The sequence below is a fragment of the Pseudophryne corroboree genome, chromosome 6 (genome assembly GCF_028390025.1).
Source record: "Pseudophryne corroboree isolate aPseCor3 chromosome 6, aPseCor3.hap2, whole genome shotgun sequence".
In the NCBI taxonomy this organism is placed as follows: domain Eukaryota; kingdom Metazoa; phylum Chordata; class Amphibia; order Anura; family Myobatrachidae; genus Pseudophryne; species Pseudophryne corroboree.
This window is the reverse complement of record NC_086449.1, coordinates 12,507,039-12,567,986: the sequence shown is the minus strand read 5'-3', so window position 1 is coordinate 12,567,986 and position 60,948 is coordinate 12,507,039. Positions and strand designations below refer to the sequence as shown.

Here is a 60,948-nt window from a genome sequence, read left to right as displayed (position 1 = left end):
GATTGATTGATTGATGCACCTATATTGTTTTATATTTCTACAGTGGGATTTCGCATTGATAAACTTTTGTTCAACAATAGTTTCAGTAACACAGTTTGGTGTCTATATTTATACCTCAGGTCAAATATTATTTTTCACACTTTAACTTAAAAGGCCACAGATGTAGAATTCTAACAGTTATAATATCCATTGGAAATTCAGAAGTGAGAGTGTGGAAAATGTAAGGAAATAGAATTTATTATGCTTACAACCAAGCAGTAGTAGTCCTTTAAATTAAAATATATAATATACTCCCCTTCCTGTGTCTGAGAATGTTGCCATCTAACTTCACGTGTTAGTCTTTCTCTTCATGTGAGTGTGATAAACTGACCCAAGTGATGATACATAATTACAGTAGTCTTTAACATGGTCCCAGTTTCAGTTGTAGAGATCCTTTACTGTGCATCTGTACGTATCGGTAGAATTCATCTGGCATAGAGTGGACTCCTTTCTTAGGGAGAACGTTATCATAGTAGTGGTGAGGGATGAAGGTACCAGTAAGATCTTGAGAAAATGGCCAGAATCCATAGAGTGTCACTTTCTCGCAAATCTCAATGGCAGCGCTCGCTAACATAAGCCCGGATGACATCCGTCTGAACTTGAGCTTCATGTTCTTCCAGTGAAGCGTCAGGTTCGCAATGTAGTGTGGGTTGAAGAAGACAACTCTGCTGCTCATGTCAAAGTCTTCTAGAGTGTAGAGCGTCCTGAGGGAGACGTCAGTGTTCATGGAGTATGAGAAAGCTGGCAGGAGAACAAGGGCAGAGTCATATGCCCGCATCATGTTTATAAATGGCTTCCTCTTCTCTCGCAGACTGCCAAACCTATAGAAGACAATGAACAATATTTTACTGTGCCTAATATACTTAGATTCCAAAACAGGTCCAGCTGGTGGTCCAGGTATCATTAGATGACAATTAGGTTCTGAGGCAGCTCAGAACAAGAAGGTGATTTAATAAATTCAAGATCCCAAGGCATCAGTGTACATCAGTGTTTCTTGGAAATACTGAACTCTTTAAGTGCTGAGGATAAGTGAAACTCATCCTCAGTATATACTGTACCTGTCCACACATTGTACTACTGCAAAATGACACCACCAACGTTGAATAGCTTACTTCACGGTACCTAACAGTGGTCTATCACTCACATCCTGTAACCTATTAAATGATTTAAAGAGCACCCATTTAGTAGTTATTTTCTGGAGATCATTGTGGTCACTGGAGACTAAGTCTCCTACTCTAGACAAGTAATTATAAAGTTCAGGGATGGGCGGGGTTGGGGGGGTGGACTTCCCAAGCTTAGCATCATTAAACTCAGGGACACACTTATTTGATGTTGGAATGTGACCAGACAAAAAAAAAAAGTATCTTATTATGGGTGTGAAAAGCCTCAGGGGCAAAATGGATTCATGTTGAAAGCATTCAATTGGGTTCAACTATGTACTTGGGTTGGGTATTATATCCCGGTGGATAGGATGCCGGTGGTCAGAATACCGCTGCCGGCATCCCAATGTCGAAGACAGGTGTGAGTTAAGGCTTCTAACTCCCCTGCCATAACCCTCCCTTACCGCAGCCTAACCCTAACCTCTCCGGTTAGCGCCTAAACCTAACCCCCCACTAACCCCTGTTACTGTAGCTATTGCAGGTTCAGCTGTTTAATATTTTGCATCCTAGGTGAGTAAATATAAGTTCCCAGAGCCTTGTTATTTGAGAGCTTCTGAAGCAAAGGGACCAAATGTTAATTCGAGATACTGTAGGTAAATTAGGAAATATAACTCAGTCTATAATGAGAATATTACTTGCAGTAGGTAGGTCTTATGGAGTTAAATCTACAGTAGGCTACACCCAGGGTGAACTAAGGAAAGTGTTGTTGAGACTAAATTGCACTGAGTTATTTACGGTGGTGCATTAATTGCGGCATTTCCCATTCCTATAGTCATTGTATATATTTCTGCCACACCCAACTGAACTATTTGCTTTTCCTCAGTAGCGTGGTCTGAGATGAAGACACTGCATTATGTACTTTGGATCGCAGCTTCTCCACAAACATTAAAGTGATGTGCGTGTTTGCAAGAGACATCAGCTGACCTATGTTGGGTTTCAACATCCACAGGGGAACCAGGGCTAAATTTCAGTAAGTGCAGCCGTCAACAGGCAGGTGGAAAGCCGATAGAGTGCATCGTTAACCATATTAGTCACCATATTTATTGTTCTCATGGTACAGTACATTTAGAAGACATTATTTTAGGTCTAGGCTACAAATGGTTCTAATAATTCTAATGTGTTTGCAAGAACTAAGCGCAGTATAAAGGGTATATTCTAGAGAAAAATTACCAGCTGTACTGTACTGCAACAGAACTTGGGGAAAAAAAAGAAAACCATGGATCATTGGGTGGTTTCATTGGATCCTATTTGGGTGAACCCTCTTTATTCATATACTTTAGCAAAGTAGTTGAAACACAATGTCAATTAATTTTGTTTGCTTAATAAAAATTATTTTATTACAGTATTTTAAGGGATGGGCTTATTCTGCCACCATGATCATTTGCCACCTTTGTGGATGTCAGTGACCAATACTGCTGCCATTAGTAGGCTAAGCCCGCCACTCAACAACTGCAAGAGTCACTTGTTCATAAGCTTGAGGTCCTCAGTCGCAGAAGGGTATCACTGCAACCCACTTGGACCTGGAACTAATTACACTTCTGGGGAGTGTGACCCTGTAGCAGAAGTTCCTTGCTGGTTTTTCTGGCTAAAACTTCCTGGAACCCTACTTTGGATCAGGGCTGAGGAGCAGTTGTCAGAACACTGGGGCTGGATGCTACTGTAGGCTCAGCCTTTGACAGTAATAGAATGGATTAGAGTGTGCACCTTAACACATCATGTACAGATGTTTTACACCAGTGACACAAGTCCCTTAAAGTAAAGATATTTATTGCTCCAATACCTCTCACAAGTCCAGCTGTTTGTTGTGAGATATATCAGAGGTTGGGCTTCAGTGCTGCAGTCAAAGGAAAAACATCTGTAGCAGCTTCTCTGCCTAGGAAACATAGGAGAAGGCTCTGGGTCATGGCCCATCTTATATTTACTCTGTCTTCCGTACTATTGGCCTAACCAATTCTCCTACATGCTAAGCACCGTTCTCCTGAGATCCATGTCAGCCCTACTGTTTATGACTTTGTTGGTCATCAGAGGTATTAGTAAAGATGACTATGTTGTCTAATCAGTGGTGAGGAAGTGCATAGATGAGCTCTACATTCATCTTTGGGTAAAGGCTGAAAATACTGCTCTAGCATCCAGGGTCTTTTCATAGAGGAGCAGCAGCTTTTGGGTAGAGGATTTAGAACCCCTGGGACTGCCCCCTGAATGACTAATTAGGCACTTAGAATTTTTTATTATTTTTTAATTAGACAATAATTACATGTCATTTTTGAGGTCAAAAAATGCAATGTGATGGAAATTGGGGTACAAGGTATGGGACAGGTACATTGGGGGGCTTTATGAGTGGGAAAAATGGTTTTAGGCTTGCAGATTGGAGTATTTAGTCTGTTTCCTCTAAAATGACACAAATATATACTTGTACCCTTTTTTATGTACCCCAAATTTAGCAATTATTTTGCAGAAAAAAATAGCTTTCTAACATTTTTTCCACATTTAACAGTCATTTGACCTGATTTAATGACACCAAATAGCTTTATTATGGCCACTAATAGACTTCTAGAAGGTTTTCCTATATTATTTTGGCTTTTTGGGAGGGACAGGCAGATTTCCCCATTTTCTTCTATACTTATCTCTGCTTTTGCCGGCTAAAGTTATCGGCCGAATTCTATTATCACCATTTTGGAATAGGATAGATGCGATAAATGGGAGCCTGCAGGCTGCGATAAGTGGATATGTTAGGAAATAGATACGATTACATTATCCACGATTACAGAATGCGTTATCACGGCTGATTGAATACCCCCCTTAAATGTATAATACAGGACTTCAAAAAACATCCACATTTTAACTAATACAGAATACGTAATGTCAACTAATGATAAAATACAGTTTTGTACATTGTATGTAGAAGGAGAAACCTAGCACACTTACCTCTTTATAAGGATACTTGGGTTTGCAGAAACAAGATCTGTCTTTGTCCCGACGTCATCTGTAAAATTCATTGGGGGTAAATTCAACCTGGAAATAAATAAATGGGGGGGTACCGGGCGGTGAGTAAATTGTGCTCAAATCTAAATTGCAATGTAAAGATAAAGCTATCTGTGATCTGAAGGCTACAGTACATGCAAAATCAGATCCATCAGTTTTTGCCCTGTATGAAAAAAAATATTTGCAGCTCGACTATTGCACCATGGTTTGTCCAGATTGCTTTTTTTTGCTTTTGTTACCAGTGAGCGCCCGGCTCCTTCCCCACCGCAGCAGCAGGAGGCAGGAGCTCACTACTGAGCTCCGGCTTCTGGCTGTCACAGAGTGCACTATGGGAGAGACGTCATGACGTCTCTCCCATAGTTCAGAGCAGCGGGCGGACAGAGGGTTGTCAGCAGTCGGATGCAGGAGCTGGGCTTAAGATAAGTATTGTGGGGGGTGTGTGTAAGGGGCACTACTACAGGGGGCATTACCACTGGGGGCACTACTACAGGGGATAATACTACTGGGTGCACTACTACTGGGTGCACTACTACAGGGGGCATTACCACTGGGGGCACTACTACTGGTGGCACTATTGCAGCGGGCATTACTACTGGGGACACTACTAAGGGGGAATTGCATAGAGGGCACTGCATAAGGGGCTATCACTCCTGGGGGCAAAATGGGCACTGCATAAGGGGCACCACTATTTAAGGGTTCTGCATAAAGGACACAACCAATACAGTGGGCATTGTATAAGGGGCACTACTTCTGTCGGCATTGTATAAGAGGCACTACTGCTGTGGGCATTATGTGTATTAGTGGCACTACTACTGTCGTCATTGTGTATAAGGGGCACTACTGTGTGTCATAACATGAATAAGGGACACTACTATGTGGTGTAATGTGAATAAGATTGTGCTACTGTGCAGTGTAATTTAAATTGGGGATAATATTGCGTGATCACTCCCCTTTCTTTTTGAGACAATGCCCCCTTTTTGTGTCGTGCGCCTACAGTGCATGCAGTCTCTTTATGAAATAAGTGCAGAGGGGGGGGGGGTGAGTTCCACCACTTCTCTAGGACCAAATTAAGCATTGCTGGCAACAGATTTTTCTCTGGAGGGAACCCTTCAAGTTCCAAAAATAAGTAATGCATTCTATTCTTTACTCAGAATGGTGAAGACAGTGGATCAACATTGTGTTCCTTCCCTCATGAATCACATGGCATCTCTACTTATCACTATAATACAGTGCAATTAAAGGGCATGGGGGGGAGATCGGTAAATGCTCTAAGAATGGGAACGGTAAATGAGAACATATATGGATTATACAAGCCCCAATAGGGATATATCAAACTCAAAAAGGCCCGATATCCTCAATAAAAACACACGAACAGTGAATACCATATTAACTTCCTGCCAACCTGCTGTCAATCTTCACTTCCATTCTGCTGTCTTCGTGGTGGCCAAATTCAATCATTATAATCAGTGCAATGACAAATACACTTCAAATATATAATAGACCTGTAGGTACACTGTTGTTTTTCTTTGTGTGAAGACACTGCTATGGACAAACAATCTTACTATGGAGTTCTCTATCCTTACCTGAACACAAAATCAGCCAGGTCAATTTCAGCACCACAGGAGCTGTTCTTTAATATTCCCCCATTTCCCACCACAGAACAGCTTCTAATGGGCTTCTGGAATGGGGAACTCTGGAATGAGAGAGAGAGAAGGATATAGAGGTCAGGGAAGGAGTCAGTCAGAAATAAAGAGAGACTTGTCAAAGTCAGAAAAATGTTTCTATACACATTGCCATATTTGCACCTCACCCTGGTACGCGCTGCGCATGCGTGCGCTTTCCCATGAAGGCGCATACCCGCTACTGTGTGCACTCGCTCGCACTCGGTATGCGTATTTACGGTAAAGAGTATGTATTCGTAGCGTGCGACTCATTCGTTACACATTTTTATAAATAATGTATTTTATAGATCATGGTCCCTTTGATAGATTCTGAAAGTTTGGTTAATATAGAATGTCCCTGAACGGAGGGATCCCTCTTTGTATTGTGCGAAGGGTCTAACAGGAGTCATACAGTGGTGTTTGGTACCCATCGGAAGAGTATTTAAATAGCAATATTCCGGTGTTGGTTTGGAGCGGATTAATCGCTCGTGCGAATAGTTATGGACATAAGAAGTTATGTCCATTTATTATTATTTGTTCTTACTTAGTCATGCACCTGAACAGTGGAGACAGGTATCAGTGGGTCTCAAATGGCTCTTTGACCTCAGAGATCCCCCAAACAATAGTTTGCATGTTGGGAGGGCCTCATAACTTTACATGCATAAGGTAAGCACCGGAATAGTAATTGAAGATCAATTGTACTCCAAATCAGTATCTTTCCCGCAGACGGAGTACAATAGTCTTTAATTACACTGAGCTTTGAGACTCAATGAGGAGGGCCAACACCTGTGTTTTCGAATGGATTAGGGTTTGTATCCAGGAGAATGAGGGCTGAGATGTCATTGTCTCAACTGAAAGTGGACATCATGAATATAGAACAAAACCCAGACAGGATTCTGTTTTGTATTCGTCAAACAATAGCTCTCCAGAAGACAGGAATGTGTTGGTCATCACCCATTGTGTTGCATAAACAAGGCCACTGATACAACACAGCCCACCTGTATGAATCAACCTATGACCTTTGTTATAATGCGAAGCCGAATTCCTGCGTCCAATGGACAATGAGATTGTAGGGACCATTGGATTGCATTGTGTGAGTAGCATAAAAGACGGGCCTGTGGCATCCAGCTGGCACTTCTCATCAAACGGTTCTCATTGCTGATAATCGGGAAGCTGGCAGTCCAGAAGCGCTTGCGATCGTTACCCTTGTGCGTAAGTTTCTCTCCGTAATCATTGTCTTTCTGTGAGCCATTTCTCTCATATCTCTCTCTCTCTCTCTCTCTCTCTCTCTCTCTCTCTCTCTCTCTCTCTCTCTCCTCACTTTCTCTCGTATTTTCCCTTGATTAGTATTGTATTGTATTGTATTAGATTGGTATTGTATTGTATTGTATTTCTTGTATAGTTATTTGGTTAGGAAGTCTCTGTTATATTGTAGTGTATCATTTGTACTGTGATTCTTTTTGCAAGTATAATAGTCATAATACACATAATAGGCTTTGGACCCTAAACAAGTATCTGTGTATTTTCTCATAGTGTTAAGTGTTCACAGAGCGTCGGTGACGCTCAAGCAGCTTTGTAGTTAATCAGGTTACACCAGGTTGCACTTACACATTGTCTCTACATAAAGGTATACTGTGTATCTCATTGTTAAAGGTATAGATATCAAGGTATAGCGTTGTGAGCGTCTGCGCCGCTGGTGATCTCCTCGTGGTCTCGAGCGTCTGCTACGCCATAGCGAATCATTACGTTAGTCAACAGCCAATAGCGTGCCTGCCTGTGATCTCTGGGCCGTGAGCGAACGTGACGCTTGAGCGTCTCGCCTACGGCTAAGCGATCGTTACGCAACTAGCGTACCCTTACGGTACTTCTTAAGTAAACAGCGTACAGTGTTCTTAGACCTCATAAAGGGTTGTTTATACGACAAAGGAATTTAACATTGTCAATTGGGGGCCGTCCAGTCCTTCACATATCTGCACTAGGTAGATCAGCAGACATTATCCCTCAGCAAAGGGCGGGAGGTTGTCTCGCAGTGCTGACGGGATAAGCGTCTGCTTTGCTTAGATAAAGAGTGCTGAAGGAATCCGGGAACCGGAGGTAAGAACAAAACGCTTGTGTTTTTTTTAAAACTGTTTATTTTTCTTCTGTCTTGCGTATATACGCACGCATACATATATATATCTGCATTTCTTTTCCATCTGTGTATTTCATTTTTCGTATATCACTATCCTGTTTGCCAGTTTTATAGTTGAAAGAAAAGTGCTAAAAGAGACTTGCTGTTATTTCATAGTTTAAGAATAGAGGTAATAGTTAAAAGTGTAAGACAAACACACAGGTTTGCCTGGGAGATAAGGCAAAGCCAGTGGGGTACGCGGTAGATGATCAGGGATCGTTTACATTGATAAAAGTATATTGTGTTACGGTGGATCTTTGTTTTGCGTACACGTGTCTCTAACAAAGACTAGCGTACGCAATCCAAAGGCCGACGCACGCAGCGTTCATTACGCAATGTAGCGTCCGGTTACGCCCACGTAGCTCAAGTCACGATAAGCGATAATTAGCGCAAAGCGGTAGATAACGCGATGCGGTAAATAACGCAAGTCTATTTTTGGAAATCTGAAATTTAGTTTAACAGATCCTGCTCCTAATTGGTAACACAGCTGGGCTAAAGAAAATTTCTGCGCAGAAATAGATATAGAAACGAAAGTGTACATGTGTTGAGTGAGTGTGTTTTTATTACATAAGTTTATATAACTTAGAGGTTGAACCAAAAAGAAATCGGGTAGGACATACGTGTAAGTGACATATACGGTGGCTAAGGAGGCATCCTTGGTTAAATAAAATATGAGCATTAGAGTATAGCGGACCAGTATACAAGACCAGGAGGTCAGACCAGGAGGTCGTACAGAACAAGACCAGGAGGTCATAAGGAGACAAAGAAGGTCCGCTATAAAGGTACAAGAAGCACAACCCCGGGGGTTGGTGCTAAAACCCATATAGGCCATTGGAAGCTCTGGCTGAAGGAATTCGCAGCCGCAATTTTCGATTCCACTGATCTCTCAGTACATAACAGGTAGTGCTTATGTACTGAACGATTGTACCGCACGTAATTGTGTGCAGTAGTTAGTAATCTGACCTAATACCATTAGAGTAAAGTGGTCACAAACGCTATTTGTACATTCTGACGTGATTTGTGTAATTTTTTATTTTTAAAGGGAAGTTCGCTGGTCACTCAGGAACTATCTAACAACCCCACCTTTACTGGAAAGAGTAAGTGTCCTGCGGGTAACCCTCATATGTTCCAGTAAACAGAAGGTTTTTTGGTAGGGCCCTGTATCGAGTACGCCAGCACCATATCGGTGTGATCAGGTCGTATTGGTCGAGGTGGGCGAGTGAGTGGGGTACTCGGTAAACCGCCACCGCCGGCCTATTTTGAATAATTTGGTTTGCTGTAAGGGTTCGCTGAAGACCGTGATATAAAGATCAAAGGAGTAGTAAGCAACACCTGCAGATTATGGGGGCCAGTTGTTCAGGTAGGGGGCGATCAACCTCGGTTCGGGTTGATTCAGAAGACCGTCCAGTAGGAGCGGCCAGGTACATAATGTGTGAGAAACATGGAAGTCACACAGAAGTTTTATGTGATGAATGGGAAAGAATGACTGTACATGATGGGGAGAAGTTCCCAAATATAGACAGCTTTAGCCCAAAAGTGTTACAAAATTTAAGGAGGAGGATATGTCTCATTGAACCAACAAAGAGACGAAGTAAACATTATGATTATTTGCAGTTATGGCAACAGGAAGGTGAATTACAAAGAGAGTCAATTGACTTTTCTGACTCTTATCTTGAGAAGAGAGACATGGCATCAGGGAGGATTGTGGTTGCGGAGAAAAGCACAAGGTTGAACAATAAAAACGCTCTTAGCAACTGTAGTATAGATCATAAGAATAAGTGTAATAAATGTAACAATGATTATTGTAATGTTGTTGAATGTACAACTATTAACCTATGCAAGTTGCACCCCATGTCAAACTTTCCCCAGGAATACAAACAAGAAAGTGAGCCCAGAACAATGTCGGCACCTCTTCCAGAAGCCATCCTACAAGACATCCAGGTGGACACGATCAAATCGGTAAAGGCAATAATCAAACCCCCTAACGGAGGGTCAGGTGAGGTCGTGTCCACAGGTACGTACAATGTTTTATATCACGCACAAACAAATGTACCCCATATTGTAAGACCAAAACAAGGTGATGTAGCTGAGTTCGATCCGGTCAGGGTGATTGCAGTCCCCAATGGGAAGACTGGCGATCAGGGAACCATTCCCGTCAAGGACAGTGCAATGCGCCATCCCTGGTCCCGGACAGAATTGAGATCAATCATATCTGATTACCCAGATCCTAGGAAAGATCTAACTGTATGATCAAAGATTCACAGAAGGTATATCAACTCCCTAGACAACGACATAATCATGGTATCCAAGGAATCAGGTAGGTACAGGGAAAGCGGTTGATGGTGATGAGCATCCAAGCGTTTGAGGAGGCATCAAATCAGCCAAGACCCCAGTTCACTGACACTTGGAGAAAGCCAAGGATCTGTTACCATTGTAGAAGAGAAGGGCATTATGCCAACAACTGTAATAACCCACATAAAGTTAGACCCCCTAGACCAAGAAATGAGCAAAATTACAACACACACCATTATAATCAGAGATCAGATAGGAGGAATTTTGAGCCACACCCATGATAGGTAGTCAAGAAAGATGAGCATACGACGGATGGTAAGCCTGAGGTAACGGTTAACAAAGTGGGAGGTCATTCACTGAAGACACAGGAATGACCAGGTGAAAAGTTGTAAATGTATTTGTGAAAAATGTTTTTTTTTCTCTCTCTCTCTATCCCCATCTCTGACGAGTAGTGGTAAGAATTCACACATTGCATATCCACTTGGTCCTTGCAGAAGTCTACCAAACCCCAGCATGACCTCCGCCACAATGTATTTCTGGCCAGATACAGACAGTGGAGTAATGCAGGTGCTGGTGGGGAGGGACTGCTCAAGGAGACCATTAGACACATAGATATGACAGCCTAATAAGTCTGACAATGTTTTTCTAATGCTAACAATGTTTTCTTAATGTTGACAATGTTTAAAAAAATGTTTTGTTTCTCTTTTCTTATTGATGGTTATTGTCGAGTTATGTAATGTATATATGCACATGAATTGTTCTCTATCTCTTTTGTTTTTTTTTGTGTTTTCTCTCTCTTCTCACTCATGTTTCCATGGTTTAAAGATGCTATGTCACCCCTCAGTTGGACCAATGGTAATGCCAGATTTTTGCTCCTTACAGAAAGATCGTCGGTTAGGAAGGGAATATTGCATCACCAGAATGTTCGTTTGGAAGACTGAGAGACAGCACCTTTGAGAAGACAGCAGAACAAGAAGAACAACAAGACGAGAGAACTTGTTATCGTAACAAGTTCTCTCCCCCTCAAACTGTTTTCTTATACCCCCTTTACAAATTTCTTCTTTTCTCCTCCTGTAAGATGGACTTGCCCCAAGAGACTGTGATATGGATTTTCCCGTTAACCATGATGTTGACCAGAGCAGTCTGTTTCGGTGAGAGTACCAGTGAGGTCGAGAAAGGATCCAGAAAGGTCCTGATGACTGAGACGGAGGTGTAAATTTCCAATAGCAACCCAATCACCAAGCAAAGGCGAGTACCGGGCACGATCTAACAACCATGTTATCTGTAAACATTTTCTTTGAAGGATTGTTAGTTAAAAAGAAAACTGTATCTGTAGGCTCTGTAACTATAATGCCAATCCAGTTTTAATATCCATATGGACCGGCATCCATTGAGTGACTATCACTCCTTAGTGGGTAACGTATTAAACCAAACAGATTGTTGGGTATGCTCTCAAGTACCTCAGGGTCATAGCAAATCAGGGCTAGTACCATTTCCTTTAACGTTAGGGGAGGTACTTGAGCTAAGTGGTGGGAGACCGGTGGACCGGAGGTTTAACATCTCCAGCCCTCCTAGTTTGAAGCTCCACCAATACCATGTGGATAGGTCCCTCTTATGTTTCAACATCTCCAATCCCCGAAAGCCGGGAAATTGGGAAGTGTCATGGAGCAACTTAACCATGACCTTCTCGCATAGAGCAGATAGAATGCCTACAGATACAGAGCTTGTACGCCACATAGCCAGTAGAGGAAAATCTTTCCGGTATAGATACACCCTAGGAAATAGAATTACTAGAGTTGGAGAAGTATCACCAGGATACTGTGCACATATCGTACAGTCTGATACGTGCATTAAGCAGATGGAAGAATTAGGGTCAGGAGATTTCACCTGGAAGGTTTGTAATATGGTAATGTCCTTCTCTGTCCCATATGTTCTCCCCGATGATGCATATTTCATATGCGGCAGAAAGGCGTACAAGTGGCTTGCCCCAAACTCTGAAGGATTGTGTTATATTGGAAAAGTATTGCCTGAAGTGATGACTGTTACACATGACAAAATGAAGGACATACACCGTGGTGCCCAAGCTCCTTATACTCACACTCATTACGAGCACCGAGTTAAAAGACACCTGTCAGAAAGGTTAGAGCATCCGGCCTCTGATCTAATCCATGAATCCACCGGGATTCAGGTTCTGGTGGCGTTAGATTTCACTCGTACCGCTCGAGGAGTGATGAATTATAGATACATCTCTGCGCTTGCAAATTTGTTAGATAATATCACTGAAATGTATGATGACACGTTTAGATACACTGGAAGAGAACTTCAAGCCTACAAAACAGAACTAGTTCAGCATAGGATGGTTCTTAATTATCTTACAGCAGTAACAGGCGGATATTGTGTTACATTGGCAACACAGTACGGCATAAAGTGTTGCACGTATATCACAAATAGCACCGAGGATCCGGTAGAGGTCATAGACCAAAAGATGGACGATATTCTCCAATTGAAGTGGGAATTTCGTCGAAAACACAATCTCACCCTTGCTGCTGTAGGTAATGAGCTGACTGGTTGGGTGTCATGGTTGAACCCGCGAAATTGGTTCTCCGGTTTGGGAGACTGGGCTCAAGGAGTCATAATGGATGTTGGAAAGTTCCTCCTATGTATCTTAGGTGTTGTTATATCTATTGGATTGATATTTAGATGCGGGCAGGCTTTAATGAGGTGCAAACAAAGTACAAGAGTGATGAGTTTGAGGAGTGAGGAAACTGTAATTAACCTGGATTTGATTTATGACCCAATGATAGAAACCATGATGTGATGAAAATGCGATTATAAGGTCCGTTTCTTTCACCTGTTTTTCTGCTTTTCACCAAGGTACAAAGACCCCCTTGGACGAGGAAGTTGACGAGACGCTATACAGACAACAGACAAGCACCAAAGATGAAGTTTTGACAACCTATGATATGGACACTTGATGAACTTTGCCATGGATCCCCAGTTTCCCTAGTATTTTTAAACTCACGCTAGCCCAACATTTTTGTAAATCTGATGGCACTGACAAAGCTATTTGCTCATGCCCAAGGAGCAATACAGCGCAAAGAAGACGACTCTCAACAGATACCGAACAAAACTTCAACAACAGATGTACGTTTCCCTGACATAGAATACCACCGCATTTACCGTAATTGTGTCTTTTCTTCATTTCTACAACCCTCAGGTAATGACACACATAGTCGATAGGGAATACAGGCACAGATATCAGCAACCACATACTTCCCCCATTCATGTATCATCAACTAAAATGTGCATCCCCATTTTGTTACAACTGAAAGCCGAAATGAGCTCGGTAAAGTTTGACAGCCCATCCACAGACCTGTACCACGGGATAAGAAGGAATTCAAATGTATACTTCGCAATACCTCGAAGCTTGATTTACCACACGTACGGCACGATGATACATGACCCTCCAAACATGGACTCATACACACATGCTTCTGCTTTCTCACTAGGTCATACCCTCTTCACACCTGCTCCACTCTTCTTCCTTACCCCACCATGGAAATCAATTAACCCCTGACTTACATTTTTCTCCTTTTGAAATGTTTTAGAAGGTGGCAGTTATTATTGACTGCCAAAGGGTGGACTGTCAAAGTCAGAAAAATGTTTCTATACACATTGCCATATTTGCACCTCACCCTGGTACGCGCTGCGCATGCGTGCGCTTTCCCGTGAAGGCGCATACCCGCTACTGTGTGCACTCGCTCGCACTCGGTATGCGTATTTACGGTAAAGAGTATGTAGTCGTAGCGTGCGACTCATTCGTTACACATTTTTATAAATAATGTATTTTATAGATCATGGTCCCTTTGATAGATTCTGAAAGTTTGGTTAATATAGAATGTCCCTGAACGGAGGGATCCCTCTTTGTATTGTGCGAAGGGTCTAACAGGAGTCATACAGTGGTGTTTGGTACCCATCGGAAGAGTATTTAAATAGCAATATTCCGGTGTTGGTTTGGAGCGGATTAATCGCTCGTGCGAATAGTTATGGACATAAGAAGTTATGTCCATTTATTATTATTTGTTCTTACTTAGTCATGCACCTGAACAGTGGAGAATAGCGGGCTCCGCAGGAGACAGGGCACATCTAAAAAGCTTTTTAGGTCACATGGTGTGTACTGGCTCCTCCCCCTATGACCCTCCTCCAAGCCTCAGTTAGGTACTGTGCCCGGACGAGCGTACACAATAAGGAAGGATCTTGAATCCCGGGTAAGACTCATACCAGCCACACCAATCACACCGTACAACTTGTGATCTGAACCCAGTTAACAGTATGATAACAAAACGAAGTAGCCTCCGAAAAGATGGCTCACAACAATAGTAATAACCCGATTTTTGTAACAATAACTATGTACAAGCATTGCAGACAATCCGCACTTGGGATGGGCGCCCAGCATCCACTACGGACTACGAGAAATAGAATTATCGGTAAGTAAATTCTTATTTTCTCTAACGTCCTAGTGGATGCTGGGGACTCCGTCAGGACCATGGGGATTATACCAAAGCTCCCAAACGGGCGGGAGAGTGCGGATGACTCTGCAGCACCGAATGAGAGAACTCCAGGTCCTCCTTAGCCAGAGTATCAAAATTTGTAAAATTTTACAAACGTGTTCTCCCCTGACCACGTAGCTGCTCGGCAAAGTTGTAATGCCGAGACTCCTCGGGCAGCCGCCCAGGATGAGCCCACCTTCCTTGTGGAATGGGCATCTACATATTTCGTCTGTGGCAGGCCTGCCACAGAATGTGCAAGCTGAATTGTACTACAAATCCAGCGTGCAATAGACTGCTTAGAAGCATGAGCACCCAGCTTGTTGGGTGTATACAGTATAAACAGCAAGTCAGACTTTCTGACTCCAGCCGTCCTAACTATATATATATATATATATTTTTAGGGCCCTGACCACGTCTAGTAACTTGGAGTCCTCCAAGTCCCTAGTAGCCGCAGGCACCACAAGAGGTTGTTTCAGGTGAAAACGCTGACACCCCTTCATGAAGAAACTGGAGACGAGTCCCAGTTCTGTCCTGTTCAAATGGAAAATTTTAATATGGGCTTTTGTAAGACAAAGCCGCCCATTCTGACAATCGCCTGGCCGAGGCCAGGGCTAACAACATGGTCACTTCCCATGTGAGATATTTGTCAACAGCATGGTCACTTTCCATGTGAGATATTTCAAATCCACAGATTTGAGCGGTTCAAACCAATATGATTTTAAGAAATCCCAACACTATGTTGAGATCTCACGGTGCCCCTAGGGGCACAAAAAAGCTGTATATGCAATACATCCTTTACAATCTGGACTTCAGGAACTGAAGTCAATTCTTTCTGGAAGAAATCTACAGGGCCGAAATTTAAATGTTAATGAACCCCAATTTGAGGTCCAAAACACTCCTGTTTTCAGGAAGTGTAGAAATCGACCTAGTTGAATTTCCGTCGTGGAGCCTTCCTGGCCTCACCCACGCAACATATTTTCACCACATGTGGTGATGACGTTGTGCGGTCACCTCCTTCCTGGCTTTGACCAGGGTAGGTATGACCTCTTATGGAATGCCTTTTCCCCTCAGGATCCGGCATTCAACCGCCATGCCGTCAAACGCAGCCGCGGTAAGTCTTGGAATAGACATGGTACTTGCTGAATCAAGTCCCTTCTTAGCTCCCCAGGCCCTTAGTCCTCTGTGAGCATTTCTTGAAGTTCCGGGTACCAAGTCCATCTTGGCCCATCCGGAGCCACTAGTATAGTTCATACTCCTCTATGTCTTATAATTCTCAATACCCTGGTTATGAGAAACAGAGGAGGGAACACATACACAGACTGGTACACCCACGGTGTTACCAGAACATCCACAGCTATCGCCTGAAGATCTCATGACCTGGCGGAATACCTGTCCCGTTTTTGTTCGGGCGGGACGCCATCATGTCCACCTTTGGTCTTTGCCAACGGTCCACAATCATGTTGAAAAACTTCCCTATGAAGTTTCCACTCTCCCGGGTGGAGGTCATGCCTGCTGAGGAAGTCTGCTTCCCAGTCGTCCACTCCCGGAAAGAACACTGCTGACAGTGCTATCACATGATTTTCCGCCTAGCGAAAAATCCTTGCAGTTTTCACTGCCCTCCTGCTTCTTGTGCCGCCCTTCTGTTTACGTGGGCGACTGCCGTGATGTTATCCCACTGGATCAATACCGGCTGACCTTGAAGCAGAGGTCTAGCTAAGTTTAGAGCATTATAAATTTGTTCTAAGCTTATTTATGCGGAGAGAATTCTCCAGACTTAATCACACTTCCCTGGAAATTTTTTCCCTGTGTGACTGTTCCCCAGCCTCTCAGGCTGGCCTCCGTGGTCACCGGCATCCAATCCTGAATGCCGAATCTGCGGCCCTCTAGAAGATGAGCACTCTGTAATCACCACAGGAGAGACACCCTTTTCCTTGGATATAGGGTTATCCGCTGATGCATCTGAGGATGCGATCCGGACCATTTGTCCAGCAGATCCCACTGAAGAGTTCTTGCGGGAAATCTGCCGAATGGAATTGCTTCGTAATAAGCCACCATTTTTACCAGGACTCTTGTGCAATGATGCACTGACACTTTTCCTGGTTTTAGGAGGATCCCGATTAGCTCGGATAACTCCCTGGTTTTCTCCACTGGGAGAAACACGTTTTTCTGGACTGTGTCCAGAATCTTCCCTAGGAACAGTAGACGTGTCGTCGGAAAAAGCTGCGATTTTGGAATATTTAGAATCCACTCGTGCTGTCGTAGAACTACTTAAGATAGTGCTACTCCGACCTCCAACTGTTCTCTGGACCTTGCCCTTATCAGGATAGCGTCCATGTTTCTTTTAAGAAAAATCATCATTCCGGCCATTACCTTGGTAAAGACCCGGGGCGCCGTGGACCATCCAAACGGCAGCGTCTGAACTGATAGTGACAGTTCTGTACCAGGAACCTGAAGTACCCTTGGTGAGAAGGGCAAATTTGGACCTGTAGGTAAACGTCCCTGATATCCAGTGACATCATATCGTCCCCTTCTTCCTGGTTCGCTATCACTGCTCCGAGTGACTCCATCTTGATTTGAACGCTTGTATGTAAGTGTTCAAATATTTCAGATCTCACCGAGCCGGTTGGCTTCAGTACCACAATATAGTGTGGAATACTACCCCCTTCCTTGTTGTAAGAAGGGTACTTTGATTATCACCTGCTGGGAATACAGCCTGTGAATTGTGTGAGGGGGAGACGTCTCGAATTTCCAATGTACACCTGGGATATTACATGTAGGATCCCGGAGTTCCCTTGCGAGTGTTGCTGAAACTCTTGAGATGACCCCCTACCGCACCTGAGTCCGCTTGTACGGCCCCAGCGTTATGCTGCGGACTTGGCAGAAGCCGTGAGGAGCTTCTGTTCCTGGGAATGATCTGCTTGCTGCAGTCTTCTTCCCTTTCCTCTCCCCCTGGGCAGATATGACTGGCCTTCGCCCGCCTGCCCGTATGGAGACGAAAGGACTGAGACTGAAAAGACTGTGTCCTTTTCTGCCAATATGTGACTCGGGGTAACAAAAGGTGGATTTTTCAGCTGTTGCCATGGCCACCAGGTCCAATGGACCGCCCCTTTATACGGCAATAATTCCATATGCCGTCTGGAATCTGCCTCACCTGACCACTGTCGTGTCTTCGTCTGGCAGATATGTACATCACATTTTCTCTTTGATGCCAGAATGCAAATATGCCTCTGCGCATCACACATATATAGAAATGCATCCCTAAAATGCTCTATAGACAATAAAATCCTGTCCCTGTCAAGGGTATCAAAATTTTCAGTCAGGAAATCCGACCAAGCCCCCTCAGCGCTGCACATCCAGGCTGAGGCGATTGCTGGTCGTAGTATAACACCAGTATGTGTGTATATACTGTTATGATATTTTTCAGCTTCCTATCAGCTGGCTCCTTGAGGGCGGCCGTATCTGGAAACGGTAACTTTATATGCGTGTGAGCGCCTTGTCCACCCTAAGGTGTGTTTTCCAACTCGCCCTTACTACTGGCGGGAAAAAGGGTATACCGCCCATAACTTTCTGTCGGAGGAACCCCACGTATCATCACACACTTCATTTAATTTATCTGATTCAGGCAAAACTACAGGTAGTTTATTCCCACCCTACAAAATACCCTTATTTGTGGTACTTGTGGTATCAGAAATACGTAACACCTCCTTCATTGCCCTTAACATGTAACTTGTGGCCCTAAAAGAAAAATACGTTTGTTTCTTCACCGTCGACACTGGGGTCAGTGTCCGTGTCAGTGTCTGTCGACCGACTGAGGTAAATGGGCGTTTTTACAAGCCCCTGACGGTGTCTGAGACGCCTGGACCGATACTAATTTGTCCGCCGGCTGTCTCATGTCGTCAACCGGCTTGCAGCGTGTTGACATTATCACGTAATTCCATAAGTAAGCCATCCATTCTGGTGTCGACTCCCTAGAGAGTGACATTACCATTACAGGCAATTTTCTCCGTCTCCTCACCAACATTTTCCTCATACATGTCGACACACACGTACCGACCTACAGCACACACATACAGGGAATGCTCTGATAGAGGACAGGACCCACTAGCCCTTTGGGGAGACAGAGGGAGAGTTTGCCAGCACACACCAAAAGCGCCATAATGTATATAACAACCCTAGAAGGTGTTGTTTCTATATATGGGCTCTTAATATATAATTATATCGTGTAGTGCAGGGGAGAGTGGGAGCCTTCCTCACCAGCGGAGCTGGTCAGGAAAATGGCGCTGAGTGCTGAGGAGAATAAGCTCCGCCCCTTTCACGGCGGGCTTTTCTCCCGGTTATTAGGAAAACTGGCCTGGGTTAAATACATACATATAGCCTTAATGGCTATATGTGATGTATTTATTTGCCAAATAGGTATTTATATTGCTGCCCAGGGCGCCCCCAGCAGCGCCCTGCACCCTCCGTGACCGTGTCAGTGAGCCGTGTAGCAACAATGGCGCACAGCTGCAGTGCTGTGCGCTACCTCTCTGAAGACTGTGAAGTCTTCTGCCGCCTGTTTCCGGACCTCCGTTCCGCCGTCTTTCTTCAGCGTCTGTAAGGGGGATCAGCGGCGCGGCTCCGGGACGAACCCCAGGCTGACCTGTGTTCCGACTCCCTCTGGAGCTCAGTGTCCAGTAGCCTAAAACTTCAATCCTCCTGCACGCAGGTGAGTTGCAAGTCTCTCCCCTAAGTCCCTCGTTGCAGTGATCCTGTCGCCAGCAGGAATCACTGATTAGAATGTGATGTCCATATCTGCCAGACGAAGACACGACAGTGGTCAGGTGATGCAGATTCCAGACGGCACATGGAAGTATTGCCGTATAAAGGGGCGGTCCATCGGACCTGGTGGCCATGGCAACAGCTGAAAAATCCACCTTTTGTTACCCCAAGTCACATCTCAGCAGAAAAGGACACAGTCTTTTCAGTCTCAGTCCTTTCGTCCCCATAAGGGCAGGCGGGCAAAAGGGCCAGTCATATCTGCCCAGGGGTAGAGGAAAGGGAAGAAGACTGCAGCAGGCAGCCCATTCCCAGGAACAGAAGCCCTCCACAGCTTCTGCCAAGTCCGCAGCATGACGCTGGGGCAGTACAAGCGGACTCAGGTGCGGTAGGGGGTCATCTCAAGAGTTTCAGCACGCAGGGGGCTCACTCACAAGTGGACTCCTGGATCCTACACGTAGTATCCCAGGTGTACATTGGAAATTCGAGACGTCTCCCCCTCACAAGTTCCTGAAGTCTGCTTTACCAACGTCTCCCTCCGACAGGGAGGCAGTATTGGGAACAATTCACAGGCTGTATTCCCAGCAGGTGATAATCAAAGTACCCCTTCTACAACAAGGGAAGGGGTATTATTCCACACTATATTGTGGTACTGAAGCCAGACGGCTCGGTGAGATCTGAAATATTTGAACACTTACATACAAGCGTTCAAATCAAGATGGAGTCACTCAGAGTAGTGATAGCGAACCAGGAAGAAGGGGACGATATGGTGTCACTGGATATCAGGGACGCTTACCTACATGTCCAAATTTGCCTTCTCACCAAGGGTACCTCAGGTTCGTGGTACAGAACTGTCACTATCAGTTCAGACGCTGCCGTTTGGATTGTCCACGGCACCCCGGGTCTTTACCAAGGTAATGGCCGAAATGATGATGATTCTTAAAAGAAATATGGACGCTTTCCTGATAAAGGCAAGGTCCAGAGAACAGTTGGAGGTCGGAGTAGCACTATCTTAAGTAGTTCTACGACAGCACGAGTGGATTCTAAATATTCCAAAATCGCAGTTTTTTCCGACGACACGTCTACTGTTCCTAGGGATGATTCTGGACACAGTCCAGAAAAGGATGTTTTCTCCCGGAGAAGAAAGCCAGGGAGTTATCCGAGCTAGTCAGGAACCTCCTAAAACCAGGAAAAGTATTAGTGCATCATTGCACAAGGATCCTGTGAAAAATGGTGGTTTCTTACAAAGCGATCCCATTCGGTAGATTTCACGCAAGAACCTTTCCGTGGGATCTGCTGGAAAAATGGTCCGGATCGCATCTTCAGATGCATCAGCGGATAACCCTGTCTCCAAGGACAAGGGTGTTTCTTCTGCGGTGGCTGCAGAGTGCTCATCTATGAAAGGGCCGCAGATTCGGCATTCAGGACTGGGTCCTGGTGACCACGGATGCCAGCCTGAGTGGCTGGGGAGCAGTCACACAAGGAAAAAATTTCCAGAGAGTGTGATCAAGTCTGGAGACTTCTCTCCACATAAATATACTGGAGCTAAGGGCAATTTACAATGCTCTAAGCTTAGCAAGACCTCTGCTTCAAGGTCAGCCGGTATTGATCCAGTGGGACAACATCACGGCAGTCGCCCACGTAAACAGGGCGGCACAAGAAGCAGGAGGGAAATGGCAGAAACTACAAGGATTCTTCGCTGGGCGAAAAATCATGTGATAACACTCTCAGCAGTGTTCATTCCGGGAGTGGAAAACTGGGAAGCAGACTTCCTCAGCAGGCATGACCTCTACCCGGGAGAGTGGGGACTTCATCGGGAAGTCTTCCACATGATTGTAAACCGTTGGGAAAAACCAAAGGTGGACATGATGGCGTCCCGCCTGAACAAAAAACTAGACAGATATTGCGCCAGGTCAAGGGACCCTCAGGCAATAGCGGTGGACGCTCTGGTAACACTGTGGGTGTACCAGTCAGAGTATGTGTTCCCTCCTATGCCTCTCATACCAAAAGTACTGAGAATCATAAGAGGGAGATGAGTAAGAACGATACTCGTGGTTCCGGATTGGCCAAGAAGGACTTGGTACCCGAAACTTCAAGAGATGTTCACGGAAGACCCGTGGCCTCTACCTTTAAGAAAGGACCTGCTCCAGCAGGGGCCTTGTCTGTTCCAAGACTTACCGCGGCCTCGTTTGACGGCATGGCGGTTGAACGCCGGATCCTGAAAGGGCATTCCAGATGAAGTCATCCCTACCCTGGTCAAAGACAGGAAGGATGTAACCGCAAAACATTTTCACCGCATTTGGTGAAGATATGTTGCGTGGTGTGAGGCCAAGAAGGCCCCTACAGAGGAATTCCAACTGGGTCGTTTCCTACATTTCCTGAAAACAGGACTGTCTATGGGCCTAAAATTAGGGTCCATTAAGGTTCAAATTTCGGCCCTGTCGAATTTCTTCCAGAAAGAACTGGCTTTAGTGCCTGACGTTCAGATGTTTGTAAAAGGGGTACTGCATATACAGCCTCATTTTGTGCCCCAGTGGCACCTTGGGATCTCAATGTTGTTTTGAGTTTCCTAAAGTCACATTGGTTTGAACCACTCACCACTGTGGACTTAAAATATCTCACATGGAAGGTGACGATGCTATTAGCCCTGGCTTCAGCCAGGCGTGTGTCAGAATTGGCGGCTTTATCATATATAAAGCCCTTACTTAATTTTTCATTCTGACAGGGCAGAATTGAGGACTCGTCCTCAATTTCTCCTTAAGGTGTTTTCTGTTTTTCACATGAACCAACCTATTGTGGTACCTGCGGGTACTAGGGACTTAGAGGACTCCAAGTTACTTGACGTTGTCAGGGCCCTGAAAAATGTTTCCAGGACGGCTGGAGTCAGAAAGTCTGACTCGCTGTTTAGCCTGTATGCACCCAACAAGATGGGTGCTCCTGCTTCTAAGCAGACGATTGCTCGCTGGATTTGTAATACAATTCAGTTTACACATTCTGTGGCAGGCCTGCCACAGCCAAAATCTGTAAAAGCCCATTCCAAAAGGAAGGGGGCTCATCTTGGGCGACTGCCCGAGGGGTCTCGGCTTTACAACTTTGCCGAGCAGTTACTTGGTCAGGGGCAAACACGTTTGCTAAATTCTACAAATTTGATACCCTGGCTGAGGAGGACATGGAGTCTCTCATTCGGTGCTGCAGGGTCATCCGCACTCTCCCGCCCGTTTGGGAGCTTTGGTATAATCCCCATGGTCCTTACGGAGTCCCCAGCATCCACTAGGACGTCAGAGAAAATAAGATTTTACTTACCGATAAATCTATTTCTCGTAGTCCGTAGTGGATGCTGGGCGCCCATCCCAAGTGCGGATTGTCTGCAATACTTGTACATAGTTATTGTTACAAAACTCGGGTTATTCTTGTTGTGAGCCATCTTGTCAGAGGCTCCTTCGTTGTTATCATACTGTTAACTGGGTTCAGATCACAGGTTGTACGGTGTAATTGGTGTGGCTGGTATGAGTCTTACCCGGGATTCAATATCCTTCCTTATTATGCACGCTCGTCCGGGCACAGTATCCTAACTGAGGCTTGGAGGAGGGTCATAGGGGGAGGAGCCAGTGCACACCACCTGATCCTAAAGCTTTTATTATTGTACCCTGTCTCCTGCGGAGCCGCTATATCCCCCTATATCAAATGGCTCTTTGACCTCAGAGATCCCCCAAACAATAGTTTGCATGTTGGGAGGGCCTCATAACTTTACATGCATAAGGTAAGCACCGGAATAGTAATTGAAGATCAATTGTACTCCAAATCAGTATCTTTCCCGCAGACGGAGTACAATAGTCTTTAATTACACTGAGCTTTGAGACTCAATGAGGAGGGCCAACACCTGTGTTTTCGAATGGATTAGGGTTTGTATCCAGGAGAATGAGGGCTGAGATGTCATTGTCTCAACTGAAAGTGGACATCATGAATATAGAACAAAACCCAGACAGGATTCTGTTTTGTATTCGTCAAACAATAGCTCTCCAGAAGACAGGAATGTGTTGGTCATCACCCATTGTGTTGCATAAACAAGGCCACTGATACAACACAGCCCACCTGTATGAATCAACCTATGACCTTTGTTATAATGCGAAGCCGAATTCCTGCGTCCAATGGACAATGAGATTGTAGGGACCATTGGATTGCATTGTGTGAGTAGCATAAAAGACGGGCCTGTGGCATCCAGCTGGCACTTCTCATCAAACGGTTCTCATTGCTGATAATCGGGAAGCTGGCAGTCCAGAAGCGCTTGCGATCGTTACCCTTGTGCGTAAGTTTCTCTCCGTAATCATTGTCTTTCTGTGAGCCATTTCTCTCATATCTCTCTCTCTCTCTCTCTCTCTCTCTCTCTCTCTCTCTCCTCACTTTCTCTCGTATTTTCCCTTGATTAGTATTGTATTGTATTGTATTAGATTGGTATTGTATTGTATTTCTTGTATAGTTATTTGGTTAGGAAGTCTCTGTTATATTGTAGTGTATCATTTGTACTGTGATTCTTTTTGCAAGTATAATAGTCATAATACAGATAATAGGCTTTGGACCCTAAACAAGTATCTGTGTATTTTCTCATAGTGTTAAGTGTTCACAGAGCGTCGGTGACGCTCAAGCAGCTTTGTAGTTAATCAGGTTACACCAGGTTGCACTTACACATTGTCTCTACATAAAGGTATACTGTGTATCTCATTGTTAAAGGTATAGATATCAAGGTATAGCGTTGTGAGCGTCTGCGCCGCTGGTGATCTCCTCGTGGTCTCGAGCGTCTGCTACGCCATAGCGAATCATTACGTTAGTCAACAGCCAATAGCGTGCCTGCCTGTGATCTCTGGGCCGTGAGCGAACGTGACGCTTGAGCGTCTCGCCTACGGCTAAGCGATCGTTACGCAACTAGCGTACCCTTACGGTACTTCTTAAGTAAACAGCGTACAGTGTTCTTAGACCTCATAAAGGGTTGTTTATACGACAAAGGAATTTAACATTGTCAGACTGCAAAGGGATTGAGAGGAATGACAGAGAGAGTGGGGAACAGAAATATGGATTCAGAAGGAAACAGGTGGGAGACAAAGATAAGGTGTAAGTGCGTGTGTGAGAGAGAGGGTCAGATGTACTAACCCAATGCTTAGTACATATCCGAGAGAGAGAGAGAGAGAGAGAGAGAGAAGGAAATTAATAGGGATCCAGAATATAAATAGAGAGGTGCAATAAAAGTACTAGAAAGTTGGAAGTAGAGAGCAAGAGAAAGAGATAAAAAGAGAGGGGCCGGGTTGCCAGAGGCGCAGGACTTCGTGCGAAAATGCCGGTATTTTTAAAGCGGCAATCATTTACACGGCATAACCCACCTGGTTATGCAATATGTCTCCGACGTGCCGGATCTTACTTGTGAAGCGTGCGCGTCATCGGTGGGCTTCACTTCTGGTCCGTGGAGCGCTCACTTGGAGCAGGCTCCCTGCTCTCATTGTTTCCACTCACTGCCATCACTGACGCATGGACTAAAAGTAGCCAGGTAACCTCCTTTTATATACAGAGATCTGACCTCTCTTACACACACACATTGCTAAAGACTTTTCTCATGCTACTGCATATGTTTCAGATATGTGAGTTGCATCTAGAAATACAATGTGGCGTAATGTCTGCTTGGTAAACTAGCTATGTTCAGAATTTCTTGTGTTCCATTAGTGGTTGGACAAATGATTTACCTTCCTGTATTTATGCACAGATATATTAGTTACTAAGTACACTAAGTGTACACCATAGCACTGAGAGTGACTGTCACTGTTGCTGCCTATTAGAGAAGAGGGGGCTCGGACAGACATTGTGCATGGAACAAGCAGGTCAATGGAAAGTTAAGATTAGGAGGAGGGCTGGTATGTGTTAATGCAAAGGTTTGATTTCACTGCACATTTAAAGCTAGTTAGGCTGGTAGGAAGTCTGATTTGCACAAGGAGTGAGTTCCAGAGGTAGGGGACAGAGCAGGAGGTCTTGGACATGGGTGTAAGAGGAGGTAAAGAGTGTGCAGGTGAGGCAATGGTCAATGGAAGAGTGCACAGAGCAGTAAAAGAATGGAGATGGTGAGAAATGGAGTGAACACAAATGAGGTTGAAGATAAAAGAGGGGAAGGAGTGAATAAGGCTTTATGTGTAAGGGTGTGGAGTTTGTACTGAACCCTAAAGGTGCAGGAAGCCAGAAAGGGTGTAGAGGGGAGAGGCCAACACTGAATAGCGAAAAAGATAAATTAACTGAGCAGCAGTGCCCAGAATAGATAGAAGACGGTTAAGGCTAAAACCAATAGGCCAGAGAGGAGGTTATAGAAGTCAATGTGGGAGGTGATGAGTGTGCGGATGATGATTCCATCATGACACAAGTACTGATAATGAACGTGATATTATTCAAACACACATTGAGACAGAAAGAAACAATAAGTGGAGCATTATCTTATAAACGTACCTTTGGGAACATGCCAAAAAGACTCTGGGTGACATTTTGTACCTTCTTCTGCGCATCATAGCGAATCGCGTGTCCGACCGGACTATTCTCCTGAGTCACAATCATGGAATAGGAGGCATTGCAGCATTTATTCAGCGGTGACCTGGATATTAAAATAAATAAAATTATAAAATAATAATAATACTAAAAATTATATAAAAAATATTAAAAATAGTTATACTCGTATATACAGGTGTGTCCTCATATACCTATCCTAAAATGTCACCATATATGCTAGCAGGATCCGTTCAAATTGCACGCCAGCAAAACAGGACTATTCCGACTTGTGTGTGTCCATAACTTTCATAGAGTGGGAACAGATCCTGAGACTGCAGCGAGCCCTCAAGGGGACTTTTAGCGCTCGCCCAGATGCCCGCCTGTAAATCATACATTTCACCATGTATTCTAGCTACCTATGGTGGAGCATCTAAGTCACACCATTGTGTCAAATGGTACAAAAAGGTTAAATGTTACATCTGTAGAATGTAAGCTCACCCATTCCAATTCTGTAACCCCTACATCCAGACTTCTTTCAACCTACGTCTCTGATCAACACTGAAAATGACCTATATATCCTTTTCCTACCAGTTTACTAAATCTGTTTGAGTTAATGACTTACAGTATAATTAGGAAGCTAGTTTTCAGGTACATAAAGAGCATAGGGTTCTATTTACTAAGTCTTGGATGGAGATAAAGTACCAGCCAATCAGCTACTTACTACCTTGTCACAGGCCGGGTTTGAAAAATGACAGGAGCTGGTTGCACTTTATCTTCATCTAAGGCTTAGTAAATAGACCCCCATAGTTCCAGATTGGGGCATCTTTTTCCATTGTAGCCTGTTATTGCTGTGTCACCCTCAACTGTGATACATATGGGCAAATGAATTCTGAAATTGGCGTCATATTCCTGAAATATTGGCGAATGAACAAGAGTCCACTGGAGAACCAGGCCAATCACAGTGTATGGAATATAAAGTAGCCAATCACTATGTATGGAATATAAAGTAGCCAATCACAGTGTATGGAATATAAAGTAGCCAATCACTATGTATGGAATATAAAGTAGCCAATCACAGTGTATGGAATATAAAGTAGCCAATCACAGTGTATGGAATATAAAGTAGCCAATCACAGTGTATGGAATATAAAGTAGCCAATCACAGTGTATGGAATATAAAGTAGCCAATCACAGTGTATGGAATATAAAGTATCAACAAAATCAATGAAAAAGATAATCTGCAGCAGGATTTTACATCCCCTATACGGGTTGGGTATGATATTCCACCAGGCAGGATGCCGGAAACCGGAAGACCGACTGCTGCATCCCGATGGTGTGAATCCTAACAGGGGCTAGGTACTTAATTAAGTATACTTACCTTCCTTCAATGCTCCCCTAACCCTAACCCTCCTTTTTGGCAGCCAAAATAACCCCCCCCCCCACTCCCCGCCTGCAGCCTATCCCTAACCCTCCCCATCAGTGCTCAAACCTAACCCCCCTTCCCATAGCTCAAACCTAAACCTCCCTCCCCCGCAGCCTAAACCTAACTCTCCCCAGTGGTTCCTAAACCTTACCCCCATTCCCCACAGCCTAACCCTAACCCTGCCTTTCCCAGAGCCTAACCCTACCGCCCCCTCCCCACAGCCTAACCCTAACCCTGCCTTTCCCAGAGCCTAACCCTAACCCCCCTCCCCACAGCCTAACTCTAACCCTGCCTTTCCCAGAGCATAACCCTACTGCCCCCTCCCCACAGCCTAACCCTAACCCTGCCTTTCCCAGTGCCTAACCCTGCCCCCCCTCCCCACAGCCTAACCCTAACCCTGCCTTTCCCAGAGCCTAACCCTAACCCCCCTCCCCACAGCCTAACCCTAACCCTGCCTTTCCCAGAGCCTAACCCTACCGCCCCCTCCCCACAGCCTAACCCTGCCTTTCCCAGAGCCTAACCCTAACCCCCCTCCCCACAGCCTAACCCTAACCCTGCCTAACCCAGTGCCTAACCCTACCCCCCCTCCCCACAGCCTAACCCTAACCCTGCCTTTCCTAGAGCCTAACCCAGTGCCGTAACTAGACATTTTAGCGCTGTGTGAAAGAAACAGCATCGGCGCTCTCCCCCCCATATACAAATCAGGGCCAGTGCGCGCCGTAGCTGCGCATAAAAAATATAGGGGCATGGCTTCATGGGGAAGAGGCATGGCCACAGACCTCCCTTTTACACATTAGGCAGGCAGAGTCCCCTTTTTTTACACATTATAGCAGCAGAGCCACTTTTTTTTACACATTAGACAGGCAGAGTCCCCCTTTTTTACACATTACAGCAACAGAGCACCCTTGTTTTGCACATTATGGCAGGCAGTCCCCTTTTTTATACATTATGACAGGGAGTCCCCGTTTTTTACACATTATGGCAGGCAGTCCCCCTTTTTTTACACATTATGGCTGGCAGTCCCTCATTTCTACACATTATGGCAGGCAGTCCCCCTTTTTTTACACATTACGGCAGGCAATCCCCCTTTTTTAAAACATTACGGCAGGCAGTCCCCCTTTTTTTTTACACATTATGGCAGGCAGTCCCCCTTTTTTTTTTACACATTATGGCAGGCTGTCCCCCTTTTTTACACACTATGGCAGGCAGTCCCCCTTTTTATACACATTACGGCAGGCAGTCCCCCTTTTTTTACACATTACGGCAGGCAGTCCCCCTTTTTTTTACACATTACGGAAGGCAGTCCACCTTTTTTACACGTTACGGCAGGCAGTCCACCATTTTTATAGATTAGGACAGACAGTCCCCCTTTTTTATAGATTATGACAGGCAGTCCCTCTTTTTTTATAGATTATGACAGGAGGGAGGGGAGAGAGAGAGAGAGACAGGGGGAGAGAGAGAGAGTTATACTCACCTGCAATGAGCCGGCATGCATCTCCTCTGTCCTGTTCCTGCCCTATGCTGCGCTCTGCCGGCTTCTGTTCCCCTACTTGAGGCGCGCGTAGGGGGGGCACGGGAAGCACACTCTCTCCGTTCTGCAGGACCGACGTGGATTCGGGGCATGATGAGGGAGTGAGTAGGTTGGGCTCGTCCCCTCCGTGGTCCCCCTCTCCGGCAGTAGCTCTTGTTAGACACTCTGTCCGTGCTGAAGGACATGGATGCGGTGGGGAGACTTTCAGCAGCCTGCTTCTGTTCCCCTACTGGAGACGCTGTGGTGGTGGTGGGGATACGGGAAGCACACTCTCTCCGTGCAGGGAGGTGACGGAGCCTGCGGAAGGGCAGCGCTTGTGTCATGTAGCGGTAACTACATGATGGCCCTCATTCTGAGTTGATCGCTAGCTGCCGTTGTTCGCTTCATAGCGGTCAGTTAAAAAAGCATCAAAAATGCGTATGCTTATACACTGCAATGTGCACGCGCAGTGTACGGGTACAAAGAGCATCGTGGTTTTGCAAAGGTTCTAGTGACGCTTTCAGTCGCACTGGCGGACGCAAGGAGATTGACAGGAAGTGGGAGTTTCTGGGTGGCAACTGACCGTTTTCTGGGAGTGTTTGGAAAAACACAGGCATGGCCGGGCGTTTGCTGGGCGGGTATCTGACGTCATTACCGCGTCACTCGTCGCAGCAATCATCGCACAGAATAAGTAACTACAGGGCTGGTCTTGTTCTGCACAAAATGCGCTTGCAGCCGCTCTGCTGCACATGCGTTCGCACCCTTGCTATGCTATAATACACTCCCCCGTGGGCAGCGACTATGCGTTTGCATGGCTGCTAAAAGTAGATAGCGAGCGATCAACTCAGAATAAGGGCCGATGCGCGCTGTGAAGGAGCTGGGTGCACCTCACCGCGGGAAGCGCTCAGCCAGCGGAAGAGGTTTTGGAGCTGCCTTCCATCCCAGTGTCTGCCCCTTCTCCAGCTCAGTGTCCCCATCATTATTGACCCCCATCCCCATGTCTGCCCCTTCTCCAGCTCAGTGTCCCACCATAACTGACCCCGATACCTGAGTCTGTCCCTTCTCCAGCTGAGTGTTCCCACCATTACTGACCCCAATCCCAGTTTCTGCCCCTTCTCCAGCTCAGTGTCCCCACCATTACTGACCCCCATCCCCGTGTCTGCCCCTTCTCCAGCTCAGTGTCCCACCATTACTGACCCCCATCCCCGTGTCTGCCCCTTCTCCAGCTCAGTGTCCCCACCATTACTGACCCCCATCCCCGTGTCTGCCCCTTCTCCAGCTCAGTGTCCCCACCATTACTGACCCCCATCCCCGTGTCTGCCCCTTCTCCAGCTCAGTGTCCCCACCATTACTGACCCCCATTCCAGTATCTGCTGCATCTCCAGCTCAGTGTCCCCACCATTACTGACCGCCATCCCAGTGCCTGCCCCTTCTCCAGCTCAGTGTCCACACCATTACTGACCCCCATCCCAGTGCCTGCCCCTTCTCCAGCTCAGTGTCCACACCATTACTGACCCCCATCCCAGTGTCTGCCCCTTCTCCAGCTCAGTGTCCTCATCATTATTGACCCCCATCCCCATGTCTCCCCTTCTCCAGCTCAGTGTCCCACCATAACTGACCCCCATACCTGAGTCTGTCCCTTCTCCAGCTCAGTGTTCCCACCATTACTGACCCCAATCCCAGTTTCTGCCCCTTCTCCAGCTCAGTGTCCCCACCATTACTGACCCCCATTCCAGTATCTGCCCCTTCTCCAGCTCAGTGTCCACACCATTACTGACCCCCATCCCAGTGTCTGCCCCTTCTCCAGCTCAGTGTACCCACCATTACTAACCCCCATCCCTATGTCTGCCCCTTCTCCAGCTCAGTGTCCCCACCATTACTGAACCCCATCAACATGTTTGCCCCTTCTCCAGCTAAGTGTCCCCACCATTACTGACCCCCATCCCCGTGTCTGCCCCTTCTCCAGCTCAGTGTCCCCACCATTATTGACCCCCATCCCAGAGTCTGCCCCTTCTCCAGCTCAGTGTCCCCACCATTACTGACCCACATCCCAGAGTCTTTCCCTTCTCCAGCTAAGTGTCCCCACCATTACTGACCCCCATCCCCGTGTCTGCCCCTTCTCCAGCTTAGTGTCCCCACCATTCCTGACCCCCATCCTCATGTCTGCCCCTTCTCCAGCTCAGTGTCCCCATCATTACTGACCCCCATCCCCGTGTCTGCCCCTTCTCCAGCTCAGTGTCCCCACCATTACTGACCCCCATCCCCGTGTCTGCCCCTTCCCCAGCTCAGTGTCCCCACCATTACTGACCCCCATCCCGTGTCTTCCCCTTCTCCAGCTCAGTGTCCCACCATAACTGACCTCCCATCCCCATGTGTGCCCCTTCTTCAGCTCAGTGTCCTCACCATTACTGACCCCCTTCCCCAGCTCAGTGTCCCCACCACTACTGACCCCCATCCCAGTGTCTGCCCCTTTTCCAGCTCAGTGTCCCCACCATTACTGACCCCCATCCCAGAGTCTGTCCCTTCTCCAGCTCAGTGTCCCCACCATTACTGACCCCCATCCCAGAGTCTGCCCCTCCTCCTGCTCAGTGTTCCAAATGTATTTGCCCCCCTTGCATTGCAGTATGGTGCAAAGTCACTTGATTCTTTTTGTTTACTACCAACTCAGAATCAAGGGCGAAGGCACCAAAAATGGCCGCAGCAGCCTGATACGTTAGAGGGGTGACAGGCGGCCCATGGGCCAAAGGGACAAATTCAGTAGGGGACAGGTAAACCTGGTCCTTCTTTTGCACTGTCCCCTCTCCATCCTTATGACACTGTTCATAGAGGTTTTGGCCCATGGGGGTGATTCAGAGTTGATTGTAGCAGTGCTAAATTTAGCACAGCTACGATCTCCCACACTGACATGTGGGGGGACACCCAGCACAGGGCTAGTACGCCCCGCATGTCTGTCCCTGCCCCGTCACTGAAGTACAAAAGAGCTTTTACACTTTAGGAGTAGCTCCCGGCCAACGCAGCTTTTGCTTGCTGGCCGGGAGCTACTGGTCGCTGCCCGGGTTGCAGCGGCTGCGTGTGATGTCACGCAGCCAATGCGGACCGCACCCCCACACGGTCCGGTCACGCCCGCGCCCACAAAATGGCGGACAAACGCCACCGTGATGCCCCCTCCCGCCCAGCGCACGCCTCTGCCTCTCAATCAGGCAGAGGTGATCGCTAGGCAATGACAGCCGTCAGCTGTCAACCATGCACCAGCTCACTGCGGCACCGGCGCATACGCACTTCTGACCTGATCGCTGCGTTGGGATGATTGGCAGAGTGCAATCAGGTCAGAATGACCCCCAATGTGTGATAATGAGCTATAAGATGTGCACGAGAGTCTGTGGTACGGTATGTAAAGTTGGATTTGGCGCAACATCCCAACCATCTAATTATACAGTCGGTATCACACTGTGATCAGTATCTGAACGTTATGTTTATTGTAGCAGTGAGATTGTAAACTTATATTACTTCAGAGTTATCAACGATCTGTACACATTCCAGCCTCAGTAATCCACTCTCCACTTATTAACCCTTGTGAGCTTTTTCTTATCTATATACACTGACTGTAACATCCTCAACCTGTCGCTATAGAAACCTTCCACACACCTCCTACAATTATCCTTATCTCTCTCTCCTTCTGCTTCTACTAGCCGGTGGCACATTGCCAAAATCAGGCCCCAAACATGTGTCCCATCCATATACAGCTGATTCACAATGGAATATAAATCCAGCAAACCTGATAAATATAACAGGCCAAATATAATAAGGTGCAAATAAATTTGCAGGATCAAACTCGCACCAAGGCTTTTGCAGATGTGAGTCTATACGAGATATTTGTGTGGGCAAAGTCGCACCTTGTAATATGAGTTTTATTACAGGGTGCGAGTTTGAGAGAAGACTGCACAGATCAGCAAGATCCATGCAGGCTTTTGTGTGTAAAACTGAAAGGAATAAAAAAAAAAATACCCCCGCCCTCCCCCTCAAAATCATAACCAGCATTGACCTTTTTGGAGCCGGTCCTGGTTGTGGAGCCTGTCCAGGTTCCTGAGCTGGTCCTGATGCTGTAAATACAAGGAAAAACTGCATAGAGGTCCCCCATACTTCCTAGCATGAATGTAATACCACAGCTGGGGGGACACACTTATACTGGTACCCCCAGCCGAAGAATTCTTCACCACCCGCTAGTCAGGCCAGGTCAAGGAATCATGGGGAAGTGGGGTCCCCCCAATAAAGGGGTCCTCCCCCTCCAGGGCATCAAAGGCCTAGTCTGAAGCCCTGGGCTATCCCCAGTACCCCTGGGCAGTGGATGTAGTGTTGAAAGTATATTTGTGTTAAAAATAGATTAATAATGTCTTTGATAGGGTGACTAATGGTCCCAGCAAGCCTATCCTGCATTCTGACACTTGGAGAACCAAAAGTGTCAGCATGCGCTGCATTAAAGGTCCCACTGGCACCTGTAGTCCTTCTGTAAAAGAAATATGAAAAAAGACACACACACACCATCAATAGTACAAGTTTAATACATACAGTACACTCACACTCACACCTTACTATACTAGTTGGGGGGTTTGTGCTTTGGCCATGGGACCCCATAAGGTGTGTCCACTGGCTGTGGTATTACCCCCTGCTAATGGACCCCGGTGCTGGTTCTAAGAATACAAGGGACCCCCTACTTGTTTTGTTCCCCATACTTTTAGAACCAGGGACGGCTACAAGAACCCGAGCTGGTTATGCTTTTTATTTTTTATTTTTTGGGGGGTGACATTTTTTTCTGATTTTTAACTTTTACATAATGAATCATGTACTGATCTCACTGATCTGTTCATGCTTCAGTCAAACTCTCCAGCCTGAAGCTGGTCTATTTTTTTGTGAGTTTTTTTAAGTAATTGTGTGCAAGTTTACAACTTGCATCCTGTTACATTGAAAGAAAAAAAAGGCATTTTGTTTCCTCCAGCACCCGGAATGATAACAGTAACCAGATGTAAATCCCACACAGTATTAGACTTCAGAGATCTCGGTTACATACTGTATGAATAAGCCCCAAAGCCGCATCAAGGCATCTCTGTATATTTGGGGTCCCTAGCACTATATCTAGGTGCAGGGTGTGGCACCCCAAAACACCAGCATAAGCCAGAAAGCCCAGGGCAGCATACCAGTGAAAAAACTAAAGTGTTAATAAATTAGTGTTAGGAAGCCAAAGCTATTAAGAAGGTGATACAAAAATGGAGAAATAGTGTTAAAGAAATTAGTGTGTGAAAAGTGTTATCCTGTTACATTGGGCAAGTTGTATGTTTTAAATGCAGCTGTGAGGCTTGCCATCCATTCATCGTCTGCTAATCCGCGCTGTCGGTCCCTCTATTGGTTACCAGTATTCTACCGTATTCAACTAAAATACTTTTACTTAGACATAAGGCCAATAACCAAATTTTACCAACATACATCTCTTCACTCATCTCAAAATATCTCCCTACTTAACCTTTCTGCATCTGCATCTCTCATCTGCACTCATTACTTGCTCTCACTCATGATAACAGGCCTTTTTTCAGGCTGCTACCACTCTGTGGAATGCCCTCCCATGCACAATAAGACTCTCCTCTAGTCTCCAAACCTTCAAGTGTTCCTTGAAAATTCACCTCTTCAGACAAGCTTGAGATTCCAGAAACATCCCCATAACCTTCATAACCTATCCTACCCAATTATTATTATTATTATTATTATTATTATCCTTTATTTATATCGCACCACATGGGTTCCGCAGCACCTAATTACAATGTACATAAACAAATAATCAAAACAGGAAAACAGCAACTTACAGTTGATGACAGTATAGGACAAGTACAGGATACATAAACATAGCTACATCAGCAAATGACACTGGAATAAGTATAAGGTGGCAGAAGACTGCTGGATTTGGTGCAGTTGAAGAGTATTAAAGTAAGAAAAAGGATAAGCACATGAGGGAAGAGGGCCCTACTCATGAGAGCTTACATTCTAAAGATGAGGGGTAGATAGGCAGGGGTGACACAGGCGGGGTACACAGAGAGTGTGGAACAGAGGGTTAGGATGAGATTTGGCTGGGTTTGCTGAAGAAGTGGGTCTTGAGAGCCCATTTGAAGTTTTGTGGGGAGGTGGAGAGTCAGAGGGGGAGAGGTAAGAAATTCCAGAGAAAGGGAGCAGCACATGAAAAATCTTGGAGGTAGGAGTGGGAGGAAGTAATCAGTAGGCAGGAGAGTCGGCGTGCATTAGCAGAGCGAAGAGGACGGGTGGGAGTGTAGAAGGAGATAAGGTCAGAGATCTAAATGAGAAAAGAGTGGGCAAGGGCTTTGTATGTGAGTGTAAGAAGCTTGAAATAAATTCTGAAAAGGAAGGGGAGCCAGTGAAGGTCTTGTAAGAGAGGAGAGGTGGACATACTGCGTTTGGTGAGGAAAATGATCCAGGCTGCAATATTGAGAATAGATTGGAGTGGAGAAAGGTATTTTTCAGGAATGCCAGCAAGGAGGAGATTATAGTAGTCCAGTCTGGAGATGACCAGTGAGTGGATAAGGGTCTTAGTAGTATCCTGAGTCAGAAACGGACTGATCCTGGAAATATTTTTTTGATGAAAATGGCAGGTTTGTGAGAGGTGCTGAATGTGTGCTTTGAAGGAGCATGAGGATTCAAGGATTACTCCAAGACAGGGCACTTGAGGGCTTGAGGATAGTAGTGCCATCAATAGACAATGAGATAGTGGGAGGTGAGGTTATGTGGGAGGGAGGGAAGATGATCAGCTCGGTCTTAGACATGTTAAGTTTACGAAAGTGCTGGGACATCCAAACAGAGATAGCAGAGAGACAGTTGGAGATTCGAGTGAGGAGAGAAGGGGAAAGGTTTGGTGAGGAAAGGTAGATTTGAGTGTCATCAGCATAGAGATGATATTGGAAATCAAAAGAACTAATGAGATTTCCTAGTGAGGTATATATAGAGAGAAAAGGAGAGGACAAAGGACAGAAACTTGGGGTACACCTACAGTAAGTGGAAGTGAGGGGGAGGTGGAGTCATGAGAGGAGACAGAGAATGAACGGTCAGAGAGGTAGGCAGACAACCAAGAGAGGGCAGTGTCATGCAGACCAATGGAGTGAAGGATTTGCAGTAAGAGAGGGTGGTCCACAGTGTCAAAAGCAGCAGAGTGGTCAACAAGAATAAGTAGAGAGTAGTGGCTCTAAGATTTGGCAGCATGGAGGTCATTGCAGACTTTTGTAAGGGCAGTTTCAGTGGAGTGGCGAGTACGGAAGCCAGACTGGAATGGGTCAAGCAGTGAGTGTGAGGAAAGAAAGGAAGTAAGGCAGTTGTAAACAATACGCTCAAGGAGTTTGGAGGCAAAAGGGAGAAGAGAGATGCGTTGGTAGTTGGAGAGAGAGTTTGGATCAAAGGTTGGTATTTTAAGAATGGGAGAGATGAGTGCATGCTTGAAGGCACAAGGGACAGTGCCTGATGGGAGGCAGAGATTGAGAAGGTGTAAAAGATGGGAACAGGCAGAAGGAGAGCGGTAATGGAGGAGGCTGGAGGTGATAGAGTCAAGTGGGAAGGTGGTGAGGAGAGAGGAACAAATGAGGGCCATGACTTCCTCACCAGATACATGGGAGAAAGATGTCAGAGTTGGTGAGAGTAATGCGGAGGGGTGGTAAGGGATGGGAGAAGGCTGGTTGCTAATGGTCTGGTGTGATGTGATGTCCTGATGTATGGAGACAATTTTGGATGTGAAATAAGTGTCAAAGTCAAGAGCAGAGAGTGAGGAGGGGAAACGAGGTGGAGGTGGGCAGAGGAGTGAGTTGAGAGTGGCAAAGAGGCGCCGGGGTTTGGAAGACTGGGAGGAGATGAGGTTCTTGCAGTATGACTGTCTAGCAAGGGAAAGGGCAGCTGAAGGATGAGAGCATAAATTTGAAATGGAGGAAGTCCACCTTAGAGCGTGATTTCCTCCAGTGTCGTTCAGCAGTACGGGAGGTGATTTTTGCAGATATCTGGTTCTTTTGGTGTACCAGGTTTGAGGTTAGAGATGAGCGGGTTCGGTTCTCCAAGATCCGAACCCCCCCAAACTTCACCTATCTTACACGGCTCCGAGGCAGCCTTGGATCTTCCCGCCTTGCTCGGTTAACCCGAACGCGCCCGAACGTCATCATCCCGCTGTCGGATTCTCGCAAGATTCGTATTCTATATAAAGAGCCGCGCGTCACCGCCATTTTCACTCGTGCATTGGAGATTGAACAGAGAGGACGTGGCTGCATTCTCTCCCTGAAAAGCTCTGTAATCTGTGCTCCATGTGCTGCAAATATCTGTGCTCAGTGTGCTGAAAATATCTACATTCTCTGCCTGAAAACGCTCCATATCTGTGCTCAGTGTGCTGCAAATATCTGTGCTCAGTGTGCTGCATTGTGGGGACTGGGTACCACCAGTATATAATTATAGTAGTACAGTACAGTAGGCCATTGCTGTATCTTGCAGCTCTGTGTCAAGTATACTATCGCTGTGCTGCATTATTGTGAGCAATATATAGTAGCACAGTGCAGCATTTTGGTGACCAGCAGTATACATATATAGTACAGTACAGTAGGCCATTGCTGTATCTTGCAGCTGTGTGTCAAGTATACTATCTCTGTGCTGCATTATTGTGAGCAGTATATAGTAGGACAGTGCAGCATTTTGGTGACCAGCAGTATACAAATAGTACAGTACAGTATGCCATTGCTGTATCTTGCAGCTCTGTGTCAAGTATAGTATCTCTGTGCTGCATTATTGTGAGTAGTATACAGTAGGACAGTGCAGCATGTTGGTGACCAGCAGTATACATATATAGTACAGTACAGTAGGCCATTGCTATTGATATATTAATGGCATATAATTCCACACATTAAAAAATGGAGAACAAAAATGTGGAGGGTAAAATAGGGAAAGATCAAGATCCACTTCCACCTCGTGCTGAAGCTGCTGCCACTAGTCATGGCCGAGACGATGAAATGCCATCCACGTCGTCTGCCAAGGCCAATGCCCAGTGTCATAGTAGAGAGCATGTAAAATCCAAAAAACTAACGTTCATTAAAATTACCCAAAAATCTAAATTAAAAGAGTCTAAGGAGAAGCGTAAACTTGCCAATGTGCCATTTACGACACGGAGTGGCAAGGAACGGCTGAGGCCATGGCCTATGTTCATGGCTAGTGGTTCAGCTAAACATGAGGATGGAAGCACTCATCCTCCCGCTAGAAAACTGAAAAGAGTTAAGATGGCAAAAGCACAGAAAAGAACTGTGCGTTCTTCTAAATCACAAATCCCCAAGGAGAGTCCAATTGTGTCGGTTGCGATGACTGACCTTCCCAACACTGGACGGGAAGAGGTGGCACCTTCCACCATTTGCACGCCCCCTGCAAGTGCTGGAAGAAGCACCCACAGTCCAAATCCTGATAGTCAAATTGAAGATGTCACTGTTGAAGTACACCAGGATGAGGATATGGGTGTTGCTGACGCTGAGGAGGAAATTGACAAGGAGGATTCTGATGGTGAGGTGGTTTATTTAAGTCAGGCACCCGGGGAGACACCTGTTGTCCGTGGGATGAATATGGCCATTAACATGCCTGGTCAAATTACAAAAAAAAAAATCACCTCTTCGGTGTGGAATTATTTTAACAGAAATGCGGACAACAGGTGTCAAGCCGTGTGTTGCCTTTGTCAAGCTGTAATAAGTAGGGGTAAGGACGTTAACCACCTAGGAACATCCTCCCTTATACGTCACCTGGAGTGCATTCATCAGAAGTTATTGACAAGTTCAAAAACTTTGGGTGACAGCGGAAGCAGTCCACTGACCAGTAAATCCCTTCCTCTTGTAACCAAGCTCACGCAAACCACCCCACCAACTCCCTCAGTGTCAATTTCCTCCTTAGACAGGAACGCCAATAGTCCTGCAGGCCATGTCACTGGCAAGTCTGATGAGTCCTCTCCTAACTGGGATTCCTCCGATAGATCCTTGAGTGTAACGCCTACTGCTGCTGGCGCTGCTGTTGATGCTGCTGGGAGTCGATTGTCATCCCAGAGGGGAAGTCGGAAGACCACTTGTACTACTTCCAGTAAGCAATTGACTGTCCAACAGTCCTTTGCAAGGAAGATGAAATATCACAGCAGTCATCCTGCTGCAAAGCGGATAACTCAGGTCTTGGCAGCTGTGTTGGAGTTAAACCTGTGTCCGGTATCCACCGTTAATTCACAGGGAATTAGAGAATTGCTTTAGGTACTGTGTCCCCGGTACTAAATACCATCTAGGTTCCACTTCTCTAGGCAGGCGACACCGAGAATGTACACAGACCTCAGAAAAAGACTCACCAGTGTCCTAAAAAATGCAGTTGTACCCAATGTCCACTTAACCACGGACATGTGGACAAGTGGAGCAGGGCAGACTCAGGACTATATGACTGTGACAGCCCACTGGGTAGATGTATTGACTCCCGCAGCAAGAACAGCAGCGGCGGCACCAGTAGCAGCATCACGCAAACGCCAACTCGTTCCTAGGCAGGCTACGCTTTGTATCACCACTTTCCATAAGAGGCACACAGCTGACAACCTCTTACGGAAACTGAGGAACATCATCGCAGAATGGCTTACCCCAATTGGACTCTCCTGGGGATTTGTGACATCGGACAACGTCACCAATATTGTGTGTGCATTACATGTGGGCAAATTCCAGCACATCCCATGTTTTGCACAAACATTGAATTTGGTGGTGCAGAATTTTTTAAAAAACGACAGGGGCTTTTAAGAGATGCTGTCGGTGTCCCGAAGAATTGCGGGCCACTTTCGGCATTCAGCCACCGCGTAACAAAGACTGGGGCACCAGCAAACAGTCCTGAACCTGCCCCGCCATCATCTGAAGCAAGAGGTGGTAACGAGGTGGAATTCAACCCTCTATATGCTTCAGAGGATGAATGAGCAGCAAAAGGCCATTCAAGCCTATACATCTGCCTACGATATAGGCAAAGGAGGGGGAATGCACCTGACTCAAGCGCAGTGGAGAATGATTTCAACGTTGTGCAAGGTTCTGCAACCCTTTGAACTTGCCACACGTGAAGTCAGTTCAGACACTGCCAGCCTGAGTCAGGTCATTCCCCTCATCAGGCTTTTGCAGAAGCAGCTGGAGAGATTGAAGGAGGAGCTATAATGGAGCGATTTCGCTAGGCATGTTGGACTTGTGGACGGAGCCCTTAATTTGCTTAACCAGGATTCACGGGTGGTCAATCTTGAAATCAGAGCACTACATTTTGGCCACCATGCTCGATCCTAGGTTTAAAGCCTACGTTGTATCTCTCTTTCCGGCAGACACAAGTCTGCACATGTTCAAAGACTTGCTGTTGAGACACTTGTCAAGTCAAGCGGAACGTGACCCGTCAACAGCTCCTCCTTCACATTCTCCCGCAACTGGGGCTGCGAGGAAAAGGATAAGAACTCCGAGCCCACCCGCTGGCGGTGATGCAGGGCAGTCTGGAGCGAGTGCTGACATCTGGTCTGGACTGAAGGACCTGCCAACGATTACTAACATGTCGTCTACTGTCACTGCATATGATTCTGTCACCATTGAAAGAATGGTGGAGGATTATATGAGTGACCACATCCAAGTAGGCACGTCAGACAGTCCGTACGTATACTGGCAGGAAAAAGAGGTAATTTGGAGGCCCTTGCACAAACTGGCTTTATTTTACCTAAGTTGCCCCCCCCCCCCCCCCCTCCAGTGTGTACTCCAAAAGAGTGTTTAGTGCAGCCGGTCACCTTGTCAGCAATCGGCGTACGAGGTTACTTCCAGAAAATGTGGAGAAGATGATGTTCATCAAAATTAATTATAATCAAATCCATTGTGGAGACATTCACCAGCAATTGCCTTCAGAAAGTACACAAGGACCTGAGATGGTGGATTCCAGTGGGGACGAATTAATAATCTGTGAGGAGGGGGATGTACACAGTGAAAGGGGTGATGAATCGGACGATGAGGAGGAGGTGGACATCTTGCCTCTGTAGAGCCAGTTTGTGCAAGGAGAGATTAATTGCTTCTTTTTTGGTGGGGGCCCACACCAACCAGTCATTTCAGCCACAGTCATGTGGCAGACCCTGTGGCTGAAATGATGGGTTTGTTAAAGTGTGCATGTCCTGTTTATACAACATAAGGGTGGGTGAGAGGGCCCAAGGACAATTCCATCTTGCACCTCTTTTTTTTTATTTATCTCTGCATCATGTGATGTTTGGGGCTAATTTTTTTAAGTGTCATCCTGTCTGACACTGCAGTGACACTCCTAGATGGGCCAGGTGTTTGTGCCACCCACTTGGGTCGCTTAGCTTAGTCATCCAGCGACCTCTGTGCAAATTTTAGGACTAGAAATAAATTGTGAGGTGTGAAGTGTTCAGAGTAGACTGGAAATGAGTGGAAATTCTGGTTATTGAGGTTAATAATACTATGGGATCAAAATTACCCCCACATTCTATGATTTAAGCTGTTTTTGAGGGTTTTTTGGAAAAAAAAACCAGAATCCGACAAAAAAATTTCAGTGAGGTTTTGCCAAAACGCGTCCGAATCCAAAACACGGCCGCTGAACGGAATCCAAAACCAAAACACAAAACCCGAAAAATTTCCGGTGCACATCTCTAGTTGAGGTGTTAATTTGCGAGGGTGAATACTGGTTGGTGGAGCGACAGAGTCAAGAGCAGAAGTAAGGGATGCATTTTATATGGAAGTGGCTTGTTCAGGGCATGAGAGAGAATAGGAGAGAGAAGTGAGTCAAACAGGGAGGATAGGAATGTGGTGTCATTAGCTTTAATGTTACGCTTAGTGATGGTAGCCTTAGGAGGTAGAGATGGGGAAGCAGAGAGAGATAGGTTAAAGGAGAGCAGGTGATGGTCAGAGAGGTGAAATGGGGAGTTGGAAAAGTCAGAAATTTCACAACGGTGAGTGAAGACCAGATCCAGTGAGCACCCATTCACATGGGAGGGTGAGGAGGTCCACTGGGAGAGACCAAGTGAAGAGGTGAGGTTAAGGAGTTTACAGGCAAGGGATTGTGTGGGGATATCTATAGGGATGTTGAAATCTCCTAGGATAATGGAGGGAATGTCAGAAGAGAGGAAGTGAGGAAGCCCGGAAGCAAAGTTGTCATTGAATTTGGAGGCAATGCCAGGAAGGGGGATAAATGACAGCTACTCTAAGATAGACTAGTTGGAAGAGGCGTATAGTATGGACCTCAAATGTGGAGAATGTAAGGGACGGTTCTGGTGGTATGAGTTTGTAGGAGTAACTAGAAAATAAAAGGATTCCAACACCACCCCCATGGCGACTCCCAGGTCTGGTGTGTGTGTGCGTGAATGCGAGGCCCCCAGCAGAGCTAGAAGCAGGAGAAGTAGTGTCTGAGGGCATAGTCCAGGGATCAGTAATGGCTAGTAGGTGCAGGGAGTTGGAAATGAAAAGGTCATGAGTGGGGACCGGTTTGTTACAAACAGATCTGGCATTCCACAGGGCACAGGAGAGGGGATAGGAGTCTGTGGGAGAGATGTGAATGAGATTATCAGGGTTGCTGTAGCGATGAGGTGAGATTAACTTTGAAGGTAAGGATGATGAGAGAGTAGTGATGGTGCAGGTGTCTGAGCTAGGAGGGGAAACTGCAGGAGGTGGGCAGGGAGGGAGTTCAGTGTGATGTAGATGGGGGTGTAGGTAGATGACAGTGAATGGAGGGAGCAGGGCTGAGTCATGGGGTAGTAGGACCATGGGGCAGAGGTGAATGAAAGTGGGGTAACAGGAAAGGAGGGGAAGGAAACAGAGGGGTGGAGGGGATACAGAGGAGGGGAGAGAGGAGGAGGTGTAGGAGATTAGGGGGGAAGGATAAGGGTGTGAACAGTGGGTAAGATACATGATTAGGTAGACACTGAGTGATGTGGGGAGTAGAAGAAAGCCTTGACATAGTGTTAAGTAGGTAAATAGGTTGAGGGAAAGTGGAAGTAGGAGAGGAGACTGTAAGGGAATCAGAGCAGAAGAATTGCAGAAATGCAGGTGAGAAAAGCAGTGTAAGCTCAATGGGTGTAGATTTAGTTTGAAGTAAATCAAAAGCAGAGATAAAGTGGATGCAGAAATGTATTTGGACTGTAAGAAATAAGAGGATTGTGAGTGAAGGTAAAAAAGCAATGGTAATTCAGAAAGGACTGTAAGGTGTTTGTAGGTAAAATTACATTGGTGCAGCTGTGCATAGAAAACAAAATACAAAAATACATGTTACACTTCTGATCTATATGTTACGTAGATTTACGAATATATTCTCTCCTCGTTGTTGGGAGACATTGTTGTCCCTTTTAACCTGAAAACTAAATAACAATAAAAAAAACAGGTAAAAGCTGTCTTGGTAAAATGGATGGTTTTGTGATGTCCAAGTCAGGTATGTCCGTGCTATTAAATCAGAGCTCGCAGACCGGCAGCCAATCAGGAGATTGGCTCGCGGACTGGCGCCAGTTCAGCAGGCCTTATAGGACAGGAGGAGCACGTGCTGCGCTCTCCTCTTCCCAGCAGAAGATAGTGCCAGCCCCAGGCAGCAGCAACAACGGTAAGTTGCACTGTTGGGGCAAATCTGGCATTGGGGGCATATCTAGCACTGTGGGGGCATATCTGGCACTCTTGGGGAAAGTGTATCTAGCACTGTGGGGGCATATCTGGCACTCTTGGGGAAAGTGTATCTAGCACTGTGGGGGCATATCTGGCACTCTTGGGGAAAGTGTATCTGGCGCTGTGGGGGCATATCTGGCACTGTGGGGGCATGTGTATCTGGCACTGTGGGAGCATATCTGGCACTGTTGGCATATCTGGCACTGTGGGGGCATATGTGTATCTGACACTCTGGGGCAATGTGTATCTGACACTCTGGGGAAATGTGTATCTAGAATTGTGGGGGCATACAGTATATGGCACTACTGGGGGCATTTATCTATCTATCACCGTGGGGCATTTGTGCAACTGGCACTGTAGGAGCATCTCTGGCACGGTGGGATCGTATCTGGCACTGTGGGGGCATATGTGTATCTGGCACTATTGGTGTCATAAGTGTATCTGGTCCCCTCATATGTGTATCATGACCCCATTTTCAGTGGCCATGCCCGATGTGGCATTTGGCCATTCGGCGCGCGCACACAGGGGGTCATTCCGAGTTGTTCACTCGCTAGCAGATTTTAGCAGCATTGCACACTCAAGGCCGCCGCCCTCTGCGAGTGTATCTTAGCATAGCAGAATAGCGAATGAAAGATTAGCAGAATTGCGAATAGAAAATTCTTAGCAGTTTCTGAGTAGCTCCAGACCTACTCACAGATTGCGATCAGCTCAGGCCATTTCGTTCCTGGTTTGACGTAACAAACACGCCCTGCGTTCGGCCAGCCACTCCCCCATTTCTCCAGACACTCCCGCGTTTTTCCCTGACACGCCTGCGTTTTTCCGCACACTCCCAGAAAACGTCCAATTTCCGCCCAGAAACACCCACTTCCTGTCAATCACACTACGATCACTTCAACAATGAAAATTCTTCGTTCGGACGTGAGTAAATCTACTAAGTTTTGTGGTAAAATACTTAGCGCATGCGCACTGCGTACCATGCGCATGCGCATTTTAGCCTTAATCGCTCCGTTGTGAAAATCAGCAACGATCGAACAACTCGGAATGACCCCCACAGTACCTATAAGACATTTTTTCTACTTGCACCACTGTGTCTTTCTGTTTTTATTCTTTGACTGAACGCTGATGGAATGCTGCTGTTATGTGTCAATTTTATCACACTTAGATAATAAATGCACAGCCAACCAGCTTTGCAAAGCCTACAGGATAGAACTTAAGTAGAGAAATACTGCATGTGAATCCAATACTTGGAATCTACAACCACAACCCAGCCCCTAAAATTCCAGGCAGTAAATTATCTTACAAAAACAAACAGGCATACCACATAGAAAACAACTGGGTCTATACAATTCAAAACAAGTAAAGTACATCAGAATGAGATGCTATGCAATAATGTTTAAACTAGGTGCCTTATCGCGCCCTACGGGCGCTCTTCACACCGTCGCAAGGGGCTACGCCCCCTTAACCCTTGCATGCCTTTCTGGGGTTTAATATTTGTATTATATGGAGTATTACCTGCATTCCTTTGTTAGTGGTTAAATATTGCACAATGAAAGGGCGTGCGATGGTGAAGGAGGCGCAGCCCCTTGCGACGGCGTGAACAGCACCTGCAGGGCACGATGTACAGAATGTAGCGGGTGCGGGGGGGACTGCGGATGGTGTCTGTAGATGCTGCGGGTGGAGGGGAGGCAGAAGTGGGGGTGGGGCCCGGATGGGGAAGGTTCGGGAGGTGCTGCGCGTGGGGGAGGGGCAGAGGAGTGGGGGATGTAGATGGGGGAGGGGTCCGGAGGCACCGCAGGTGGGGGAGGGGCAGGGGTGCCACGGGTGGGAGAGGGGCAGGTGTGGGGATGTTGTGGATGGGTGAAGGGTTCCGGAGGTGCTGTGGGATGGGAAGGGACGGGTGTGCCGGGGGTTGGGTAGGGGACCGCAGGCACCATGGGTAGGGTAGGGGCAGGTACGGGTGTTGCGGCGGATGGGAAAGGAGGTCCGGAGGTGCTGCAGGTGGTGGAGGGGCAGGTGCAGGGTTGCCATTGGTAAGGGAGGGGTGGGTGAGGGGGGGACCGCTGATGGAGGAGGGTGTCTGCAGATGCTGCGGGTGGAGGGGGGCAGGTGTGGGGGGAGACGTATAAGGGGGGTGAATGGTGGAAGGGGCCTGGAGGTGCTGTGGGTGGTGAAGGGGTGGAGGAGTGGGAGCCACGGGTGGTGTAGGGGGTCTGGAGGCACAGCATGTGGGGGAGGGGTGGAGTGCCGCATGTGGTGGAGGGGAAGGTGCGGAGGTGTGGTGCATTGGGGAGAGGTCTGGAGGCGCTGCGGGTACTGTACATGCCATCAAAGGTAGTTGGAGGGTATGCAGTAACAGGGCCAGGACAGGGGTGACAGGGTCAGTACAGGGTTGACGGGGCCAGGACAGGGGTGACGGTGCCAGGATAGGGGTGACGGGGCCAGGACAGGGGTGACGGGGCCAGGACAGGGGTGACGCGGCCAGGACAGGGGTGACAGGGCCAGGACAGAAATGATAGGGACAGGATAGGGGTGACAGGGCCAGGGTAGGGGCGGCAGGACCAGAACAGGGGTGACGGGGCCAGTATAGGGTTCACAGGGCAAGCACAGGTGTGACAGGGCCAGGATAGGGGTAACAGGGCCAGCAAAAGGGTGACAGGGCCAGGATAAGGGTGAAAGGGCCAGAATAAGGGTGGCAGGGCAAGGCCAGGGACATGACAGAACACAGGGCACGGGAGAGATTGGTATTAGGGACAAAACAGTGGTGACAGACAGATGTGTCTTACCGGAGTCACTGCTGCTGGCTGCTGCTGTTCCATTCCAACCTGTTGGGATCTGCTGCTGCTGGAGACTTGGCATGGCTGACTCTCTCAGGCTGGAGTCCTGCTTTCTCTGCCAGTCCGCATCCCTCCCCCCCCTCCTCAGTCACACACCGCAGACCTCGCGCAGCTGCCGGGCACTGTGGTAAGGTGAGACTGGAAATAACTGGTTAGCCCACAGGAGATGCTGCGGCTGGAGGGAGGAGGGGGTCATAGCATGCACGTGGCGCGGACCTCACGGCTTCCGGGCACTGTGGTGAGGGGAGACTGGGAGTGACTGGTTAGCTCCCAGGAGACGCTGCGGCTGGAGGGAGGAGTGGGTCAGAGCCTGCAAGCAGCTCGGATTTCTGCAGCGCTACCCGCCAGCTAAAGTGTGTGAATGAGCTGGGCGCACTCCACTGCGGGTGGCAGCGCTACAGCTAGCGGTGGGGTTGCCGGGGCTGGAGATAACAGAGGCAGTATGGAACCTGCACAGCGGCAGGTGCCTCACTAAACTGCAGCTAAGAAGCGTGGAGTGTGTCAGAAAGTGACGCTCCTCCGCACCAGAGAGACCCTGCTGAGTATGCCGATGTGGGGGGTCAAGCACACAGTGAGCCGGTGCCCGTCTGTCTGTATGACATACCCCTCACACACCCCCATACCTCCCAAATGTCCCGATTTTCGCGGGACAGTCCCATTTTTTGGGGTCTGTCCCGCTGTCCCACCCGCGGGTCGCAGTGTCCTGCGGTGGGGGGGGTCAGTTGGAAAGCTCCTGTACTCGCTGTTCTGCTTAGCAGAGCAGCGGTGAATAGTGGAGACAGAGGGAGAGGGGGCATCAGGGGGTACGGATTAATGGGGGGGTTCCAGCAGCAGAGCCGGATTAAGGGGGGGGGGGGGCGGGGGATACGTACCGTTGGCCCCACAGTTTTAGAGGCCCCCCCGGCTGGAGTAGCTCTGTCCCAGCTCAGAAGCTCCCCCCCCCCGTCCTGCCAGCAACAGTGGCAGCATTGTACTACAGTCAGCACACGCTGCTGCATATTGGCAGGTCTGTGGTGTTGCAGGGAGGCAGCAGTCTCCCTGCTTTCTTCTCCCTGTGCGGGTGTGTAGGGGGAGCGACCACCTCCTCTGGATTTACCCCTAGCTGAGGGGCCAAAATCCCATAAAAAAAATAAAAACAAATCGGAATTTGCATAAGGGGGCGTGGCCGCGCGGGCCGCGATTAGGCCACGCCCCCAACCCCCAGCAGGCACAGCAATGAGATAGGGCTCCCCTGTCTCAAGTGCCCTGGGCCCCCCGGACTCATAATCAGCCCCTGGGGGCATGCCAGCAGCTCACAGAGCGCTGGGCATGCCCCCTCACTGACGAAAACGGGGACCCTCCCGTGAAGCCACGCCCCCTTTTCGCCGAGTGTTTCCCTCCTTCTGCCTGGAGAAAGCTCCTGCAGAAAGCTGGGAGGTCTGCACCCCTGCCTGTGACATGCCCAATGCCCATGCTATCTGCTTCTGCTCCTAGTCTCCTGTAGATTTGGCCAGATCTCTGTGACTCATTTGAATAACTCCGCCCACTGTTGTGACTCCGCCCAGCATTAGCAAATGAATCACAAGGTCACAGAATAGGGCTATTATATAGGAGATTTGTATTACCTAGCAATCTCAGTCTGACCTATAGAAATATAATGCAGCAGAATATGTTGGTGGTAGTAGTTACCTAGCAATTTCAGTTTGACCTATAGATGTATAATGCAGCAGAATATGTTGGTGGTTGTAGTTACCTAGCAATATCAGCCTGGCCTATAGAAGTATAATGCAGCAGAATATGTTGGTGGTAGTAGTTACCTAGCAATTTCAGTTTGACCTATAGATGTATAATGCAGCAGAATATGTTGGTGGTTGTAGTTACCTAGCAATATCAGCCTGGCCTATAGAAGTATAATGCAGCAGAATATGTTGGTGGTTGTAGTTACCTAGCAATCTCAGCCTGGCCTATAGAAGTATAATGCAGCAGAAAATGTTGGTGGTTGTAGTTACCTAGCAATATCAGCCTATCCTATAGAAGTATAATGCAGCAGAATATGTTGGTGGTTGTAGTTACCTGGCAATATCAGCCTGGCCTATAGAAGTATAATGCAGCAGAAAATGTTGGTGGTTGTAGTTACCTGGCAATATCAGCCTATCCTATAGAAGTATAATGCAGCAGACTATGTTGGTGGTTGTAGTTACCTGGCAATATCAGCCTGGCCTATAGAAGTATAATGCAGCAGTATATGTTGGTAGTTGTAGTTACCTAGCAATATCAGTCTGGCCTATAGAAGTATAATGAAGCAGAATATGTTGGTGGTTGTAGTTACCTAGCAATATCAGCCTGGCCTATAGAAGTGTAATGCAGCAGAATATGATGGTGGTTGTAGTTACCTAGCAATCTCAGCCTGGCCTATAGAAGTATAATGCAGCAGAATATGTTGGGGGTTGTAGTTACCTAGCAATATCAGCCTGACTTATAGAAGTATAATGCAGAAGAATATGTTGGTGGTTGTAGTTACCTAGCAATATCAGCCTGGCCTATAGAAGTATAATGCAGCAGAATATGTTGGTGGTTGTAGTTACCTAGCAATATCAGCCTTGCCTATAGAACTATAATGCAGCAGAATATGATGGTGGATGTGATTTAGTGATGTGCACCGTACATTTTTCGGGTTTTGTGTTTTGGTTTTGGATTCGGTTCCGCGGACGTGTTTTGGATTCGGACGCGTTTTGGCAAAACCTCCGTGAAAATTTTTTGTCGGATTCGGGTGTGTTTTGGATTCGGGTGTTTTTTTACAAAAAACCCTCAAAAACAGCTTAAATCATAGAATTTGGGGGGTCATTTTGATCCCATAGTATTATTAACCTCAATAACCATAATTTCCACTCATTTCCAGTCTATTCTGAACACCTCACACCTCACAATATTTTTTTTAGTCCTAAAATTTGCACCGAAGTCGCTGGATGACTAAGCTAAGCGACCCAAGTGGCCGACACAAACACCTGGCCCATCTAGGAGTGTTACTGCAGTGTCAGACAGGATGGCAGTTTAAAAAAATTGTCCCCAAACAGCACATGATGCAAAGAAAAAAACAGGCACAATGAGGTAGCTGTGTGACTAAGCTAAGCGACCCAAGTGGCCGACACAAACACCTGGCCCATCTAGGAGTGGCAATGCAGTGTCAGACAGGATGGCACTTCAAAAAAATAGTCCCCAAACAGCACATGATGCAAAGAAAAATGAAAGAAAAAAGAGGTGCAAGATGGAATTGTCCTTGGGCCCTCCCACCCACCCTTATGTTGTATAAACAGGACATGCACACTTTAACAAACCCATCATTTCAGCCACAGGGTCTGCCACATGACTGTGACTGAAATGACTGGTTGGTTTGGGCCCCCACCAAAAAAGAAGCAATCAATCTCTTCTTGCACAAACTGGCTCTACAGAGGCAAGATGTCCACCTCCTCCTCATCCTCCGATTCCTCACCGCTTTCACTGTGTACATCCCCCTCCTCACAGATTATTAATTCGTCCCCACTGGAATCCACCATCTCAGGTTCCAGTGTACTTTCTGGAGGTAATTGCTGATGAATGTCTCCACGGAGGAATTGATTATAATTCATTTTGATGAACATCATCTTCTCCACATTTTCTGGAAGTAACCTCGTACACCGATTGCAGATAAGGTGAGCGGCTGCACTAAACATTCTTTCGGAGTACACACTGGAGGGGGGGCAACTTAGGTAAAATAAAGCCAGTTTGTGCAAGGGCCTCCAAATAGCCTCTTTTTCCTGCCAGTACAAGTACGGACTGTCTGACGTGCCTACTTGGATGCGGTCACTCATATAATCCTCCACCATTCTTTCAATGGTGACAGAATCATAAGCAGTGACAGTAGACGACATGTCAGTAATCGTTGGCAGGTCCTTCAGTCCGGACCAGATGTCAGCACTCGCTCCAGACTGCCCTGCATCACCGCCAGCGGGTGGGCTCGGAATTCTTAGCCTTTTCCTCGCACCCCCAGTTGCAGGAGAATGTGAAGGAGGAGCTGTTGACGGGTCACGTTCCGCTTGACTTAACAATTTTCTCACCAGCAGGTCTTTGAACCTCTGCAGACTTGTGTCTGCCGGAAAGAGAGATACAACGTAGGCTTTAAATCTAGGATCGAGCACGGTGGCCAAAATGTAGTGCTCTGATTTCAACAGATTGACCACCCGTGAATCCTGGTTAAGCGAATTAAGGGCTCCATCCACAAGTACCACATGCCTAGCGGAATCGCTCTGTTTTAGCTCCTCCTTCAATGTCTCCAGCTTCTTCTGCAAAAGCCTGATGAGGGGAATGACCTGACTCAGGCTGGCAGTGTCTGAACTGACTTCACGTGTGGCAAGTTCAAAGGGTGACAGAACCTTGCACAACGTTTAAATCATTCTCCACTGCGCTTGATTCAGGTGCATTCCCCCTCCTTTGCCTATATTGTAGGTAGCTGTATAGGCTTGAATGGCCTTTTGCTGCTCCTCCATCCTCTGAAGCATAAAGAGGGTTGAATTCCACCTCGTTACTACCTCTTGCTTCAGATGATGGCAGGGCAGGTTCAGGACTGTTTACTGGTGCTCCAGTCTTCGGCACGCGGTGGCTGAATGCCGAAAGGGGCCCGCAATTCTTCGGGCCACCGACAGCATCTCATGCATGCCCCTGTCATTTTTTAAATAATTCTGCATCACCAAATTCAATGTACAGTATGTGCAAAACATGGTACGTGCTGGAATTTGCCCACATGTAATGCACGCACAATATTGGTGGCGTTGTCCGATGTCACAAATCCCCAGGAGAGTCCAATTGGGGTAAGCCAATCTGCGATGATGTTCCTCAGTTTCCGTAAGAGGTTGTCAGCTGTGTGCCTCTTATGGAAAGCGGTGATACAAAGCGTAGCCTGCCTAGGAACGAGTTGGCATTTGCGAAATGCTGCTACTGGTGCCGCTGCTGCTGTTCTTGCTGCGGGAGGCAATACATCTACCCAGTGGGCTGTCACACTCATATAGTCCTGAGTCTGCCCTGCTCCACTTGTCCACATGTCCGTGGTTAAGTGGACTTTGGGTACAACTGCATTTTTTAGGACACTGGTGACTCTTTTTCTGAGGTCTGTGTACATTTTCGGTATCGCCTGCCTAGAGAAATGGAACCTAGATGGTATTTGGTACTGGGGACACAGTACATCAATCAAGTCTCTAGTTGCCTGTGAATTAACGGTGGATACCGGAAACACGTTTCTCACCGCCCAGACTGCCAAGGCCTGAGTTATCCGCTTTGCAGCAGGATGACTGCTGTGATATTTCATCTTCCTCGCAAAGGACTGTTGGACAGTCAATTGCTTACTGGAAGTAGTACAAGTGGTCTTCCGACTTCCCCTCTGGGATGCCGATCAACATCCAGCAGCATCAACAGCAGCGCCAGCAGCAGTAGGCTTTACACTCAAGGATGCATCGGAGGAATCCCAGGCAGGAGAGGACTCGTCAGACTTGACAGTGACATGGCCTGCAGCACTATTGGCTTTCCTGTGTAAGGAGGAAATTGACACTGAGGGAGTTGGTGGTGTGGTTTGCAGGAGCTTGGTTACAAGAGGAAGGGATTTAGTGGTCAGTGGACTGCTTCCGCTGTCATCCAAAGTTTTTGAACTTGTCACTGACTTCTGATGAATGCGGTCCAGGTGACGTATAAGAGAGGATGTTCCTAGGTGGTTAACGTACTTACCCCTACTTATTACAGCTTGACAAAGGCAACACACGGCTTAACACCAGTTGTCCGCATTTCTGTTGAAATAATTCCACACCGAAGAGGTGATTTTTTATGTATTTTGACCAGGCATGTCAATGGCCATATTCTTCCCACGGACAACAGGTGTCTACCCGGGTGCCTGACTTAAACAAACCACATCACCATCAGAATCCTCCTTGTCAATTTCCTCCCCAGCGCCAGCAACACCCATAGCCTCATCCTGGTGTACTTCAACAGTGACATCTTCAATTTGACTATCAGGAACTGTACTGCGGGTGCTCCTTCCAGCACTTGCAGGGGGCGTGCAAATGGTGGAAGGCGCAACCTCTTCCCGTCCAGTATTGGGAAGGTCAGGCATCGCAACCGACACAATTGGACTCTCCTTGGGGATTTGTGATTTAGAAGAACGCACAGTTCTTTGCTGTGCTTTTGCCATCTTAACTCTTTTAAGTTTTCTAGCAGGAGGATGACTGCTTCCATCCTCAGGTGAAGCTGAACCACTAGCCTTGAACATAGGCCAGGGCCTCAGCCGTTCCTTGCCACTCCGTGTCGTAAATAGCACATTGGCAAGTTTACGCTTCTCCTCAGATGATTTTGATTTAGATTTTTGGGTCATTTTACTGAGCTTTATTTTTTTGGATTTTACATGCTCTCTACTATGACATTGTGCATCAGCCTTGGCAGACGACGTTGATGGCATTTCATCGTCTCGGCCATGACTAGTGGCAGCAGCTTCAGCACGAGGTGGAAGTGGATCATGATATTTCCCTATTTTACCCTCCACATTTTTGTTCTACATTTTTTACTGTGTGGAATTATATGCCAGTAATAGATAAACATATAATACTGGTGGTCACTGGTCAGCAAAACTCTGTACTGTACTCCTCCTATATAATATACTGGTGGTCCCCAGTCCCCACAATAAAGCAGTGTGAGCACAGATTTATGCAGCACACTGACCACAGATATGGAGTGTTTTTCAGGCAGACAACGTATACTGGTGGTCACTGGTCAGCAAAACTCTGCACTGTACTCCTCCTATATAATATACTGGTGGTCCCCAGTCCCCACAATAAATCAGTGTGAGCACAGATATATGCAGCACACTGAGCACAGATATGGAGTGTTTTTCAGGGAGACAACGTATACTGGTGGTCACTGGTCAGCAAAACTCTGCACTGTACTCCTCCGATATAATATACTGGTGGTCCCCAGTCCCCACAATAAAGCAGTGTGAGCACAGATATATGCAGCACACTGAGCACAGATATGGAGTGTTTTTCAGGCAGACAACGTATACTGGTGGTAACTGGTCAGCAAAACTCTGCACTGTACTCCTCCTATATAATATACTGGTGGTCCCCAGTCCCCACAATAAAGCAGTGTGAACACAGATATATGCAGCACACTGTGCACAGATATGGAGCGTTTTTCAGGCAGACAACTATTATGAGCCACGGCTGTGGCTCATTCATATGTTTCATTTTGGTTATGTATTTTATGTAATACTTCTGTTTATGTTCCCCGTGGGTGTCATGGGGTGCTCGGAGCTCACCTATAAGGAGAGGATACTGTTATGAACCACAGGTAGTGGTTCATTCCTATTTTATGTTATAGTTCTCTTGCAGGCCAGGATTTCCTGTTGCTCTGGTTTAGAAGATATTTGTTTGCTGTCAGTGGTGAGTCTGTGTAATTGCAGCCTGTTTCCATGTGGTTGGTCTCACCTGTCTGCTAATTGCATCTTGTCAGTTTGGAGTCATGCAACGGGGCAGCTGCACGACATAATTAATTAGGCCTCTCTGTTATATGCTGGCTGAGTGCAATTCACAGACGCTGGTGATATTTCTAGATTTCCTGGGTTCCAGAGTTCTTGAGTTCTGAGCTAGTCCCTGCCAGTGCCTGAACTCCTGTCTAGCAGTGTCTGTCTAGCTGCTTCCAGTGTCGGTTCCTGTGTCGATTCCTGTGTCAGTTCCTGTGTCTGATTCCGTGTCCTGCCGTGAAGCATTCCTGTCCAGAAGTCCTGTGGCTTTGCCTGTGCCTGGTCGAGTTTCTGGCTTCTTGGTGTCCACCAGTCTGTCGTTTGGGATTCTGCCTGTCCTCCAGTTCTGAGAGTCTGTGTCGGCAGCATTGGGGGTTCCTGTCCATTTGCCATTATTTGTACCGATTCTGTGAGTAGCGGCTTTGCCGCGTCCGTCGGCCTAGGCCGCTGTATTCCTTTGTTATATTTAGTTACTGGTGTTTTGCAGAGGGCTCTGCTTATGCTGTCACCGCCGGTACACAAAAGTATTGTGTCGGCGTGTGGACAGCATTTCCTTTGGTTGTTCTTTTCCTTTGGCGGCAAGCCGCACATACATTTAGTTTTAGGCTAGTCAGTAGCCCCTGGCTTTGGTTGTTTCAGTTAGAGGTCCCCTTGTTATTACCCTGTCTCAGTTCACGCTTTGTCTCCCTTTAAGACCTGCGGGGGCATCGGAGTTGGGCAGACCTAATCCGCCCTTCAAACGCGGCTGCCATGGGCCCAAGAAACCATAGTCATGCAGGCGTGAACTGACCACACGGGTAAAACAACGGAGGTAGGGTGCTAGGGGCTATTTCCACACCACATCTTGTTTCAGCGTCACGTTCTGGTGCTCAGGACTCACTACGCAACATCTCCCTTGTTCTGAGCACCAGGAACCTAACATTATCACCAGCCATACAACAAAAAAGAAACAAAGCTAAATAGTAGTTTTTTCTTTTTTGGTCCAGTGTCAAGTCCAGAATCCAGTCCGGTGTTTAGAATCCAGTCCTGCCTAGAATTCAGTGTGCAGAATCCAGTCCGGTGTTTAGAATCCAGTCCGGTGTTTAGAATCCAGTCCGGTATTTAAAATCCAGTCCGGTGTTTAAAAATCGTGTCTAGTCTTGTCTTGTCTAGTTTAAAAATCGTGACTAGTCTTGTCTTGTCTAGTTTTGAAATCCTCCTATGCCTACTATGCAAGCCCTGCAAGCATCTCTCTCAGCCCTGAACTCTGCTTTCAGTGCTTTGAGACCTGAGCGACTGGAAGTTTTGCTGCAATCCTTAAAGCAACTGCAAAACCTTCTGACTAAAATTTTGCCTATCTTGCCAGAAGTTATTGAGAGTTCATCTACCTCTAAAGAGACTCTTACTCACAATATGGTGACAAGAGAATCCTCAGGTTTAATTAGAGAGAAAAAGTTTGAAAGTTTTCTGCGGCCCAGGCTCTCAGAAGAGGAGCGTCTGCGTCGCAGAAACTTAGATTTATGCTTATATTGTGGGGGTTTAGGCCACTATTTGCAGACCTGTGAGTTGCGCAAGCCAAAGTGTGGCGACAAGTCCTGCCCTCTGGCCAAGTTTAGTCAGGACACAAGACCTACTCCTGTCTCTACTGTGGCAGAGGTACTTTTCACACAACCCACACTTAAAAGCACTCTGTCCTATAATTGGGGTCCTTGGGCTAGGGAGCCCCATTATAGATTCAGGAACCAAAGGAGAATGTTTCTCTCCTCTCTTGAGGTTCCTGTTGAAGCAGAGTTGCAAGCCCCTGGAGTGGTGCCCGATGCCCAGGTTCCTGGAGTGGTACCCGATGCCCAGGTTCCTGGAGTGGTGCCCGATGCCCAGATTCCTGGAGTGGTGCCCGATGCCCAGGTTCCTGGAGTGGTGCCCGGTGCCCAGAGTCCTGGAGCGGTACCCGATGCCCAGAGTCCTGGAGCGGTACCCGATGCCCAGAGTCCTGGAGCGGTACCCGATGCCCAGAGTCCTGGAGCGGTACCCGATGCCCAGAGTCCTGGAGTGGTACCCGATGCCCAGAGTCCTGGAGCGGTACCCGATGCCCAGAATCCTGGAGCGGTACCCGATGCCCAGAGTCCTGGAGCGGTACCCGCTGCCCAGAGTCCTGGAGCGGTACCCGATGCCCAGAGTCCTGGAGCGGTACCCGATGCCCAGAATCCTGGAGCGGTACCCGATGCCCAGAGTCCTGGAGCGGTACCCGCTGCCCAGAGTCCTGGAGTGGTACCCGATGCCCAGAGTCCTGGAGTGGTACCCGATGCTCTAGGTTATAGAGGGACATCGAATATTATAGCTCAGGTGTCAATACCAGAAGGGGTCTCAGAAGCTGTTACCCCAGGTAGAGACTTGAAAAGCGCAACTCCAGAGAAGGTGTCTAAAACCATAGTTCTAGAAGGGAACTCGAGAAGCAAAACCCCAGAAGGGATCTTTGAAGTAATATCCCCAAGTGGGGTCTCGAGAGACGCAGCCTCAAAGAAGGGTCTAGAGGTCGCTTCCCCAGGAAAGAACTTAAGAGGCATAGCATTAGTGGAGGTTCTGAAGGTTATAGCTTCAGCAAAAGTCCCGGAAGTCATAGTCCCGGAAGGAGTTTCGATAATTATCGACTCAGAGAGCGAGGCCAATGGCTCGGTCCCAGTGAGGGAAGCCGATGGCTCGGTCCCAGTGAGGGAGGCCGATGGCTCGGTCCCAGTGGGGGAGGCCGACGGCTCGGTCCCAGTAAAAGAATCCGAGGTGCTGACCCCAGCGGGGTTCCCGAAGGTCACTGCCCCGGGTGGGGTTCAGAAAGTCACTGCCCCTGGTGGGGTTCAGAAAGTCACTGCCCCGGGTTGGGTTCAGAAAGTCACTGCCCCGGGTGGGGTTCAGAAAGTCACTGCCCCGGGTGGGGTTCAGAAAGTCACTGCCCCAGGTGGGGTTCAGAGAGTCTCAGCCTCGAGTAAGGTCAATAGTGACCAGGTCCTAGCAAAGCACTTTAGTCAGTCAGATGGGAAGGAAACAGATCCTGACTCTGTTGATATCTCAACATCCATAATCTTTGATGGGGACTTAGTCCAATTTCTGGCGCTTTACAAACACTATTACATCATTATGTTATCTAGACCATTTCTGGGCATCACTTCAGAGAACCTTGTGCGCTATCTGATTTATTCCTTTAGAGGAGAGCCTTTTGAGTGGGCGACCAGCCTAATGAAAGCTGAAGATCCCATTCTTCAGAATCCCCCAGCATTCAGTGATGCAATTATTAAAAGATATGGTTCCAAAGAAATTGGTTCAGGTTTCTCTAGGTCACTCATCTTGTCTGCTGAGAGTTCACCGGATACTGTAGACTTGGCACAAGAGTCTCAACCCGTTGTTTTGACTGCAGGATGTGCTTTTCTCTCTTCTTCTAATAATAGTACTTTGCCTGAAAGTTCAGTTCCCAAGGGTAAGAAACCCATTTCTGATTTGAACACAGCCTTGCTGGGTGGTACCATCAGTTCAGACAATGTTTGGGGAATTACCTTGGTCAGACCTAAAGAGCTTTGTAAAAAGAAGAAGAAGAAGAAGAAGAAGAAGAAGAAGAAGAAGAAGAAAAATAAATATTTTTTGACTCTTGCCTTGATATATATATTAAAAAAAAGAAAAAAAAATATTTTTTTTCCTTGTCTTTTGTCCAGTGGCCACCGTCAAGGGGAGGGCACTGTTACAAGCTGTTGTTACAGCTTGTTTCTGTTTTCTTGTCTGTTAGACCAGTGTGTCAGGTGTTTTTTTTGTATCCCTTGTTTTGGATAGTCTGAATTTTGGGGTCCTTTGACCCCTCCTCAAGGGGGGGGTAATGTTATGAGCCACTGCTGTGGCTCATTCATATGTTTCATTTTGGTAGTGGTTCATTCCTATTTTATGTTATAGTTCTCTTGCAGGCCAGGATTTCCTTTTGCTTTGGTTTAGAAGATATTTGTTTGCTGTCAGTGGTGAGTCTGTGTAATTGCAGCCTGTTTCCATGTGGTTGGTCTCACCTGTCTGCTAATTGCATTTTGTCAGTTTGGAGTCATGCAACGGGGCAGCTGCACGACATAATTAATTAGGCCTCTCTGTTATATGCTGGCTGAGTGCAATTCACAGATGCTGGTGATATTTCTAGATTTCCTGGGTTCCAGAGTTCTTGAGTTCTGAGCTAGTCCCTGCCAGTGCCTGAGCTCCTGTCTAGCAGTGTCTGTCTAGCTGCTTCCGGTGTCGGTTCCTGTGTCGATTCCTGTGTCAGTTCCTGTGTCTGATTCCGTGTCCTGCCGTGAAGCATTCCTGTCCAGAAGTCCTGTGGCTTTGCCTGTGCCTGGTCAAGTTTCTGGCTTCTTGGTGTCCACCAGTCTGTCGTTTGGGATTCTGCCTGTACTCCAGTTCTGAGAGTCTGTGTCGGCAGCATTGGGGGTTCCTGTCCGTTTGCCAGTATTTGTACCGGTTCTGTGAGTAGCGGCTTTGCCGCGTCCGTCGGCCTAGGCCGCTGTATTCCTTTGTTATATTTAGTTACTGGTGTTTTGCAGAGGGTTCTGCTTATGCTGTCACCGCCGGTACACAAAAGTATTGTGTCGGCGTGTGGACAGCATTTCCTTTGGTTGTTCTTTTCCTTTGGCGGCAAGCCGCACATACATTTAGTTTTAGGCTAGTCAGTAGCCCCTGGCTTTGGTTGTTTCAGTTAGAGGTCCCCTTGTTATTACCCTGTCTCAGTTCACGCTTTGTCTCCCTTTAAGACCTGCGGGGGCATCGGAGTTGGGCAGACCTAATCCGCCCTTCAAACGCGGCTGCCATGGGCCCAAGAAACCATAGTCATGCAGGCGTGAACTGACCACACGGGTAAAACAACGGAGGTAGGGTGCTAGGGGCTATTTCCACACCACACCTTGTTTCAGCGTCACGTTCTGGTGCTCAGGACTCACTACGCAACATCTCCCTTGTTCTGAGCACCAGGAACCTAACAACAACGTATACTGGTGGTCACTGGTCAACAAAACTCTGCACTGTACTCCTCCTATGTAATATACTGGTGGTCCCCAGTCCCCACAATTAAACCCTTATATAGTCTGAGGATTGTCCATAACATAAATTAAACCATCTTAACACTTAATTATAATAAATAAAGACACGGAGATTTGAATTTGGCAGAAAATGTTAGCTATTTATTTACGTGAACCATTAACTGTGAATAATTAAACTAAAGTATGGTGGCCAGAAAGAACGGCTAAAACAACCCTATCCCATATCAAACTATCTTATAAAAAACTGACGTAAACAAACAATAGGTATCCGCTCAACCTCCATCCTGACTACCCACCCGTGAAGTTGATGAGGCTGCCACCTGAGAAGGCGGTCCAGCAGATGTAAAACTAGTCAGCGAAGGAGAGCGCACCTAAAAATCCACCACCAAACGACCTCCAATCCACTCTTTAATACAACAAATGTTAACTTGCCGTTCTTTCCCGCCAACAGCGAAGTTCTGCTCCACAGAAACTACGCACCGCCACCATACCCCTAACCCACCGAACGAACCACCGAAAACAGATCCTCCAGAAATATAGATAGCCCTGTCCAGTCAAGTGCACCCCATCAGGTCTAAACAAGTAGAAGTACCAGAACTTGATCCGCTGGTGCCAAACTACCGCACCGCTATGGGCCACCACAAACTTAGCAACCGCGGTACTCACTTTCCGGCGAGCCACATCGATCGCCCGACAATCCACCACTCCACGCCAACACAACCGCGGCACTATACAAGACCAGGAAAGCCTACAGCCTGGCCAAGCGCCCGTAATCACTTGCAAATCCTGAATAATGGCCAATCGAAGATTCACTGCCTTCCTCTTACCCAGGTCGTTCCCTCCTAAGTGAATCACCAACAGTTTGGGGATGCCAAACCGCCGAACTTGCTCCATAAGCCTCGCTTTCAAGTCATCCCAAAGCATACCCCGAACACCTATCCACCGTACGTTATCCGATCCAACAAAGCAAGGAGCCCCTTCCGCAGCCAGAAACTCGGCTGCCCAATAAACATAGGAGTGACCAATCACCCACAAACCACACACATCCTCCCGCCAACCTATAAAGGGAAAGACAGATAAACAAATGTGAATATGTGAGGTAAAACCAAACCCAGCCCAGAACAGGAACCAACTACCAAAACGAGGATCTGCCAAAAAGAAAAATTGAATAGAGGACTATAACTCTCCTCTTGGACAAGCTTCAGGCCAATCGAGGCAACAGAAAGAAACAAAAGGAAAAGCAAAATAATAAAAAGGTGGAGGGAAGGGGGGGAGTAAGAGGTGGGGGGGGTGTAGGGACAAACCGGATAACTCGGCTGGAGGTGAAACGTAAAAACCTGCTGAGGAACTTGTTTATTGAACTTGTTAATTGAGATGCCAATTAGCCAAATTGAATGAATTAAGCCAAATCAGTTCATCAGTTCAGGCAAAAAATCGCGAAGCACTCCAGACCCCCACTGCCAGCAGTGGCAAGTAGCTAGCCATCCGAGTAGGGAGGACAGGGGAGACAAAGAAAACAGCACGAACACACTGAACTGAAACATATATCGTAGTAAACGAACAACATGTTAGTAGCAACAAACTCGCTTACGCAATAGCGGGCCGAATGTAATGCTTATAAGCCGCCGACTTCCAGCGGTGCAAAGCCTTAATTTGGTCCACAGTGCGCCCTGCAGATGCTGCGGAAGTGGCGGCCCCGATTCTAAAGGAATGTGAACCAAAGACCAGAGGGGAGAGGCCCAAACTGGACAGGCAGCGCCGCATCATCCATGTAAATTGGTACTTTGTCAATGGCGACCCATCATAGGGAGCAAGCGAAAAGCCGATTCAAC

The 60,948-nt window shown here is 47.1% G+C and overlaps 1 protein-coding gene across 1 annotated transcript; it reads right to left on the bottom strand.

Annotated features, from left to right (window-relative positions):
• Window positions 1-400: 400 nt before the first annotated feature.
• On the bottom strand, window positions 401-30,786 carry LOC134933979 (alpha-2,8-sialyltransferase 8E-like). Its single transcript, XM_063929508.1, has 5 exons — window positions 30,683-30,786; window positions 26,087-26,228; window positions 5,765-5,874; window positions 4,125-4,211; window positions 401-860 (listed from the first exon to the last, which is right to left on the bottom strand). The coding sequence occupies exons 1-5, from the start codon at window positions 30,784-30,786 to the stop codon at window positions 401-403; spliced, it is 903 nt and encodes a 300-aa protein (XP_063785578.1).
• Window positions 30,787-60,948: the final 30,162 nt, after the last annotated feature.

Excerpts from the sequence above, each read along its gene's own strand:
- LOC134933979 (XM_063929508.1), bottom strand. The coding sequence starts at position 30,786 with ATGGGGGTCAGTAATGGTGGGGACACTGAGCTGGAGAAGGGGCAGAAA. Across the intron at positions 4,212-5,764 it reads CTGGCTGATTTTGTGTTCAG|GTTGAATTTACCCCCAATGA; the intron begins GTAAGGATAGAG and ends ATTTATTTCCAG. Across the intron at positions 861-4,124 it reads CCAAGTATCCTTATAAAGAG|GTTTGGCAGTCTGCGAGAGA; the intron begins GTAAGTGTGCTA and ends TGTCTTCTATAG.